Source organism: Macaca fascicularis, chromosome 7, assembly GCF_037993035.2.
Source record: "Macaca fascicularis isolate 582-1 chromosome 7, T2T-MFA8v1.1".
NCBI lineage: Eukaryota > Metazoa > Chordata > Mammalia > Primates > Cercopithecidae > Macaca > Macaca fascicularis.
The window spans coordinates 81,548,946-81,621,034 of record NC_088381.1 but is presented as its reverse complement, the minus strand read 5'-3'; the positions used below and the strand labels follow the sequence as shown (position 1 = coordinate 81,621,034).

The window sequence follows — 72,089 nt, the reverse complement described above, 5'->3', positions numbered from 1 at the left end:
TATATTCTTGTACAACTACCTGTAATTTCAGGTAGTGGTAAGTGTTATTAAGAAAAATAAAGCAAGGTAAGAAGACAAAGAGTGATGGTGGGGGTTCTTTTAGAGATGATGGCCAGGGAAGTCATCTCCTTTTAAGCAGGGACTGAATGAAGTAAGAGAGAGAGCCGGGGACACTCTGGAGAAGGCTTTTCAGGCAGTGGGAGAAATATGTGTGGAACCGAGGTTAGCAGTGTGCCTGGCATGAGGAACAGCAGGGTAACCAGGGGCAGGGCAGTGAATGCCATACTCTGACCTGTGCCCACGCTGGAAAATTGCGGTGTCCCCTGTCTGAGCTGCACTTGGGATGACCTCCCAAGCTCCTGCAGCAGCCTATCAGGCAGGAATCTCCACGGTGTTCTCCCCACCAATGGCTTATCCATGACATTAGGGATTTCCCCTGAAGAGTATGGTATTCCTGGATTCTCACAGAGCATGCTTTCTTGTCCTCAGAACTTCCTGCTTCTCTAGATACTCGTGCATATGGACATCTTCCCTTGCATCAGGAAGGACCTGTATTAGTCAGCTAAGGCAGTGTATTAGTCTGTTCTCATGCTGCTAATAAAGACATACCTGAGGCTGGGTAATTTACAAAGGAAAGAGGCTGAATTGACTCACAGTTCCACGTGGCTGAGGAGGCCTCACAATCATGGCAGAAGAGCAAGGGACGTCTTACATGGTGGCAGGCAGGAAGAATGAGAACCAAGTGAAAGGGGAAACCCCTTATAAAACAATCAGATCTCATGAGACTTATTCATCACCACGAGAACAATATGGGGGAAACCACGCCCATTATTCAATTATCTCCCACCGGGTCCCTCCTACAACCTGTGGGAATTATGGCAGCTACAGTTCAAGATGAGATCTGAGTGGGGACACAGACTTACCATATCAGACAACCATCACAAAGGATCACAGAGTGGGTAGCTTAAACAAGGGAATTTATTGTCTCACAGTTCTGAAAGCAAGAAGTCAAAGATCAAGGTATCTGCAAGGTTGTTTCTTTCTGAGGCCTCTCTCTCCCTGGCCTGCAGATGTCCACCCTTCCTGCTGGCTCTTCACATGGTCCTTTCTCTGTGCATATGTGGCCCTCGTGTCCCTTCCTCTTCTTATAATGACACAAGTCATATTGGATTAAAGCCCACCTATCTGATCTCATTTTAACGTAATGACATCTGTAAAGGTCCTATCTCCAAATAAATTCACATTCTGAGGCATTGAGGTTTGGGGCTTCAAAATATGAATATTAGGGGAACACAGTTCAGCCTATAACAAGGCTTAGTGGTCCATTATCCAAACTTTCTGTAGAAGGGTTTCTGTGGTCTTTCCGATGACTGGATACCCCCTCATTGTGGAGAGTGACTGATTTTCCACACTCTGGGCATAAGCATAGCCAGCTCCTTCCAAGGAAAATAAATCAGCCTAAGCTTTCCCCCAAGGGACAGGATCTAAGGGATCTGCTGGACAGAGAGGCCTACTGGACTCTCAGCTCCAAGAGGAGCTTGTCTTAGTCTGGCTCTACCTCTGGTACCTACTATTCTACCCAGCTTCCAGCATGCCCTCAATGCATGCCTGTCAAATGGATGCGAGCTCTCAATTCTACTCTGAGAGAAAACTGGGAAAGTCACTGCTCACAGTTTCTGCTTCAGCAACCTGGACTCACATGCCCAAATGTTAACACAGCGAAAAATGTAAAGATTATCAGAATAGCTTCAACAACTTCCATTATGATGTGAGAATTGTCAAATAACAGGACTTTCCTATTTTATGATATTGTCCGTATGTACAATTTTTGATGGTTAACTCTTGAATTTACTACATTGTGGGCTTCAGCATCCATGATGCCCTTCATTGTGATGTTTGAATTAAACCCTTAGATTCATGGGTACAAATTTGAAGGCATAGTTAAGGTTGGATCAATGAATGTGCTTTGACCTCCACTGCTACCTGAAAAATCATTTATGTTCTGAGACTGACTTTCATCAATTAAAAATGGGATGATAATGATTTGCCAGGTTGAAGGAAGAAAGTGAAGCCGCTTATGTTTTGGGGTATATTCTTTTTGAGTATGCATTCTCAGGTCTACGGTTTGAACACAAACTGGTGTATCCTTTAAAAAAAATCAGACCCAAGTGGACCCTCTGGTTGTACTTCTGTTCCTCATGAGGACAGCCATGGTTATTGGAGCAGAAAATAGCAAATTAATGTAAAGCAAAATAAAAAATAATATTTTGGAGAGAAATGTTTAATGAAAGCACAATGTCCATTTTACAGAATTTAATTCAAACAACAGGCAATGCATCTCCCAACTGAAACGCTATTTCTGTTCCCTGCCTACTTTATCATAACATCTTTATTATGCCTTATCCTAAGGTTGCTCCCACCACATCAGAAATAATTTACCCCTAGCCAGGTTTTAAATCAAGGATATCCATCAATGCACACTGGTTTGAAGTGACGATGTTATTTTAAATACAGGGGACTGAAAATAAATGAGTTGAAAATATTAAATGCAGTTGAAGTTCTTGTCACAGCACAAGGAAAGCGTATTCCAAACCAAATTAATTTAGGAAGTAAGACAATCAGAAGCATCCTCCAATCAACTCCAGTTTGACATATTCTGATTGTGCTGATGAATAATGCAGTAGGATGTGAACTTCTCCAGCATATTCTCTAGTGAACATGAAAAAGAAAAGATAATGTTCTAACACTACAGCTCCTCAGGCTTTTCCAAAGGGGACGGTGTTTGCAACAAGGTTCTGAAGGAGCAGCAAATCTCTGAGACCTGGAGAGAGGATCTCGCTGGTAGTTGGATGTGCAATGTTGGATCGACTCCTCCTGTCCCCTGGCTGGAATTCTTCTGTACTTCAGTTTTCCTTTTGTTTCGATGGCACTTCTCCCAACAGTGCTTGACAATGAGTGATGCTCTAAAACCCTGCTCTTTCACACCCTGTGGGTGACCTATAACTTTTCATGGGTAACCTTTGACCTGAGAACTGACAGTTTGATTTATTGTCCGGTGTTATGATTTATGAGTATCTTCTCAGAATAATTAACAGACAACAGGTGGCGGCATAATAATTTTGATTACCCAGCGGTTCATGAAACCACGACAAAGGTGACTTCATTTTCTGAATAAGAGGAGGACAACAATTAGAAATTAAACAAAGAAATGCTTTTATGCCACAGTTTTCGGTCTTTTGTCTGTCACACAGAAGACTTATTTTGGAGGTCTGCATTCTCCTTAGACACCAGGAAAAAATAAGGAACTTCTACTCTGTGAATGTAAGAAGACACCCTTCATCAATGTATTGGTAGAACTATTTTTCTTTCTTTGGCGAAGTCTTGATTAATTGAGTTATGTCAAACCTGTCAAGCAGATCATCTTTTAACATCCCATTTTTGACAGTGGCCATTGCCGAGGGAAGATTTGATGATCAAAGAAAGTTTGGGAAAGCATTTAACTTTTAGTATGGCATGTGGACATAATTCCACCAACTGTATTTCTAAATATTTCTTCCTAAGCATGAAGGTAGAAAAATTTAAAAATAAGCACCTCCCCACACATCCTGCACAAAATTTTTCTTCTAAAGCCTACAGATAGGAAGCTGTGTTTTTGAAAGCATTATATTATTATAGTTAGCAATAGTTTTAATTTCCTCCTCTGTCTTTACCATTGTGTGATTTTTTTCTCCAACAGACACTACATTACTTTTAATTCAAGACAATGGTGGCAGCCTTCCTACAGACTTTATTATAGACACCTTACGCTCCTAGGGATTGACATTTATTTTCAAATGAATCTGTGACGCATTTAGGTAAGCACCTACCTTTAGGAATGCCTAATGCTGTTTTTGTAATACTAAATAAAAATCAAGTCGGGTAAGATTTATCCTCCGTAGCTCTCCACTTAATCTCTGCCAAAAACGGACCTAAGTGTTACTAATGAAATTGAAGTACACAGGCCTCTGAATATGTAACAGACCTGCTTCACACCCAAATGCTAGGTAGTTGAGGACCTCCTGTGCATATGAAATGAATTTTTGCACAGCACCACAATAGTGATATTACAGGCTTATCATTTTAATTGACTTTTTGACATATAAAAATATTCCTACAATCCTGCTTTACATTATAGTTTAATAACAGCTTAACACACATCTATGAAATATTCATTCCTGTTACATTCAAATTTTTAAATATCTGATGGAGAGCCTGCTTAATAGATAAAGGAGAGTCCCTGGAATATTAAAGAGACCTTAGGTGCAGGTAGGGTCCTCCACTGAAAAAGCACAATTACCATGAGGATCACAGATTTTTAAAAATAAATTCATAAAGATTCCCTTGAACCAAAACATGGTGAATATAAGAATAAATTTGTTGCGGGTAATCTTCCTTCACCTATTACAGCTGCAGGCAGAGCTGTTTCTGCACCGTGAGGCTCAGTCAGCACAATTGTATTTCTGGGGGAAAAAAAAAGAAAGAAGAAACAGCAATACCAAATGTATATATTTATATCTAAAGGATTATGATGGGAAAACTAGCATACTCAGTGAGGATCTCTGCAAATTAAGTGCCACATATATTCTGTATTTAGTTAACATGGCTCTCAGGTCTCCACACACCCTCAGCTTTGAACAGCAACTTGGAGGGACAGTTTATCTTGAAAACACGATATGTGTTCGAATCATGAGGTAATTTTGGTACTTTGTTCCCCATCAATTTTTAAATTAATTATCTGGAAGCAAGCAGCGGTTAATTTTGGCCATAGACTTTTTGATTAGAAGCTTTGACCCCTTTTGCCTTTTGGCATCTCCTATACAATCCTGATGACACACAGGGTAACCCTTGACACCTGATTCAACACAAAGTCACAGCCCAGTCCGTCTTCCATATTCAGCAATCCTTTTGTTGCAATGGGACACTCACTCACTTCAACCCTCCTCTAAGAACCACTGCCATTCCTTTAGGCCAACCCCGAGTCAGCACAAAACTTGTTTCCCAGGGAAAAGAAAAAAAAATCCTCCACTCCCCACCACCACCACTTTGTGCATTACTTCTGTTTTACAAACTTTACACTACAGCATCGTCCCATATGTTTGTGCAGCGCACAAGGAGGTTTCTTTAGAAAGCGCTGATGCTAATTATAAATTTAATTTGCATTTTAATTAGAATGGTAGCAAATTAAAAGCGTGGCAGCTGGAGAATTTTGAACGCTTTGCAGAGATTTGGTGTCAGTATCTCCCCGTTTCTGACTTTGCAGCCTTTTCATTTTTCTGCCTCACTATCTTTCATTCACACCAGCATACCAGCAATTTTTTCTCCCTTCTTCCCTCATTCCTCGGGCTCGCTCTGTCTCCTTTTTCTCTCCTTCCACTCTTTTATATATAATTTTATCCCTCCTTTCTTTCCCCCAAGGACGAAGTTATGAATTATTTCTCGCCTGTGCTGATGATTGGAATGTACCAGCACATCGTGAGCAGTAGTGACAGAGTGGCCATTTACAGAGCATTCCCTAGCTTCGTTTTGCCGTCCATGTCTGTTGTACAGTTACAGGTAGGGACCCCTATTTCCCCTCCTTGAAAAAAGGGGCTATTTGTACTTGTGTGGCCTGCATTTAGTCCAAATTTTGGTCTGAATAACAATGTCTTTAAACCACTTGAAAGCTTGGCCACAGGTATTTAGCACATTAATAAAATATTCATCCCATCCGGCATGACACCTCTCCCCTCCACGTCTGAGAAAAGGCATTGTTCAGGGTATACCTCTGGGCAAAAGCCCTGTGCTGTCAGCTTCTGAGGCTTTAGAGTGGCAGAGACTCCACTCGCTGTGTTTCTCAGAGCTGTCTCTCACTTGGGATGTGAGCATGTCTGTTTTTAGCACTCACGTGAGCACAGTTAGTCAGTTCTGTCGTTTTCCCTATGTTGTGTCTCCATGGTCATTTTCCTTCCTTCTGTTCACTTCCCCCACAGTGTCCTTGCTCAATAATTTTCATTAATTGATTGACAGCTCTGATAGACCCAACTAACCTCCATCTCACTCTCATGTCTGTTTTTAAATAAGTACTTGTACGTCCAATGACCTTGTCGCCTCATCAGCTATCAGAAAATGAGCATGCAGATATGGAAAGAGCTGATTAGCAAAATAAGCAATAGATCTCATTTCTGGCTGAAGTCCACAGCGAGCAGCGACAATGAAACTTTGCCATTTTACATTTCTAAGAGAATTTAAAAATGAAGAATAAGCAATAAACGGGTGATGCTGAATTTTAGCAGCATCCATTCCAATGTCCTAGGAAACAATCCCTGGCCCATTGCTTCTTCACCTTGAAGGGGGAGAAATAGGGAGGTGTGGGGTGCATCCCTCAACAGCCCCGGAAACAGAGGTTCTTCCTCATCACCCACATCATCGGCTTCATTAAGCCTGAAAGGAAACAGTTAAGTTTGGGGGAATTTCTCATCTTAATGGAAAGACATGAGCAGCCTGTTTCTATTTAATCCTGTGTATTTTTACCTTTCTCGTGTGTGTTATTGATTTTGACGTATGCTAAATGTTTCCGCCCTTCTGAGACGTAATTTTCCCACGTAACTAGCTCTACAATTCTCATCCACAAATTAGTAGGCAGCAAAATGCACTCCAGCCTCATCTGAATTCTAACGTTTTTTTATCTATATCCAAACTAAGATAAAGGGAAGGAAATAAATCCTGTCTGATATGATAAAACGTGTGTTTTGTTCTGTTTTAAATCTGCTGATTTTTACCTGAATTCATAGTCGTATCTATGAAACAGAATGAACTGAGAATTTACTAATTGTGGATAATGACAAATCACATTTTTCACACTACTAAAAAATGTCAAACCAATCCCACAAATGATAAAATTCATATTTTCATTCTGAATTATTTTTAGTTGATAAAATGACTCATTTACCTTAATTTAATGCATACTTATTGTATACCTTCCATTTCAAGGCCCTTGAACATAATTTTTAAATGACTTACATCAGGTAAGCTGATAAATGTGGATGTTTCTGAAGAAGACAATAATGTGGAAATATAATACCTTCTATACTTTACAGCAAGTTTTTTATGCTGGGAAGATTTAAATAAACAAATAAACTATTTTATTCATTTGTACACTTAATTAAAATCAATCAGAAATAAGAAAACCCTTCCGCAAAAGTAGCTCCTTTGAAAATTCGCATCTCGAGAGAGGAGAAAGACAACCACATTGGCCCTCTTTTTAAGTCAAAGGAAGAATTGATAAGGTGTGCCAAAAGTATCGTCTTAATGATGGCAAAGGTGTCTAGGATTTTCACAGTTTGGTTTTCCGATAATGTAAACTTTGTGTTAACAATGTATTGTATCTCTAAGCTAAACAGCTTTTATTAAAAATAAATTTGCCCCTTCAATGTGTAATTCTCATTTGTCGGAGAATTAAATCTCAAACTTTAAAAAGCAGGAATATCTGTGTGATACTGGCACTTGAAAAATGTTAATACACTGTCTTCAAAGAGTAATTGGTTAAAATAGTGGATAATGATATGCAAAACATTGGCTATGACTTACCCTAATTAAGTAACACCATTACAAGACAAAATAGTGAAAATAAAAGTTCTCATTTTCGTGTCATCATAACATCCACCACTTGCTTTCTTCTAAGCCAACATGAATGCGTTGTGGTCAGAATCCTAGACGTCAATTCCACGGCTTTAAAAGGAAACACACATTTTCGGTGGCATTTTGAAATGGACAGCATAGTTTTCTGAGATAAATCTGTTTCATCGCCACTTTGGAAAGGTTGAGTTTTTCTTCATGGAATTTTTTGCAGCTGCACAAAACACTTTCATTAACCCAAGAATGGATTATTTGGAGTGCTAATTAATTGATTCTTCAAAATGCCAATTGACACACTCCCAGGGAAAACCTGATCTAAGCAACTATGTTAATCAAGCTATTGTACTTATGGTTCTGTCTGAATATCAGACCATCTGAAATGAGGAGAACTTTGCCATTACTCGCCTGGCCCTCTCGTGGGCAGCTAATTAATATGAGCGGAATATGACAGTTGTACTTGTACGTTCACCGCGCTGCCTGACAATAACTCCATAAAATTACATTTCAGCTAAAGAATGGAAACAGTGTTAAATACCATTATTTGCCTTCCTTTGATGTCTCAGAGTCATTATGAAAGCAATTACAGCAGTTTCTCTGTCTGTATGTCTACGGGGTATTTATTATCTGTATCTGTCTGAATCCTTTGCCAGGTGGAGAATATATGGCATATTAAAGACAAGGGAATTCAGCCACAATTATCAGGATGGGAACAGAAGAAGAAACAAAATCAGAGTTTTGCAGATGATCCTGCTGGAAAACAGTAATTTAATATTAAAGCCTGGTGATCTGGGGAAAACTTGAAGGCTCTTTTCGTTTATTTAAATTTTTAAAAAAATCTCCAAGTTTACAAAGCTCATGAATCTAGGGCAAAATTAATTAAAATCAACAGGGAAACGAGAAAACACAAAAACAAAGCAAAAAAAAAAAAAAAAAACACCACAAAACTCATGTCAGCAGCAGAAAACATATTTTGCTTCTTAACTTTAAGTGAATATTCTTTCAACTGGCCCTTTCCTAACCAAATGATGTAATCTACAAGATAGATACTTTGTTATCCCAGATAAAATCACCCATGGTGTTTTTTCATACATGGAAGGATGGATACCAAGAAGGGTTCCGTTTTCAGGCCAGCTCCAGGACTCTTTCCCAGCACTACTGGAATCTGGCACAATGCAGACACATCCCCATGTCCCAGCTGAGTTTGGGCTCCTCGGTATCAAAGATGCCTCTGGACTTCAAAGGACACTCCTGATTGACAAGCAAGGTCTGGATGCTGACTGCCCCACAGACGGGTTTTTCTCCGAGGGTGGTGTCTGAGGACTGGCCTCTATATGATTCAATTCCGGGAATATTGATTGTGGGCTCCCCTATGTGCTCCGCATTGTATGAATGCTGTGGAGAATGAGATGGAAAAGGGATAGGGATGAGGTCTCTGCCTTCGAGGGACTGTGAGGAGGGAAACAGACTGGCCACTTTTGACTTAGGCTTTGGGCAAAGCCTTTTATGTGCATTCCCATGTTTCATCTGTATAACGATCAAACAAAGTAGTTTCTGTCATCTCCATTTACAGACGAACAGACCACGGTGTGGGAGGGAGAGGCAGCTTGTCCAAAGTGACACCATTACATGGCAGGGCTGGGCTTCAAACTCAACTTCTGGCTGCCTTCAAAGTGTTTCTCTCTCCACTCATTCACACTCTTCCAAATGCTTAAAAGAATATCTGGGTGCAATAAGGGGCAGAGAGGGTACTATGTGCTCCTATACAGATAGGAGGAGAGAGGGGCTAATCTAGATGGAGAAGATGGAGAGAAGATTCTCAGAGGAGTTTTGACCTGAAGAGGGTCTTACAGATAAGGAGAACTTTAGGGAAGAAGGGAGTTCCCCAGCTTTTCTAAACTTTGGGGTTTTTAACAAAGACAAAAAATAATCTTGTATGTAGTGAAGATGAAAGTCAGACTTTGAGATTTGGAAGATACCACATGGAAATACGTGTTTATTTATATTATTATTCTGAGAAAGAATAGTGTGAGACAGGCTGACTTATGAATAATCAAGATGTAATGGAGGGCTTTGAAGATTTGGCTGGTTAGAATGAAGGATCTGCATTCCCGATGTGCTGTGTCCCTACAGCTTTGAGCAGTGATGGCAGAGTAGGCCACTTTTGGGGAAGATGAACAGACACAGAGATGGTAGGCGGAGAAAACTGAAAATGCTCCACACACTACAACAAAGAATTTCACAACCTCAACTGGAATGTATGATTCTTCTTTTTTCCTCTCTCTTTCCCTTCTCCTCCTCCATCCGCTCCTTCTTCATTTTTGACAAGTGTGTTAGAGAAGTGAACTCACTGTCCGGAATGAGGAGGAAGCTCTAACAGTGCTCCTGTTAGTAGCAGTTTCCAACTGGCACCTCTGTTTGCAAATAAAAATTGTTTCAGCTCCTGTAGAAATAAAGTTGGCTGCTGAGACGTTTAACAAAGGGTTTAACTGGACGAGAGGCTGCATCTAAACCTGAGACGGTAACTACTGGGGTCGGGAAAATATAAATATTTATTGAAAGAGAAGGTCCCAAGAAACATGTTATTTTTGTCCTACTGTCATTTGGTCTCAGCAGAGTTCATGGTGTCATTAGGTACAGAGATTCTGGATCTGAATTGAACTAGGCTTTCTGTTGTCTCCAGAAGAGAAAAAGTTACACATTTTTCAATTATGTGAGTAATAGGATATATTCTCTATTTAGATTAATACATAAGCAATCAAAGTACTAAGCACTTATGAGGGGAAAAATGGCAAGGGCAGTAGAGTGAGATCAAGCTGGGTTCAAAGTCCCTCAATATTCGCTCATCTCAGTTCTCTTCCCTGAAATAGAAATGTCATTTGCCTCTCATGGTTACTCTGATGCCATAAGTGAAATAAGACATATAAATTATCCAGCACAGTATCTGGCACTTAACAGGCACTCAATAAGTGCTATCACTATTTCCTTTCATTTTTAAATTTGGCATACCAAATTTTATTTTGATTAGAAATAGAACTTGGCAGAAAAGCCACTGATAACAATGAGAGTAGGAACTGCTTTAACTAATTCAGCTTTTAAGAGTGTGTTAAATATTTCTTTCATCAGACCTTCAATTCTTCTTCCATATTCCATGGTGATTTTTTGTAGGTTTTACAGCTAGTAAGTGTTCCTTCGGAAAAATGAACCTTCAAAACATCTGAATCAATCAAGATGGGGAGGCAACAAGCGACCTCGAAAGTCTCAGTGTCTCCAGCAATAGGTTTGTTTCTCATTCCTGCATCACGGCTCGTTGTGGCTGTCTACAGGCTCTGCTCTGTTGTCTTCTCTTGGGGACCTGCAATGTCTTGTCACCTCACTATATCAGAGTGGGAGAACGCCAGAGGGTCAGCGCAGCTAAATGCCTTGAAGTGACCCCAGTCAACTCTTCTCACAATTAATAGACCAGAGGTAAGTAGTCCTGTGCCCCACCCAAGAGCAAGAACTACCATTTTCTCAGAAGAAGAGCTGGGAAACATGGTGACCTGCACTCCTGGATACCGCAGTGGTTTTAGAGGACACATGCTTCCAAGGCATTCTTATAAATGTCATTAGCTGAACTTAAAATTTAATAGCAGAGTAGGGTGACTACAAAATCAAATGAATCCTTTATGACTGTAAACGTGTCACCTAATGCTTTCCTTTCATTCATTAAGTATCAGGTTGCCTGATTTTCCAACCAAGATAAAGGATTTTTTCCTTTGGGATCAGTTTTGTCAGGAGCATCAAGACTCTGGAGACTATCTGAAGTGTGAGCAGACTCCTTTGACATAGGCTGCCAGCTCAGGTAAAATCGCCTCTCTTGCCCATCGCCAGCACTCCCGGGTGCTACCCTGATCAATAACTCTAGCTACAAAAAGCATCAAACACCTCAAAGGCATCCCAAAGGCACAGGTCGCCAAAGGGAATAAAAAGGAAACGCCGCATATATTAATGTTCTCCTTAGGCTGCCCAGACATCCTTGTAGGCCTGAGGCCTACAAGGGGCCAGTGGTGATTGGGATGCTTAAAATTATAGAGCTGGAACAACATTTCTTTATGAAATAGCTTTTTGAGCCTCTAGAGAAAGGAATTCTAGTTCAAAGAGTGACACTTTCCTGTTTTACAACCTGCATTTTCTCACTTAGTGAAAAAGGACACACATACAAAAGAAGAAGAAAGTAAGACACCAGGGATAATGAAAATGATAATAACAGTATTAAGATTGAAAACAATGCAACTACCTGGTGTTGACAAGGGTGTGCAAGGGGCCTGCACTGTCATCCTTTGCTGGTGATAGCATAAATTTAAAAAACTCGTTCTTTAGGCCAATTTAGAAATATATAGCAAAATTTTAAAAATTTGTGTTCTCTTTGCCTCTGCAATTTTACTTTTAAGACTTTATCTTAAGGAAATGATCAGATATGTATCCAAAGGTACTTTTGTGCAGATAATCATCATATCATTATTTATACCAGTAAAGTAATAGAAATAAGCTAAATATGGAAATGGAAATTTGATTAAGTAAATTGGCATGTGGAATGTGGATAGACCATTATTATTAATAATTTGGGAGATTATTAGGTGGAAAAGTGAGATACAAACAGTATTATAGTTCTTTGTTTATAATGCACACATGGTCATATTTCTATTTAAACAGAGAAAACGGACTGGAACAAAACAAAGACCTTTAAAGACAAGAGATGTAAGATAGAAGGTAAAATATGGCTGATTTGCTCTTTTTTCCTTTTTTTTTCTTGCACCTCTACATCATTTGAAAAAAAATACAAACTAAAAAATTAAAATAAACCTTTAGCATGTCCCCTTAGAGTTACCAGAGTATTTATAACTGTATTTCTCATCTGCTATGCCCCAAAACATATGTAAAGTAGATAATTTATCTCTATTTTCCAGGAGATAAAGGTAAATTGCAGAGATATTAAACAATATCTTAAATTAGCTTTGTAGCCACAGCTGGTCTATGTAAAACTACAATTAGAATTAGCATCTATTGATATAAAATTACATAAACTAATAGTCTGTAAATTAATAAGAATGTATATCTAAAAGCGAACTGAAGCAGTTCAATTCTTAAAACTTTTTTATATTAGTTTATATGTACTTTAATTTTAAAACATCAAATTTTGGTTAGCAAAAGCTATGTTGAGATATAAAATGTCTCTTTTTTTTTTCTTTATGGGTTAAGATGTTGTTAGACTCAGGAGATAGGAAGGAATTGTTAATATATCACATTTTTTAAGAAGGAACACATTCTGACATTTGTTAATTAAACTTTTCTTAAGGTTTAATGCACTGTCAAGATAGGACATATTTTCAGGGAAGCCTTGTGATCTTACCAAGCTTTAAAATAATCCAAAAGCTGGTTCTGACATTCTACCCAATGTAGATGAAAAGGTATTTTAAGCTCATGCAAATCTAAAGAAACAGGAAAATTTGATTCATCCCGTTAATTAGTAGGTAACAACATAATGAGAGAGAAACATTGTTTATTTTCTTCTAAAAGGATGATTAATGCAGGTTTAAAAACATTTTTGCTTTTATAAAATTAATACTGTTTAATTATATGAAATTAAAATGTTACCATACAATATAGTTTATTTGGTATCGATGAGGCGAAAGGCCACAATGTACAATGTATAGCCAAGATCACCTTGTACATTTTCCAATATTAAATAAACATGACAATTTTGAATGACAAATGCTGACGATATTTAAGAAGTTTCTCATGTCTGTTAATTTTAGTTTAATAATCTTCCTCCTGGAGACCACTAGTTTTCCTGGGGTCATAATTCTGTACGATAAATGAACTGAGACAAAAGTGAGGCTAAAACCCACACACTGGACATTATCAGATTACAGCAAAGGTGTTATCTGAATCAATACTTACTACAGCATGAATAAATGTAATGAGTGCAGAGTGGCTTGGTGGGAAAGTGTACAAAACACAATTTGCTCAGCCTGACAGAGAATCTGGGAAACCGACACTTCTGGTCACTTCCTAGGAGTATGGTAAACGGCATGAGAAGAGAATGAAAGAGTGGAAAGTGTGAGCTGTGGAAATCAGCAGAACTTCCAGCCACAAGATCTTCAGTTAATGTCCCAGTCTCCGAGCCTCACTTTCCCCCTTGGGCAATAATATAGACTGCACCAGATCTTTTCAATGCGTAAAGTTGAAAATGTATATAAAGAGGATGACACAGTAAAGATCCTTCATAAATGTTAGTTTCCTTCCCCTCTCTTCCCCTTTTAGCAAAATATTAGACTATTAGGATTCCCAACATCAGACATGGTGGATATATCCATCCAAATATGGGGTACACCAGGAAAACCATCTAAACTAGAATGAAATGTTGTTCTGAATTGACAACTATAAATAGATAGAGCAAATGTCATAAAACCTCTAGGTATTTTATGTAATGATGGATATTTTTACAGATAAGAATGGAATGCAGGGAGACCTAATAATAAATTCTCTGTATTTAAATCATTAATCAGAAATTTGATTTGGGTTTGGTTCTTTGAAAATGTTATAGAAATAAAACATAATTTATTTACTCTCTAGATAGTCAATTCTGATGTCACAGTGAAAGCAAAAAGTTTAGAAAAAAATTTATTGAATAAAATTCTAAATGAAATAAAATAGTTGAACTCTTTGGTTTGTGGTTATATAGATGTTGCAGTGTCCACATTACTGAAGAAAGTGAGTTCTAATAATCGAGTTGTTCTGGGAAGTGGTCTTGCTATTACGTTCATGCATGGCTGAGTCTAATCAGTCACCACACTGAGGTCAGCCTGGACTCCAGGCACCATACTACGTACTGAAGATAAAAAGATGAGTAAAACTTGAACCTTGCCTTCAGCTCTCTAAATAAAAATTAGAATAATAACTACTTGTACTTACTTTACTTTCATGTGTCTTTTGTTAACAACCATGTATGACACTTATTATTGGCATTAATTTACATCTTAAGAAATGTGAAACTAAGGCTCAAAGAACTAACGCCATTTATTCAAGAACTACTTACTGATTGACAGAAGCTCAAGAGTTAGGCAATACATGGTTCTTGATTGGATTCTGTACCTACTTAAAAAAGCAAACATGATAAGAAGAAAGTGAGAACATAGAGAGTATGGCTAATGAAGGATCGTGAATTCCAGAGGGCAGGATGGAAAGGCTTAGGCAGTGGGGAAGCGCAAGAGAAGCGGCAGAGGAAGGGACATGCAGGGGTTCGTGATGGTCAGAGTGCAAGAGACAAGGAGTGGGTGAGCCATAGATCTGGGCCTTGCGGTGTTGAAGGACATCGCCTGAAATAAAGGGTAAAGTGAGAGAGGGCCAAGTGGACTCAAGGAAGATATGGTGAAGAAGCTGCAAAGACAAAGTAACATTATTGGGACATGGAGGACTTGAGAATATGTACTTTATAAGTAAATTTGAGAGAGAGGGAGAGAGAGAGAATGCGTGTGCAAAATAATTACATTGTTAATAGTCCATAAATCTCAGTGAAGTCTGTATAAATACTGATTGTTCTATTCGTGTAACTTTTCTGTGAATTTGAAATTTTTATTTTGAGACAGGGTCTCACTATGTTGCCCAGGGTGAAGTGCATCAGCTGTTCACATGTGCAATCATTGCACAATACAGTCTCAAACTCCTGGGCTCAAAAGATCCTCCTGCCTCAGCCTTCTAAATAGCTGGGACTACCGGCATGCACCACTGCACATGACATTGCACCCACTCCTGCACCTGGTTTGAAATGTTTTTAAAACAAAACTTTTGGAGACAATGCAACCTCTTATTGAGTCAAGACCTGTGCTAGACCAAAAGCAGAACCTGCATTCAACCCCAGAAGTGACCAGAAATTAACCTCTCCAAACTTTTGTACTTCCCCAAGCTGCCTCTTTCCTCCACAGAACTTTGTGAAAGGAAGGCAGAGTCTTGCTTGCAGAATGGGCTGTGCTGACCTTGTCCCTCCTTCATCAGTGCTCTCAGTCAAAGCCTATGCATCTTTCTCTGCATCACCTTTCTAACTACACAAAATAAAGTAGATGGGATTATAGAGGAAACCCAATTATATTCAAATACGGTCATCAAAATATAATTACAAAATATGATATAACAAGATATGTGCTTTTTAATTAATGGATTAAATAAGAAGATACAGCAGTTAGTCTAATTACTACTATGATTTGAAGTAGTGATGAACATAAACTATATTTTGGGATATCTATAACTTTAAAGTGATATAAAAATATCTATTGCTCACAAGTAAGGCTAATGCTAATGTTAGTGCAGCTCACTGCCTTCCTTCATAATAGAAAGAAATGCTGAACTTCAATTAGTCATTAGTGACTGTCTAAATTGAGGGACAGACAGATCCCCTCAGGCTATGAATCTTGGGAGCTAGATGTACATGCACTGAGCTCTGTGCTGGAAATTCACCAGGATCTCTCATCTTTATCTTTTGTGACTCTGAGAACTCCTTGTAAACTGTGAACCTAAAATTAAGTAGTTGTTAGGATCTCATCATACCTTGTGTCTACAGCTGAAGACTCAATGGCCTAATGTCATGATGTATTGTCATGATCTCTCCAAAAGTCATAAGGGGCTGTACATTCTTTCATCTTTGTGTCATCTAGTGTCTGCCCCTTGATAAATCATCAGTAAGTTTTTGATGAATAAATGCTATATTTTGTAGATCCTGGCTTTGTTTCATGTCCAAATAAAGATTCTACTTATTGCCTCTTCTGTAAAACCCAATTTCAACTAAACCAACCAAAAACATAAGTTTTAACCTACAATTCACTTTGATGATTTTTTTCAAAGTATTTTAAACAACATTTTAAAAATTACTTTCAATGTACCTTCTCCTTTATAATGAGAGTAGGTAAAATACAGAACATTTAGGTATTTTACTCCATGTGCAGACAGAGGTTCAGGAATTCACCTCTACTCTGTGTTGACCACACTAAATGTTGAGATCGAAACCCACCCAAATTTAGTCCCCCTTAATTTATGCCCTACCCCATTTAGATGGCCTCCAATAAGTGTAGATGTAATGACATGACTATAAAATATAAATTAAAATAAAACATGTGCAAAAAAAGGAAGATCCGGGGTCAATAAACAAATGTGAAATAGAAAATAGAAGAGTTACAGTTATAATAGTTAAGGCCCCAGGCTTAACTAGGTTAAAAAAGAGTCATGGTTATTAATCTTAGGATAAAAATTAAAACTTGTTCTCAAGGGAAGTTGAATTTTTCCCTTCAAAGTAAATTTCAAAGTGGTTGGTCCATGGAATCTCATCTAGGAGCACTGAACAGTGACAAGAACAGTATTCTCAGCAACATTCATATAGCACAAGGTGGTGATGAGTTACTTATGGCTGATCTTGTCACTTCCTTATGACTTGTCTATGATCAGAGTGTGAGTTGTGATGGACTGGTTTTGACCAAACACAAATTTAAAATCATCCCCCCTGGACTCTGTGGTTGGCAGGCTTTTAGGTGGCCTTCTCAAGAATCCCTACTTCTTAGTGTTCATGCCTTTATGCAATCCCATCCCCTTGAGTGGTTCTGTGATTTGTTTCTAAGCATTAGAATATGGCACAGGTGATGAGATATTAATTCTGGGATAATGTTACATGAGGCTGTAACTTTCCTCTTGCTCATTTTGCTTGCAGAGTCTATTGACTCTCCCTGGTAGCAGGCTCTGAGGAAGTAAGCCTCCTTATAAAGAAGCCCATATAACAAGGAACTGAAGGTGGCCAACAGCCCTCAGTGAGGAAGTGAATCCTGCCCATGACACATGAGCCTGAAGGTGGATTCTTTCACAGTTGAGTCTCAGAAGGTACCCCAGCCCTTCCAACACCTTCACTGTGGCACCAGAGACCCTTAGCCAAAGGACCCAGATAAGTCATGCCCAGATTCCTGCTCCACAGTAATGGTAAGATATTAAATATCTGTCTTTTTAAGCTGTTAAATTTGTACTAATTTCTTATGCAGCAATAGGTAAATAATACACATTTTCAAAAAATTTAGAGAAGAGTATATGCTTTTAATAGGCTGAATGGACCATCCAGGTGGGGCTTGGGAACACCAGGTGGTGGTGTGTTTTAGGTTTTGGTCACTTTTCAATCTTTTGATTATGATCTCTCATTCCCTCGCCAGTACTGATGTCAAATCTCAAGCAGAAAAGCCACGGTTAATATATGAGTAACCTTGCCATGGAGTCAGAGTTATAAACAGAGATATGATATATGTGCAGAGATAATTAGGAAATTATAAAAACTTAAGGGCAAAGTGGAACATGTGTATGATTGATGATATGATTTGGTTTTGTGTCCCCACCCACATCTCATCTTGAATTGTAATCCCACTATCCCCATGTGTCCTGGGAGGAACTTGGTAATTGAATCATAAGTGAGTTTCCTTGATGCTGTTCTTGTGATAGTGAGTTTTCTTGAGATCTGATGGTTTTATGAGGGTCTTCTCACTTCCATCGGCACTCATTCTCTCATTTATTTTCTCTCCTGACGCAATATGAAGAAGGACATGTTTGTTTCCCCTTCCACCAAGATTTTAAGTTTCCTGAGGCCTCCTCAGCCATGCTGAACTGTGAGTCAACTAAAACTCTTTTCCTTATAAATTATCCAGTCTTGGGGATGTCTCATTAGCAGTGTGAGAATGGACTAATACATTTGGACTTATGGCAGGTGGCATGAAACATCTTCTGTGGGTCAAAGTCTCTCCAGGAATTTTGTCACACACACACAAAAGCCAGTCTGTTTAAAAAACATGTACACATGCAGACCCCAAAGGGACTTTAGGTTAATATATTCAGTACAGAGAAATAATCTAACTTTTGGAATGACAGATCTAGGATTAAATAAATTCTTCATTCGTTCATTCTTATAACGAATAACTTTTGACTATCTTCCATGATGAAGATAGAGGAGAAAAGAGACCCAGTCCTGCCCTCAAACTCACAGTCCAGCAGGGGTAAGAGCTGTGACTATGTACTAAAGATATACTAGGTACTGGGATACACCAAGAATTTGATACACATTGGCTGATTTGATTCAATAAACAAAAGTTTGGTATTATCTCACTTTAACAGTTCAGCAAACTGAGATTTAAAAGTCATCAAGCAAGTAAGTAGCAAAGCTGGAATTTGGTCCTGAGTCTTTGGACTCTACCACTTTCTTTTGACCTCTGACTGCATTTTTCTTTTGACCTCTGACTGTATTCTTCTTTTGATAGTTTCTTACATTACCAAAACAATATGTTTATTATAAAACATGTATAAAATATGGGCAAATACGTGGAGAGAAAAGTTCACTTGATCTCACTACCATCTTTATAGCTATTATTCTAAAATGTCTTATGGATGTTTTAGTGGGAAGATGGATGAATAATCATGTATATCGCCACAGTTTATTAAGCAATCTGTGTTTGATCTTTCAGGTTCTTTGGGGTTTCTTGCTGCAGGGATTGTTGCAGCGACCTACTTAAAATCAGTAGCTCTTTTGACTTTTGTAAAAGCTTAAACTTAAATTTCTAAAAGAGATGATGCTTCCTTGTTCCAGAAAAGGAAAGAGAAGGATTATCTTAACTGGTTTAAAGGAGAAAGAAACTCCATCTAGACAATTAAGCAGAAAATGTCAGTGGACCCTGCATGCAAGGTGGAGCCAGTTTGGTGTTGGTAGAGGTGAGGAGCCCACAGAGAGGGCAAGTTGTGTGGTTCACCAGTGAGTCTGGACCCCAGGGCACAGGGACAGCCCCAGACATGACACAAAGTCAGCAGCACTTCTGCATCCAAGGCCACTGACCATGGAGTCATGTGTGTTGGAATATAAGCATTGGAGAAACTATGCCAATCTCCTGAGACAAATGGCCGGAGGGGTCTTTTCAATACTTTAGGGCTCCTTGAGATCCAGAAGTCCTTGCAAACCTTTGAGAAGGGGACGACTCCTGTTGTGACTGAGACAAAATGTCCTGCCTTTCTAGTGCAGAGATGCGCAGAGGGAAGTGGAAAGAAAATAATGTGATACTTCCGATACCCCTGACTTTGTAGACTAAGACCCTCAAAATCCATGCTTGCTCTGCCATCATTGCAAATATTAATTTAGAGCGTATGATGTAGAGAGTGTGATATTGCATTGAGAGTCCAAGAACCCCTGATTAGGAACACATTCAGCTGAATGGCCTTAAGAGCAAAAATGAGATTTTTGGGAAGAAAGAGAAATTCTACCCCAGTTCTTCAACATCGGCTCCTGCCTGGAGATTTTAGCCTGTTGGCCTGTCCCACAATTTTAAGATTTACCCAGCCAAACCCCACAACTGTGTAAGCCAATTCTTCGAAATAAAACCCCATCTATCATCTGTCTATTATCTATCTATCTATCTATCTATCTATCTATCTATCTATCTATCTGTCTATCTATCCAATCTATCCATCACCCTATCTATCATTTATCTACCTTACTGGTTCTGTATTTTCTGGAAAACCTAATTGATATACTGTCATTTGCAAAACTGGAAAAAGCATCATCTGGATTCATCAACACTTGGTATATATAACTCCTAAATGACTTATTTTTTTGACATTATTAGAGCTGATGCCCGGACATAAGGAGGGCAGCAAAGAGAGACAGAGGGAGAATTCCCTCAACTCTCTGAAAAGTGCCAGTTGAACTTTCTTATTAAGCAAGCATGGGAACTGACATCAGGGGTGGGGTGTGTAGGCTGGACTGGGCAAAGTCAGTGGGGGGTGGGGGGTACAGTATGCAAGTTGGCATTATCTGGTAATTATGGCTAACTTAAATATTGGGCAACTTGGTGGTCTGACCAGCAACAACAAGGCTGTCAATCAATTGTTCAGCATTCTTTCCAAAGGTGGGACACGCCACAACCTTGGTTATCTCCTAAGGCCAGTTCCTGAAATTCTTAGCAGTGAGGTAGTCATGTGGGTTTTGTGATCAGTGGGAATACATAGAAGAATGCTCTAGTGGTGATGAGCTGAAGCAAGCCCCATCTCTACTCTGTCTCAATTGGATGAAGTCCTCCCAGATTATCCAAGATCATCTTTATGAAAGTTCAACTTATTGTAAGCATTAAACACATCTGCAAAATACCCTCTTGGCAACATGTAGATCCACGTTCAATTGAATAAGTAGGTAATACAGTCTAGCCCAATTGATACATAAAACTAATCATTCCTACAAGAAAGGGAAGACTTGAGCTGGACCTGAAGGATAATTAGGAGACAAAATAAGGACTGGCATGGCAGTGAGCAGGAGCAGTGTAGAGTCCCAGGTGGCTTGCAGCTTGTAAGGCATTTGGTCATATGCAAGTTCTAGAAAGGCCAATCTGGGGAAAGTGTGGAGAGTGATGGGGGAGTAGGTTTAGAAGGCTCCAGGAGAGCCGATAGTCCCAGTCCAAACACTGGCAGTGAGAATAGGGAAGAGGGATACAACAGGGAAGATACAGAGATATGGAAGACACTGACTCCACAGCCCTCAGTGGCCCTCCATGTCAGTCACTGCTCATCAATCTCTATGTTCTTTTTGTCTTTCCATGGTCTTGATGTTCACAGCTTTTTCAACATCGTACTCTGTTTAGCCATCACCATTGTGAAGAATCTCTAGTAGGAGAGGCAACAGAGGTAGCAACATTGTGGCCACAGTTGTGTAGAGTGCATTGAATCCAGCATACTGGCACATACAAGCTTAAATCCCACACTCGTGTGCATGTCCCTGCACCAGCACACAGACACACAGAATTTTTGACTGCAAAAGTTAATTCACTCATTTTTAATCTTACCTGGAAACTTGTGCAGTTGGAGATTCAGAAATAGCTTTTAAGATATTTGCTTTTGAATCTGTAACTAGAAACCTAGCCCATATATCTCTCTGAGCAAAATGGAAATGGAATAGTATAGCATAAAGGTGCATAGAGACAGTAGGTTGATAAATATTTCAAATCTCAGTTCTATTCGCACAACAATTCCTAGAGTCTTACCTAGGCAGAGAAATTCCTTTTTGATCACAGTCTGATGAAATTTGTCTTTTTCCAGTGTTTTTGCAACAACTACCACCCATGATAGGTTGCTTCAAGATCTATAACAGTCGTGAATCTGAAATTGATGAAGTGCCCTCGAGGTCAGCATTGTGTGTGCTGATTCTTAACTCTGCCTCAGTAGGCACACTGGTCCTTAAATCCCCTTCTGAACACATGCATGCCTGTCTCACGGCCCTCATCTCCCTCACTTTTCTCCCTGAGCACACCAGGATGGTCCCCAAGCTTACTTTCAGCTGCTTTTAGCTCTATATATTTCAGAAAAAAAAAGTTATCTTGTATACAGCATTTGAAATTATTTTATTCAGAAAAGTTCACACTGGGCATGTATGCCAAGCTCTGAGCTAAGCTCCAAGGATCCAGAAATATATGAGAAACAGTGTCTGGCCCTCTAGGAGCTCTAGAGAAAGAGAAATGGAGACAATGAAGAGAGCCTAGCCTTGGCCTTGAATAGGGGAAAAAAGGCAATATTGGGGTTTGGCCTTGAGTAGACATCCAGAATACAGCATTCCAGGATGAGCATAACTAGGCTGCTGAGGATGGCCTTTTTTGGAGGTAGCTCAGAAGTGGAAGAGGGAGCTGTGGCACTGGTAGGACAGAAACTTCAAAGACCAGGTGGTGGGGCCTGATATAGAGTCATCTGATTGCCCTTTCCAGTTGAGTTCCAGGTGGTAAGGGGAAAGGAAAAGAGACCAGTTTCCTGGGCTGTTAGCTAACCCCATGATGGCCAATGGAAGAGCTTCAGGGTAAGGGACACTATTGAAAAATCAGGACCAGCAATATGGATGAAACAGGACACTTCTCCTCTTTATCTTCTGAATCAGCGGAGAAGCAGATGGCACCCTTCGCCTTTGAGCCCTTTGGATCCTTCCGTGAGAACAGCTCTTCTCTGTAAACAAAGAAAAGGGGGATAATTAGAGGCAGAATGGCACATAGAGAAAGACATCTCAGATGACGGAGAGGAAAACAGAGAGAATGGGTGAGGAGAACAGTGCTCCCTAAACGCTCTCTCTTTGTATACACAGAGGAAAGATTATCTGGAGAACACATTTGGTACATGAGTGATTGTCCAAGGCCCATCGAGCCACTATGGGGACAGCATGCATCATTGTCGTCACAAACCTGTAACCCATGCTGACCGAGAAGCTGCAGAATGATGCTGCCATTCCAAAGGGACAACAGGAGAGAAGTTGTGATCAAAGGCAAAAATAGAGACAAAGGACAGGAGGCTACCTAGGATAAGAAAGGCCAGAGTGAGCTTGGAGAGGGCAGAGGCTGCAGGAAGGGAGGAGGCTCAGTAGTGGGCAGCTATCACCAAAGAGGCTCCTCCGGTTTATACTTCTTAAAGGAGAATAGGCACTGTCTCAGGGAAAGGGAGCAATGAGTAAGTATGCACGAGCAGCACTTGGGAGTGAAGAAGGGGGCAGCCAAGGCACTGGAGAGGCTGAACTCTGGATCTCCTAACAAATGAATGGGGTCCTCCGTCTCATCCCTGGCAGCACCCATCCAGGTTCAGGAAATGGAGAAGGGAGGAAGTCAAGTAACTGGAGTGTTGGCTTTTGAGGCACAGATTCAGCCCTGCCACCTACTTACCTTCCTTTGCAGGCTGCATCAGGCCTTTGAGGCCTCCTGGGCCACGCTTGAAAGGCCTCCAGCTGCAGGGACATGTCATGGCTTCTGGGAAATGTCACGACGAGGTTCTGCAGGAGAGAACACAGGGATGTCAGGGCGCCCCGTCAGCATCAGGAGCCCACATTGCGTGAGAGGCTTGTGACCCAGCCTCACAGACTTGGATTTTGGGAAAAATTCATCTCTGACTTGAGTGGGAGGCACCTCAGGGCTGGGATCTCTTCGAGCCCATTTGGGAAATCTGGGGTGTTTTCAGCTCCTCTCTCCAACCCTTCCAGCCTGCCCAAGCGCACAGGGGCTGCTCCTCTTGCCCTTACCACCTGCCTCTCATGCCCGGCCCCAGTCACTGGTCTGAAGGGGCTCTGACAATTCACATTAAGAGACTTAGGAATGCCGCAATTTCATAACTGTCTTCCCACAAAGAAATTGTAGCTTAATAGGAGCCAGACCTACATCTGGAGTTGGAAACTGCAAGGGCGGGACATCAGATATCTAGGACAAGGCAGCCTCTGAAAAGAGGGGGCAATTTCTTGGTAGAGGCAGGAATTTTCCTAGGCCCCTGACATCCCAGCCAGGGCTGCTCCTCGTGCCCTTCCTTCCCTGAGGCCCAGGCTGCCACGAAAGGCAATGATCCCAGAAAGACACACAAGTGGATCCCTGGGCTTAGCAGGGATGGAGCAGCCTGGTCTGAACAAGATGCATGGGCTGGCCATTTAGAAGCCCCTTCTTCAGGAGAGTCCTGCACTCAGGTACTACATGGGAGAAGTGAAGTGGGTGCTCTAAAAAGCAACTGCTAGCACATGCTTGGAACCCTGTGGGCTGCCCCGGAAGCCCCAACGGACGCAACTGCCACTGGGCGGGTGGGGGAGGGGAGGCAGCTTGGGCAGCCAAGGGTCCCAGTCTCCTACAAACTTCCTACACACCTGGGGAAGGCAGCAGCTCTGGGGTCTGCAGGGGGGGCACCTCATGGTTCCTAACTGTCCTAGAAATGAAAAGGGATTCAAAGAGACCCACTTGATAACCTGTCAGGCTGCATAGCAGTGAGGCTTCCTCCTTTAGTAGGTTCTTGAAATTGTATATTTATATACAGATAGATAAATATACATATACAATATACAGAGTGGCTGCAGGTTTGCTACAGCAAGGCAGTGGGTGAAGGTGATGGGTGTGCAGTGGTGGACTCTGGAACCCTCCAAGGGGCTCCCCTGCTGGACGCAGAACTGGAGCCTTTGAGCGGCTGACCAAGACAAAAAGGAAGAGGGACGAGACAGAAGGCAGGACCGCAAGGATGCAAGGCCTTGTCTACTAAGTCCTACTCTCCCATGTAGGCCATTACCCCCGACCTATCTGAGCTTCAGTTTCTCTGAAAGGAAAATGGGTCATCAAGAGACAAATACACAGGAGGAAAGGAAAAATCACGAGGGCAAAAGGTCCAGGGTGAATGGAGGGAAGGAAAAAATTGCAGAGATCAAGTAGAACCACAGACAGGAGAGAGCCTTTGGCAAGATAGCGGCAGGGAGGTAAAAGAGAGGGGAAGTGATGGGAAGCCATGAAGAATTGGGTGGCAAGGAGAAGGAAGCTAAGGGTGGAACGGTGGAGACTTGGGGAAGGTAGAATCAGGAACCAGGGCCAAAGTGCAGAAGAAACAGCCTACTGGACCAGCCAGTGTTGGAGGGTGGACCTGGGACGTGCAAGACATTTTCTTCTCATTCCAGTCAGAGGCAGGAGACAGGAACTGAAGGGGGCCAGCTAAGGCAGGACAGGAGGAGGGCAGAAAGCTCAAAGTGTCCTTCTCCTGTCCCCTCATCCCCTCTCCCTCCAACCCTTCCAAAAGCCTTGCCCCAGAAACAAGGGAATAGAACCCAGGAAGGTTGAGTAGAGGGATGGGGTTTGGGCATCCTTTCCAGAGAGAAATGATAGCTTAACAGTGATCAGCTGAATGGCCGGGAAACACCCTCATAATGGTGGAGGGCTGAGCATCTAGTACCTTAGCCTAGGGGAAACGGACAGGCTTGAGGTCTTCCCGGACTCCTCTAGCCGAGGTCTCCTGTCCAGGGAAGCTCAGGTGTGAGGGAGACTCAGAAACGGCTCCCAGGTGGAAATTGGGCTGCCTCCTCTGGGGAGGCTGCTTGAAGCCTAGTGGGTACAGCACAGAATAGCCAGGAGAGGGGGGTGCCAAGGCATGCCCTCCTCACAAAAGCCCCCATGAGGCTGCTCTCAAAACCCTAGCAGGAGCACCTCTACTTTTCCTTCCTCCAATCCCAGGGGGTGGGGGAACTCACTTTGGACCCAGAGAAGCCCTCACATAGTCCTCCTGCTGGCCAATTCTGCTATCTCAGGTCCCAGTGCCCTGGGAGATGAAGGCCATTGCTGCAGATGAAAACCAGAATCAGACATCTGGGGAAGAAGTGTGATCCCAAGGAAGGAAATAAATGGCTCCCAAAATTGCTCAGTGCTCCCATACTAAGCAGGAGGAGATGGATGTAGGATTTCTCTTCAGGCAGGGCTCTGGAGCATCTAACTGTGGTGTTGCTGTTGGATCATGCTCACACATGTAGAGAGCCAGCAGAAAAGGATTTTGTGGGGAAGGTCCATTAAAACCTTTCTAGGTAAATCAAAGTTCAATAGACCCAACTGCCAGGCATCCTGGCAGGGGTGGTGTCCTGGACAGGACACCACACCACTCACTTCCCTTTGCATTTCCCTATTGCCACTCTCCTTTGATATTTGTTCAGGAATTCACCCATCTGTAAGCTCATTGCTTTATCAAATATTTGTTGAGCTTTGCTGGGCAGAGGGGATATAAAAATGAATGAGACAAAGTTCCTGCATTCAAGTACCTTCCTGGGTAGTGAGAAAGGGCAGACTGACATGCTGAGAATGAAGAGAGAAATATAGGATGCAGGCGGATGGCTTAGGTAGACACATCCCTTAGTCCCTGCTCTCATGGGTAAATACAGCTACTGGGAGGAAGTTAACATCAAAAAATCCTCCAGGGGAGTCAATATTTGTTGCTTCTCACCAGGCAGATAGGAAGTTGGAAACCAGAAAGTTCTTTGCCCATTCGGGAATTTAGAGTCTAAAATCAAAACATACTCACACGTATTAATCAGGGTCCATCCCTTGAGCAGCACCGATATCAGGGAAAAGAAAACTACTTGGTGAGTTAGGATACAGCGGGAGGGGTCTCAAAGACAGCCATTGAAAATGCCCCCAAATGCTGGAGACCTCAGGTTTGAAGGGGTTCTGATGGCCTTATGGACTTATAAGGGACATGGTTCAGAGGTTTCCCCAGACCAGCACAGGACTCGGGAAGGGGGAGCAGGGAAGCCCCCAGGATCTAGATTTTGGGGATGTCAGTGCTACAGGGACTGGGCTTGTGACTGGAAGCTGCCTCTTTGGTGTCCCCAGTTGAAGAGCAGAGGTCCAGGATGGGTCCCAAGAAGATGGGGACAGCCCAGATGATGGTCAATGCAGTCTTGGCTGGCGGGGGAAGGGGGTTCCTGGAAGGGGCCACGAAGAGGTGGAGTGACACTGGAGTATCACCAAGGTGGTGCTTCCTTGCCACCAGAAAGCCTGGCCTGAGGAGGAGAAAGGAGGAAGATGACTCAGCTGGAGTGACAGCCTGCCTACTCCCTGCTACCCCTGTATTGGGCTATCACTGCTGGGGAGTGCATCCAAACAGAGGGCTATTTGATAAGTCTGAAATATCCACAGGACTCCCAACTCAGGAGAGACAAATGGGCAGAAACAGAAAAGTAAATGCTGAGATTATATCTGAAGAAAGAGAAAGAGCACAGCAAGAGCAGAGCAAAGAGTCAGGATGAAAAACCTCATGGTGTCAAAAAAGAAGGAAGGAGAGGAGAGGAAGAAGAGAGTGTCCCATAGGAAACCAGAGTCAGAGTGAGGTCAGGACAAGGCTAACAGCACAGGAAGAGGTGACTGGCTGGACCTCGCCCAAAGAGAATTGAGCCTGAAGGCTTCAGGGATATGGTCTGTGCTTCGTCCCTCTGCCCCTAACTCTGGGGACATGCCTCTCTTGGGGACAGAATGCAGATGAAGAGAAACAGAAGTGGCCAAGTCAAGAAGCCACGGGCTGAGGGTGCCCCAGCTGCTCACCTCCCTTGGGGCAAAGCTCATCCCTAGTTTACAAGGAGTGCATGACAACTGGCCCTTGTCCTGGGCCAGTCCCAAGCCCATACGGGCAACAGGGCATGTGATTTTGAGCCTCTCTCCCACCTCCCAGCCCTATCCAGGTGTCTCTGGGAAGGGTTCTTGGAGCTTCCCCCTACCGTTAAAGGAATCCCTCCAGCAGCTGCCCTGCCTGACCAGGCACAGCTGACTCTGAGGAGAAGATGCTCGCAGCCCCATACCTTTTTTTTTTTTTTCTTTCAGAAAGATCTGCATCTTAACTACAGTCTGTTTCCCACTGAGAGGAAGCCAGTTTCCCAAGCAGCCCTGGGAAGCTCAGTTTTGTGGAGGATACAAGGGACCCTAGCTCAGCCCTAGGCAGGCAGGCTGGGAAAGGAGTGGCCCTTTGTCTGGGGAGGGACTGGGCTGCTCTGTGCCCAGAAACTACATGGATAAGCAGTTGCATGATATGCACCCGAAGCCAGTCCCCGGGAAGCCCTGCCATTGAGAGTCAGTGCCACCACACGGCCCTCTCTGAACCCCTAGACCCCACAGATAGGGAGAAGGGTTGGTCCTGGACCCAGAGGACCCCTCAAGTGGAGTGAGGCTCCCCAACTGCTCTTGCCCAGAGAGCTCTGCCTATGAAGGGGCCCACCAAAGAGACCAGAGCTGAGAGATGGTACAAGCTCCCCTGAGGCAGTTGTGGTTGTAAAAAGGGGGGTCTCAGGATGAGATCTGGGTGCCTGAAAAATGGTCAAATCACAGTTCAGTTCAAGAAGCAAGCAGCAGTAGTCTGCTCCACGAGGTTAGGCTGAGGGCTGCTCTTCAGCTTGGCTCCCAAGGTGGTTTGCTTTGGATCAGCTGCTTTGAGTATTTGACCCGTGAGTGACCTGCCACTTTCAGGTCGTCTTGGACCGCAAGCCAAAGTCTCACAGAAGTTGCCACTCATGACTTGCCTGAGTACCTGGCACCAAAACAAACAAAGCCGGCCTGCTTTCTTTTCCTTTCTCATTCCACCACTCTCCACAGTCATGTCTCCATTCACTGATGTGTTGTCCACTGAAGAGCTATTATCTTGGCCTTGATACGAGACATAAAATACAAACAGCTATTAACTTGGCCTTGATACGAGAGAGTGGCACATAGTCCCTAACTTTAAGTAGCTCACTGCATCCTGAGGAAAGATATGGTCCTCATGGGGAGGGGGTATTGGTGATGCTCGCTGGGGCCTTCCTTAGACTTCAGATATCAAGCCCTCATAGCCTATCTCTTCTATTGTACCTCACAGGGAACTAAAATAACTTTAGATTGTAAAGGTAGCTAAAATGTTACTAGAAAATATCTTCAATTAGAAAATATTTTAGGGGTGGCAAGGAGTGAGCAGGCCTCTGCCCATCAAGGTCTCATGGTCTTACAGGAGACACTACTTTGGGTGGACATGGTTCAGAGGTTTCCTCAGACGAGCACAGGACTAGGGAAGAAGGAGCAGGGAATCCCCCATGATCCAGATTTTGGGGATGTCAAATCCCATTGTCTGCCTTTATGCCATACTGGCATTTTAAGGACCAGGAGAAATCTTCAGGGCTACATGTCCAATGTGGAGAGTGCCCTGAAATTCTGGAAACTCCATCTCTTAAGGGTTCTGATGGTGTCATATGGGCTTATCAGGAACAAGCATCAGATGCTTCCTGCGACCAGCACAGGACTAGGGGAGGCGGAGCAGGGAAGGCCCCAGGATCCAGGTTTTGGGGAGGTCAGTGCTGTAGGGGCTGGGCTTGTGTCTGGAAGCTGCCTCCTTTTGTGTTCCCAGTTGAAGGGCAGAGGGTGGTGGGCTGCTCTTAAGAAGATGGGACAGCCCAGATGATGGCCAATGGGAGTCTCGGGGGATCCTGAAGGGGGCCAAGAGGAGCGGGGGTGAGGCTACGGTATCATTCAAGGGTATCATTCACATGTTGCTTCCTTGTGATTAGAAAGCCAGTTTTGGGGAATGATTAAATGGTAAATTCTGTAATGCGTGTGTTTCATTGCAATTTTCTAGATATAGCATGGGGAGGAGAGAAGGTGTCCTCCCTTCAGCTTTGAGGATGGATAGGAGTGACGTGGGGTCAGAACCCCTCTCTGCTGTCACTCTTTGTGGAGCCCCAACACATTCTTTACAAAGAAGGAATGCCAAAGGAGGGCATTTTCATCTAACTCAAACGCCTAGAGACCTCGGGACCTTGGAGAGACAGAGACAGAGGTTCTGGGGTTATATTTGTGGACTGAGACAGGGGGAGATAAAGCCCCCTGAGAGAGAACAAAAACAGTAGTGGGGAAGATATGATCAGAGACAAAATTAGAGACAGTAAAAGTGGAAACAAGGCATCCAGAGGGGCAGAGAGCCATAGCTATAGGGGAAGAAGAGAGAAGTACAGAGACCAAAATATGAAATTGTTGGGCATAGTGAGCCTTTGGTTGGCTGTCTTCCAGGGGAAGAGTCAGATTCCTCTAAATTTCATGGTTTAAAAAGACAGAAATTCAGTCATTAGAGATTTTCAGTGGAGGAAGGACAAGGGATAGACAGGTCTCTCCTGAGACAGAACCACCAGTATTCTCTGTGATTCAGAGATACAGGTTACTTGCCTTATCTAGAGTGGCTCATCTCCGTGGCTACCAATTATCTTGCTACCTTCTGGCCAGGTGTAGGGCCCAAATTAACTAAGAAGACTGAAGAGAAGAGAGAAAGAAGCGAGAGAGCAGAGACCTGGCTGGGCATGACACTGCTACTATCCTCTGAGTCAAGCAATTCCCAAAGTCGCCAGGTTAGCTGATCCTTGGCCCCATCTGTAGGGATTCTTTTTGAAGGAAATATGCAGATGGAGGGTGATGGCGGCACACAGGGTACCTGAGACAAGTGCTCAGCCTTTAGAGACCCAATTCCTGCTGCTGCCCTCATTAGCTACCCCTCAGCAGCCAGGGACCCACAGCCCTGCCCTGCAGGCTCTGGACAGCTTTGGTCATAGCTCACTTCCAGCCTGGATGGGCCTGGTGGACAGTTCTGTGCTTGTTTGGGAAGTCCCCCCGCTTCTGCCCTTTAGTCCTTCCTCCTCCTATCTGGTCTCTCCTTTCCAAAGAGCTTTAAACTTTCTCAAAAGCAGAAAGGCGAAGACATGTGGATGAGTTTCTTCCCCAAAGAAAGTTTAAGCTTAGTAGTGGACATTTCTTAACAAAATGAAAAAGAACCAGGGTCAGGGGCTGACTACTTTTCAGACAGTGGGTGGTTATTCATGGTCAGGTGATTTCCTGACTTCTGCGAAAGCCCAGCCCAGAATGTTTATCACTTTATTCCCTTCCAAAGCCCAGGCAGCCTCAAGAAACCTTCTAAGCGGGTCCCAGGCAGAACTCTCTTAGAAGGAGAACAAACTAAGCCTGCAAATGGGAATTCAGAGAAGCAGAAGACTTATCAAGAATGTCCAAATCACAATAATTAAATAACCAAGATACCCTAACCTATAGTCTAGGGCCCGGGACTAGTCTGGTTCTGATAGGCTTTTCCTTCATCAGTGCCCTTTGACTCCAGCTAACTTCAAGAGACTTACTCCTCTAGGATAGCCCACACATCCCATTGATGAATTTGCTAAGTTAGAGAAGGATCTGCATCCTTGCCCTGTGAGAACCTTCTGCCTTCAGTAAGCTCCCAATGTGAAGGGGGCATACAGACAATCAAGTGTGCAATCCTGTGGCCCCATGTTAAATGCAATATAATGTCCCCATGCCCTGATGCCTAGGAGAGAACCCTAGAGTCATCAAGGCAGCCATAGTAAAAGACTGCAAGGCCTGGCAATCTCTTTAATGGAAATGCATTTGGAGATATTTGGCCTGTCCTCAGAGTAGCACATGACAATGAAACAGGCTCTCACTCCCCAGGGGGGCAGAGGTTTCCAAGATTGTGGTCTTGGGTGACTGAAATACAGTGCTTGGATCAGGAACTCTTTGCTATTTCCAGGTGGAGACTAGAAAACCAAGAGAAGGGAAATGATGGGTCAGGAATTTGTGCCTTGTGGACCATCCCTTTCCTGTCTGTGGAGCCTTCCAAGAAAGAAGGAAGGCAGCAATGAGAACAATCTGTCTAATGAGGTTGAACTCAAGCAATAGATCAGGTGAAAGAGGTTGCTTTTGCTTTGCTCTCCCTGGAATGTCCATAGGCCTTTCTTTCTTCATGGTACCTATTTTGTCATGCTGTAGACAATTAAAATTTTTAACATAGACCAACACAGACGAATTCTGCTGCCTGCTCTTGCAGGATATCCGGGATGTCCTGCAGCAAGGCAAAGTAAGCAAGAGCAGAGAGCAGCAGAGTCCTGAAGAAAACAGACATGGAGTGCAGGGGAGGCGAGGGAAAGGGAAAGGACAGGAGGGGAAGGGAGGGGAGAGTAGGGAAGAGAAGGGGGATGTGGGGTCTGGGGCATCAGAGCTGGGTCAAGGACATGGGGATCCAGGAACCTTTGTCCAGGAATGCATACCTTGGTCCAGTCTTGCTCTGGAAAGAGAACTGTGATGGAAATGAAAGACCACGATGGTCAGAGGCACTTCAAAACAAATCACTGTCTGACTTGCCTGTTCCCCCTTCTGATCCTCAGCATAAGTTTCTGAGGGAGAGGAACTCCATGTAGAATGAGCCTCGATAAGGCTGCCTAAGAGGAGAGGAAAGGAAACGAGGGCATTTTGCCAAAGGGAGGGGCTAGGGCTTGCTCCCGGTTAGCCCTCTGACAGCTCGCACTTTGGAATGTGTGTGTAGGTTGGAGGCAAGGGCGTGGGGCAGATAAAGAGGGCTATAGTTAGGGGAGTGGCTAGTGGTTAAAGGAATTCAAGTCCTTGTGAGGCCAGCTACTAGGCTTCCATCCTCTGGGCTGTTCCCTTGAGGTCTTCATCCTTACCTGGTTCTAAGCCAGGCCATATCCCAGATTCAGCATTGAAGAGAAAATTATTAGATTGACCCAAGCCCACAAACTCTCCCTTCAAAATAGGCACTCCCAAAACTAAAGGGGCCCTACTGTCCCCAGGAAGAGCAATAACAATTAGGGCCAAACTTTGAGTTTTTTTTCACTCCTGGAAGGGATGTATATCCATATAGGAAGTAGGGTGAGCTGCATGCCCCAAGGTAGGAGGAAGAATGACTTTCCAACAAAAGCTTGAGCATAACCTCATTTTTACGCTATAGGAAATTATCAAACGACCTATTAGTAGAGCTTCTTTTAGAAAGACAAGGCAAAATTAGGCTGTTAAGAATGCTTTGCCTAGCATTTGGGAGGCCAAGGTGGGCTGATTGCTTGAGCTCAGGAGTTCAATACCAGACTGGGCAGCATGGTGAAACCCTGTCTCTATTAAAATATGAAAAATAAAATAGATGATAGGTAGGTAGGTAGGTAGATAGATAGATAGATAGATAGATAGATAGATAGAGGCATGGCAGTGTGTGCCTATAGTCCCAGCTACTCAGGAGGCTGAGGCAGGAGAATTGCCTGAACCTGGGAGGTGGAGGTTGCAGTGAGCTGAGATTGCACCACTGCACTCCAAACTGGGTGACAGAGCGAGACTCCGTCTCTGAAAACAATAAGAGTGCCTTGCTCTGGTGGTCTGAACCAGTCATCACCCTTTTATTTCATTATTCACTTTACTTGGGATTACTCCCCATCTTCCTGGTTCTTGGCTTTGATCACTCCCAATTCATTCCCAGTCAACTTCTTTGGACTGATTCTTGTGTCAGGAGACTTTACTCATACTGAGCCCTGAGTTTCCTGGGAAACCCACATCTCTTTACTAATGGGACTTTGTGTTGCAAATGAGAATGCCTATTTTGAAGCGAGTGTTTGTGGACTCTATTCTTTTTCACAAGAATTTTTTTAATCCATAAATTTAATATGTACCTTTTATTTTTTTCATTCAGGGCTCATGGGACTTGTCTTGATCTGTAGTTTTGGCTACACCTGCTTGGGAAAGCCTGGTCTGGGAATTCCTGCCACCACTAACTCACTGACTTCCACTTGCCTCGGATCTATTAGAATTCTTCCATTGCAGATGTTCTGACACACTGAAGCTATGCCTTAGCTGACAAGCTAATATGCAATTCCTTCTAGAACTCATGGATTTATATTCCTCTTCTCTCCCCACTCTTGTCCAGACCTTTACATCCTGGATTCTTTACCATTTCTGCCCCTGGGACTCTTGGATATCATTGTCACTCATACCCATAAAGCACCTTAGGAACTGGACATTACTATTTTAATGTTATTCAAAACACACCCATGGAAGCTCAAGTGCCAGGCACATACTCTAATAAGTCTTGGGTATTCAAAAATGAATGAGAAACCGTGTTTTTTCCTCTAAAAGCAATCTTGTAAAATCGCGTCCAGTAGCTTCCAAGACATTAGAGGTGAAGTTGAGTTTGTAAGCTAACATAGGGAGTCAATTTCTTAGATGGCAAATGGAAAAAATCCTTGAAGCCTCTAGTCTGTGAGTGGCTGGGGTTGGGCTTGAGAAGTTCTTGGGAAGGAACTTTCTGACAGAGTAGATAGATACTCCCTGACTGAGTCAGCCTTTCCGGATTTGTTTCTAATAATGGGGTCCACAGTTGGAGAGGGAAACCTCATTATCAGAGTTCCCAGCTAGAAGCAGACAGACAGCCCGTGGGGTGAGTGTCGGAAGGTTTGGTTTCATGTCTCCAAACCAAATGGTGGCTACTGGAAAAGTGAAAAAAGAGTGATCAAGGAAAAGGCAAGACCAGAAGGGACCCAAGGAGTGAAACACCACCTCCAGGGCACAAGGTCCCCCAGCCCGGAAGCTGCTCACTGATGTCCAACTCCACCCCTGCTTTCTAACCCCGCCATAGCCATCCCAGGGTCCTGTTCTTCCTATGAAAGAAAAAGTCAAATGGATGAGCCACAATGGCCCCACTAGGGAAAGAGAATCTGCTAGGTAGGGAGAGAGATAGCTATATAGAAAGATACAAAGAGATACATACAAAGAACAAGACATAGAAATAAAATAACAAAGAGTGACAGCAGCAGAAAAATAACAAAAGAACTGGTTGCTTCCCCTAGGAGAAAATCCAGAGTGTAGAGCAGTGATAAGGAGACTGGGGGCAAGCAACAGATAGAGAATGCCAGCAGAAGGCAGGAACAGAGGTGTCCATGTGACAGACCTGGAGGGATTCAGAGAGGGCAAAGGGCAGAAGCGGGACTCTAGCTATAATATTCTGTCCCGGTGAGCCCACCATCTGTCCCTAGCATGCTCATGCTTCTCCCCACACATTCACAGCTCCTGCAGAAAGACAAAACCATAGAGGAAAGCACGCAGAAAGGAGCCGGATGAGGGAATGCAAAGAAAAGGTAAATGAGGGAAGCGTTGAAAGATACAGGGAAGAGAGAAGGGGTTCTGGCCTTTGGTGTGGAGGCCAGAAAGATACGCAAAAGGCTGGAAATGTGCCCCACAGTCATCACAAACCCCACTCCCAGGCAGGTTCCTGGTACACATGGAAGCAAAGGAGTAAAAAATGTGGTCGGATGAAATTAGATTGCTTGGGGCCACTGAAATATCCCCAGAAAATTTCTCTCTTCAGCTTTTGAAATAAGTTATTCTAACTCAGAGCTGATGCTTCTGCAGATGGGTTTGGATGCTACCCAAGGTCTAGGTCCCCATCATTGCCCCTTGCCCTACTTAGGGCAGGAGGAGGTGTCTAGTATCCACTAGACACCATCCAGTGAAGTGCTCTTGAACTCAGGAACTTGTCTCACCTTAATACAGTGAGGGAATGAGGTGCTTGCTTCATTTGCAATCACTGGCCTTTGGCTTGGTGTGAGGTCCTAATCCTGTGCTCTGGAGTGGAGAGCCAAGCCTCTGTGCTCATCCCAACAGAACCTCTTCCAGTGGCAGCAGGAGGGACGGGAGACAGGTGAAGTTAGAAGATGCTTTGCTATATTCACCAAGTCTTCAAAACAAGAGCACTGAAGTGCTGGGGACTGTTTCTCCTTGACTTTTTAGCCTTGATACAATGGCCACAAAGAAGAGCTCTTCACAGTAGAAGCTTGTTATGTTTGCTTTCCCGTCATCCACCATAAGGCCTAGAATACAACCTTCTTCCCATTTCAGTAAACATCTACTGAGTAAATCACACGAGGATATCTGCTTTCTCAGGAATTTTACTAAACTACTGTTTGATGGCAAACTCAACTTCAGAGGACTTCAACTGTAGCCTGAACCAGGTTTCTTCATGACAAGATATGGGTGAGAGAGAGGGGAACCACAAAACAATCTGCACTGCTTGAAAAATGGTCTCATCATAATTCAGGTCAAAGCTCTTGAACCAAGTGTAAAAGCTAGGCCCAGATTTTCCTTCAGCTGGGAACTGGAATTGGTCTTGATGAGTTTATTGCAGGAGACACGTTCCTTTGTAGGGCCCAGAGCAGTGCAGGCACAGAGTTGTAGAAAACCCACAGCAGTCTCAGACTTTTCAGAGAAACTGCTCCAGCTTTAGGGTTCATGTCCTAAAAAAACCCACCGGTCCCAGTGCTCATCTACTTGTCTCTCTCCTTTGTCTTCAGGTTTTCTTATCCTTCCTTCATGCTTTACTTGACTCTCCACTGACTTACTTAATAGATACATGAAAACACTTGAGAACTCTTTATCTAAACTCATTGATGAAAATCACTTTACTTGGCAAATATTTATTGAGCTTTATCTTATATTGAACTCCTGGTAGTGTTGAGAACTCAAATTCAATTGAGAATTTGTTTTCCCCCACTGAGAATGTCACTTTTGAGTAGGGAGGAGTGGATTGCGGGAAAGGAGGCTGGAGTCAGTCAGGGAGCAGAGTGTCCCTTAAGGAGTCATCCTACGGGAATTGCAAATCACAGTGGAGTTCAAGAAGGTGACAGTGGATAACTTCTTTCTATTCCCAGGTGGAGAAGAAAGAGCCAGATGGTCAGGATGATGAACAGGGAACTCCCCTTTAGATGTCATTCTTCTCATGGCAAGTGATGGCAGTGGGAGAAGCAGAGGCTGGGACATCTGAGAAAGTGGGAAAATGAGATTTCCACATGTTTTTCAAAGGCAGGGTGATCCTGGTTGAACCAGTTGCCTCTAGGGTGGCAAAATGGTGCCCTGTCCCTTTCCTTCTGTTCTCACATTGCCCTGTTGACAAAAATGGCCAAACTCCATAAAATAGTTGAAGAGATTTATTCTGAGCCAAATAGGAGTGACCATGGCCCATGACACAGCCCTCAGGAGATCCTAAGAACATGTGTCCAAGGTGGTCGGGGTACAGCTGGGTTTTATATATTTTTAGGGAGGCATGACACATCAATCAAATACTTTTAAGAAATACATTGGTTTGGTTCAGAAAGTTGGGACAACTCAAAGCAGGGGCTTCTACGCTGTAAGTAAATTTAAATATTTTCTGGTTGACAATTGGTTGAGTTTATCTGAAGACCTGGGATCAATGGAAAGGAATGTTCAGGTTAAGGTAAAGGATTGTGCAGACCAAGTTTTATTGTGCAGAGGAATCGTGCAGAGAGCAGACTTCAGAGACAGAGAGCAGATTGTAAAATGCTTTTTTATCAGACCTAAAAGGGTGCCTGGCTCTTAGTTGATTATCTCCTGGATCTAGAAAGAAAGGAAGGAAAACAAAGGGGAAAGGGGATTCTCTATAGAATGTGGATTTTTTCCCACAAGAGACTTTGCAGGACAATTTCAAGGTATAGCAAGAAAATATATTTTGGGGTAAAACACTTTGATTTTCTTCCTTGTTATGCCAGAGTCAAACTGGAAAGTAAGTCACGATACACAGGGTCAAATAAAACCCATCTGATGAGATTTATGGCTTATAGGGCATGACTCCCCAGACCCCTTAGGATAGGAATTTGGGCAAGATAAAAAATCAGAGCTTTGTCCTCAGTCCCTTTGGCCATTCAGGTTCCAATCATCCCTTTCTGTCTAAAAATGATATTAAATGAACAAACTAAGAGGCAAACAGACAAACTAGGAAGAAGGAAACAGGAAGACAGAGAAGTCAATTTTTTTCAGATGTCTAGAAAGACAATGTAAAGATATGATGGCCAAAAAAAGATAGCAACATAGAAGAAGAAAACTAAAGATGGAGCAGGAAAAAAAGTAATGCAGGGAAATGTAATTTGATGGCAGAGGCCCAAAAAAGGAGGCTCCTGGACAGATGGAGGAAGAAGCACAGACGCAAAGGTGGTGGTGCTGTCAGCCATGCCAGGCCATTGTCTCTCTTCCCCAAAGGGCAGTGCCTGGGGCAGCTTTCTTTATTCCTTGGTTCCTAGAAAGGGACATGAAATGTGATTTGACAGAGAAGGTACATCCAGAGAACATATAGGGGCCAGATGAGGCAGCTGTGACAAGAGCATGAAGGATCTGAAGGTCCAAAGTATGCCCACCACTTCCTCACTTCACCTAAACCCCAACCTATTTCTGTACCTTCACCCCAGCTGTAGATGAATCATGGGCCTGACCCAACTGAGCTGAAGGTAATAAAGAGAAGAAAGGAAGGTGATATGCTGGAGGCTCAGACTGTGGCATGCTGTGTCCGAGTCTCCACTTCTCTTCCTTATCCCAGTCTAATTTGATTTCATTAACACTGTCCCTTATTTGGGGGCAGCATTCGGGGAGCTGACAACCAGAAACTCATCCTTTCCTCTTAGGGGTGGTTGCTGGGAGGGATCGGGGTGGGGGAAGTAACAGAGAGCATCAAGAATATGCCTGTTGGATCAGGGTTCATGCCCTTGTTAACACACTCAAGACTATTACATTTAGCAGTCCCTCCCTTACCAAGATAAAGCTGAAGCTTCTTATATACATGTCATGCATAACAAGATATTTAAAAAGGTTTCTTGTTTTGTTTTCTTTGTGATTTAACAAGCCAAGAAAGAAAAATAGATGGGAAATTTCTCCTATCTTTTAAAGTAAGGAACTTGACTTACAAAGAAGGCAGGCATTAATACCAATTTTGTGAACCTTAGTTCAGCACTGGTATGAACGGACTAAAAATGTTGGAATTCTGGAAAAGAAAAAAGACTTTTCTGAAGAAATGTCTTGAAGTGGCGAGGTAATTTTGGTATTCCTTGCTGAGAAAGAGGAGTGTGTCCCCCATAAACTCATACTGAAGAATGGCCACAAAGAATGCTGATGGATCTGTCCCTTGAATTTTTCCAGGCACAGTGTCTTGATATCTGACCCCAGGGGAAGAAGTGGAGACTCAGGCTGAGGCTGTCAGGCAAAGAAAGATTTGGTTTCCATGGGGGCTGGCTGTGCCGCTCTGGAAAGGGAGTCCAGCCAGTATGTTTGCTGTGTGGCGCTGACCAGACCTGCCACTCAAGGGGAAGCCCTGACCAGGAGCCGTTTTTAAATCCCATCCAGGAGAGTTTCTAGGAAGGAAGTGGTGGGGGTAAGGAAGAGTGTTCGACTGAAAAAGAAGAGGCAATTGCCGACCTTGGGACAGATTTGCCCACGGCTGGGAGGGTGCAATTAGATGTGCTCAGGGCGCCAATCTGAGGTATACTTAACAGCGCCCTGGTAAGGGTCAGCCCTGAGCATGTACCACGGCCAGATCAGGGCAAACTAATCCACTTCTCCATTCTTCAATGCTGGGGTCCACAGTAAGGCCAGCAGGGATGAGGAGAAAGAAACAAATCTCAAAACTGCAAACCACACCCTCATCTCCCGCTGTGAGTACCCACCATAGCCACTACTGAAGAGAGGGAAAACGCGCTAAATGAAGTTCACAGTGTTGACTCTTGGACAGGACTTGGTATCTCAGTTACTGAAATGGATCTCTCTTATGACTAAAACTGACTCGAGGACTTGTTATTACATGAAAGTTTCCGGAAAAAGTCTGGAACTGGTCCAAGATTTCACCCAAAGGAGGGAAGGCAAGAAATTGCATCACAGGGAAGATTTTACATCCTCAGTTCTTCTTGGAGGTGGGGCGGGGGGGCATTTGGGTCTTGTAAGTGGTTAGTGGAAATTTCCTTTATCACTTGCCCTGCCCTTTAGTCTCACAGCAGCATGTGTTAAGGAAACACTTGGAGTTTTCTGAAAGGCTACTTTTCTCTCTGTGTTGACCTAGCCACATATTTATGGCTCTACTAAAATAGACATCTCGCCACCATTCTTCTCACTCCTTTGGAACGAGATCCTCTGGAATGTACCCTAGTCTTGACTTTCTTCTGAAAGTCTTCTGGAATTTCCCCTGGGCTGGGAGAGGCTCACTCCAAAGACTCCCCTGGCACCCCTGATTATCTCTGTGGCTGGGAATTCATCATTTCTTTGTCTTTGATTTCTCCCAAAACACTGTAAATTCCTTGAGAGCAAGGACTCTACCTATTCACTCATCTATTCCCAGGGGTTAGAAAACTTGGCACATTGTAGATGCTCAGTTAATGTTTGTTGAATCAATGCATGAACACACATATACAACGCATACACATGCACACACATACTTTCCTATGACATGCTGAATATATGCATAACTACTTCTGTTTACTTTCTGGGCAATGGCAAGGATTTCAATATATGAGACTTGAAAGACACTCATTTCGAGGGATAGCTAAAAGAAGAAAGAACAAGACGTAGACCAATGAAACTGGAGAAAAGACGTGCAGAGAAGAAAGGTTTTTTTTCCTGAAGCCTTAGTAAAGGTAAAGCAGAAGGGAACTAGAAATCATGAACTTAGGCACAGGAGTTTGAGGGGAGATTGCTGAGTCTTAGGTCTGAGGACAGCTGGCACGCTCTGCGTGAAGTTGTTTTGAACAACGCTGTTTACCAAGGTGTAAATAAGACAAAACAAAGAAACTGGTTTAACATATTTTCCTAATTCAACTCCAGAATGCAAATAAAGACTGTATATTGAAGGGTACACTGAGGGGAGATAAAGTGAATTATCTGCAAAAAAAGAGGGGGGGGGCGTGAAAGAAAGAGACAACAGCAGAAGAAAGCTGGGGTGGTAGTCCATAAACTTGGGGAGAATTAATACAGGGCCTCAGGGTCATGGCCCATCACTCTAATGGTGCCGCAGGAGAGTGGTCGGGCCTCAGGGGGAGATAGCTTCAGGGTGGCTGGACGCCAAGAGATGGCTTTAGGGAAGCTACACCCTGGGGGTCTAGGAAATTGACTTCCAGTGCCCATCACCAGTGAACTGTGCCTGTTACAAACATTAGAACAGCAGTGTTCACTGTGATCAGAGACCAGAGTTTGTATAGTCTCTGAGACATTTGCGCAACGGGAACAGAAAAAAGAGGGCACCCCCAAATAAGTGATGATAAATTTTGCTTATGCTAAAAGGGATAGGAACTCAGAGGCAGATTTTATTTTTTAAAAAAGGAAAGAAAAAAGAAGTAAATAATGTTGCATCACTTGAATCTGTATATTTTTGGGGAGTAAGAATTTTAACTGCTAAACCTGCCATACTTGCAATGTCTTTGGTGAGTAGTTGTGCTCAGGGTTTTTCTAAAAAGCCTTTTCAGCTCTGCTGAAGAGATTAAATACAAATTAAAGTTCTGTTGGACTCAGGGATCTCAGAAATCCTCTATGACTATTTACTGAGTCAGGACTGGGGAGGAGGATCCAGTAAGCAGGAAATCACATCAGAGATAAGCTATGAAAATTTGGGCGAGGAACTGACATAGAATTAAAAAATGTCTTTCGTAGGTACGTTAAAATAAATTAACTCCATTGTAAACCTTTCATTGAAGCAATAACGTAGTAAGTTCAAGAAAAGTTTCTAGTAAGCAAAACATGGCTTATGGGCAACATTTGGAGGAAACAATGATGATTATGGTCATTAGTAAACATCCAAACAGCAAGACAATGGCTAAACAGCATAAATCAAAGTCCCCAAGGGCAGTAGTAACAAGAAAATGCCTCCAATGAGTGTTTCAATAGGCTTTGCAAAATACTGAGTGTCATCGCATATGTGTGAGGCCCTTAATAAATATCCTTTAGTGGTAGGGGAAATGGGCCAGAGATGTTCTGCAGCATTAAGAGGAGTATTAGTCCATTTTGAGATGACTTCTCAAAGCTGCAAACTAGCCAGTTGTGAGCTTGCATTTGAGTGCATGTAATCATACTCTTTCGGTGAAAAGTTGTAGCCCTGTTTTGTTTAATTGCAGTCTCCAGAGTTTCGGTTCCTACTTTGAACCCAGAGAAGAGGCCAGAAGCATGTTGCACAAGCCTTCCATTTTCACTCTCCAGTGACCGGTATCCAAATTCCCAGATTTTCACAGTAAACTTCACTCAATCCTGTTCTAATTGTTATCTGTAAACACTTTTATTCAGAATGTTCTTAAATGAACTCAGGGAAAGCTGTGCATTAAATAGACACTTAACAGATGGTCAAGAGAGTAGTATACTGAAATTTGGTAAAACTGCACTAATGATATTTATATACTACACTGGCGAAAACAAAACAAAACCAAATTAAAATCCAATATTTGTATATTTCAAATTATCATTACTGTCCATAAAACTATTTGAAATAATAATTTCTTTTTAGTTTTAAGAATGAAAAAATATTACTTTATATAAAACTTCCAAATCCCAACTCTTCAAAATCCAACAGGATATATATTGAAAAGAGTTATAGTTTCTTTAAATTATTAAGAAATTGAGATATCTCATGCATAATATAATTTAAAAATCTATTGGCTAGTAAGTACTGGCAAAGTGAATATTTAATCAATCTTCTGAAAAAAAAAAATAATACCAGCACTTAAGAGTCTAAGATTCTAAGACAATGCATCATTTTGAATTGGCCAAATGCATCATAATTTTTCTAGAAGCTTGTTCAAATTTTATTTTCCATTCTCTCAGAAAAATACAGACAATAAAGCTGGGTATGGTGGCACACACTTGAAGTCCCAGCTCCTTGGGAGGCTGAGGCAGGAGGATCGCTTGAGTGTGTGAGTTCAAGCCTGCAGTGAGGTGTGATGGTGCTACTACTGTACTCCAGCCTGAGCATCAGAGCAAGACAGGAATCTCAAAAAAAAAAAAAAAAAAAAAGTAGACTTTATGGGATGGCACAAAGAAAATCATCATCCCATCTTCAATTAATGTTGAACACTGTCTTAAACAGTGCAGGATGAATGAATTTTATGGGAATGAGTGTTTCCTAGTTTGAAATAGTCTACTGATTATTTTCTGTCCTAAATGAACATGTTAGAGGGGGCCTCCAGAGTTGCTCAAACCCTTGCTCCATATATTGCAAGAGAACTCCTCGAGTGTAGATTCCGTGTCTGATGAGTATCTCTCTCCAGCACACAGCCAAGGGCCTGGGCCATAGGAAATATCCAGAACTTCTCCTGCCAAGCCGAGGGAATCTGAATGTGAGCCCAAGGCTGGCAGCTTTGCATGACTTCAACCATCGCACATATATTGTGAGAGAGAAAATGAGGCTTTGTGTCTCTTATGCCTCTGATTTTTAGAAACAGGTCTGGGCAGTGTCAAATAGTAAAACAGCCTTTGCTCATCTTAACCACAGATGTTTGCCTTGGCCTCAATTAACACTACACTGAATCACGCAACTGAGAGTTTGCAGTCACTGGGCTAGATCGCCAGAGACGGCACTCAGGCTGTCCTCAGGCAGTTTGAAAGCCTGGAGAGATACCCTGATCAACAGCTTTGCTGGGACTCCAAATTTGAGAAGGGGAATCATGCATTTTGGCATCACCAGTGTGAAGAATCTCTAGTAGGGGAGGCAACAGAGCTAGCAACATTGTGGCCACGGTTGTGTAGAGTGCATTGAATTCAGCACACTGGCACTTACATGCTTAAACCACACACTTGTGTGCGTGTCCCTGCACCAGGGGCAAAACTCATCCCTAGTTTGAGTAGTGCCTGACAACTGACCCCTGTCCTGGGCCACTCCCAAGCCGACACAGGCAACAGGGTATGTGTTTTTGAGCCTCTCTCCCACCTTTCAGCCGTATCCAGCTGTCTTTGGGAAGAGTCCTTGGAGCTTGCCCCTGTGGAACTCATTTAGGATCTCCATGGGCGAGCGCGGCTGGCGAGCCCAGGTGGGCTGGGAACGCAGCAGGCATCTGGGCGGGGCTCCCGAGGGTCTTGGTGCGCTAACCGCTGCCCACCCCAAGGCTGGAGCCGGGGGTCACCAAAGGCAAAGGTGGCGGGGTCCGTCATGTGGGGCTTGTCGTGCGGGGCTGCAGGGATGCACCCTCTGTCCCCTATTTTTTTTTTTTATTGGCTAGTTATTTGCATATTCAATAATCTTTGCAGGCATTCCCATCGACAGCAGTATGTCAATCGTACAGGTAGATCAATTAGGACCTAGGTCAACAATAGATGTCTGTATAAATGTCTGAAATAGCAAAAGTTGCTGCTTATGTTTGCGTTCATGTTGTGGTAGAAAGTCCATTGGCCAGAATTTTTTTTTTCCAGAAAATTTCCATATATTAAATTGGGTGGATTATTTAAGGAGTGCTAAACGTTTCTTAAAATAATAGAATACAATAATATGTATCTGACTATATAACCATAGCTTGGGGGAGTCTTTTCCACGCATGATGCGACTGAAGAAATCCTAAAGAAAAATCTTGGTTAATTTTATCCCACAAAACTGCTAAAAGTTATAAAAGCTTAATTTATGGTGAGAAAAATAGCAAAAATATTAAATTTATATTTTCTGTTCTATTGAAGTAATTAGAACAAGTGCAATTTTAAAATATTTTAACCAATTTATGAGTATAAACTCTTGAATTAAGAATGGATCGTAAAATAAATTTACATTCATGATACAGTTTTAGAGTGAGAATGTAAAATGAGATATTGAAGGCATGTTTTCTAATAATGAATCTCAATGAGGCTTAAGAGAGTGAAATAATATCCTTTGGATTAATGTTTAATCGAAACTAACATTTACTGCTCTAGTGCATTCAAGAGAGCCTGTTACTAGGTTTTTGAATGTATGATTGTGTTTCAGAACCAATTTAAAATAACTAGATGAGTGACTTTAGAGAGAATGACAATAAGGTCTTATAGAAATAGATATTTCTTTTGAGATTTTACTTTAGAAAATTTGAAAAAGTAATTTCTATTCTGCCACAGTTGTGTGATCCTCTTTGCATATAAGATGGTATTTCCTCACTTATAAACCCCAGACTCTTATACAGTGAAGGTAATACACGTTTAGAATGAACACTGGATGTGCTTAAAATACTCCCTTCAGATGCTGGTTGCTTTCCAGAGGTCAGTTCTCTGGTTTCACTGGTTGGAGTGTGTGCTTTCTTTTTTGATAGCCAAAAAACCCACATACTTTGAAAATCATCTGTGTTAAATGTTCTGTTCAAATAAGAGACTTATCCCAGAAACAAGAGGGTCCTGGCCACAGCCATTCATTACATAAAAAGGAAAAGAAAGTAGACATTTTAGGTACCTTTATCCTTGCTTCCTAATTGGCTGCCTAGGCTTGCCAGGTACAGCAGAAAGATAATCAGACTTTCTTTTTACAGGATATTAAAGATGAGAAAGGTATTGGAGATGATCAAATCCAATCCCTTTATTATCTAAAGAAACTAAGGCTCAGAGTAATTGAACTGACAGAAACTGATGGAAAGTTTTAGTTCTGTTGCTTACTTGCTGTGAGGCCATTTTGAAAATAGACATCATATCCTATTTTAATTACCCTAGACTTCAGAAATAACCATTCCAAGATAAACCTATCTGTATCTGGGGGAATAAAAAATCCCATTCAAAATAATGCAATGCTGGCATTAAGCTAGTCAAAGATAAAGACTGTTATTACTAACAAATATTTATTGCATGCCTTCTGTCTGCTGCTGAATTAGGCAGCATGGGCTAGAAAAATATTTTGAAGCCAGACAGATGGTTATTTCTGTAACCTGCTAGCTCTAAAATGTAATCTAGGGTGTTACTTAACCTCTCTGGACCTCCGTTTCCTCATCTGTAAAATATGAATGGAGAATACTTTATAGAATTATTGTAAGGATAGAAAGAGACAATATATGGAAAACAACCTACCATGAAGGACACTCAGTGGATGCTAGTTCTCTTCTGTGGCTAAGGGTTAACAAACAAAAATGTGCCTCTTCCTCTACAGGCACATTTGGCACTGTCTTTGGGTTAACTTTCTCTGTTCTGCCGGGATATCTGATAGAGTTGGGATGTCAGCTGTTAGTAGGTAACATTGTTTACGGTGAAAGTGACCCCTAACTGGGGAATTGTATCCAACTAAAAGGAGGTACAAAGGAACGAGGTGTATGCCGTACTGGTGACTCTTATAATGGGAGATACATGACCTTTTCAGGGACCCTGGAGGCTAAACTAGGAACTGTTCCAGAAAATATTGGTTCCTAGTTGGAATATGGAGCTCCTGTACTTGTCTGGGCTAGTTTCCTTTCCTCACACCTAAGGAGAGCTCCAAAAGCATAGCCCTTAACCAGAGATTTGACTTCCGTAAGGATCCTTCTTACTAAAAAGAAAAGGCTGATGCTGCTCTGTTGGCATGCTGCGTGTTTCGTGGCTTGTATCCTTTCAAGAGCCATGCCTAGCCCATAGCAGTCATGTAAGTCTGTTTTCTAGAGCCTCAAAAGACCCCAGATTGGGCATTGCATTTTCCTAAAGTCACTAAAGGGGATGCAAAGAGGAATAAGACTTGGAATGTAGCTAATGGTTTATAATCTAGTGGTGAAGTGGTGGCGTGCACATGATTTAGCTGTGTGACAAACCAGAGAGTGGTATCTGAGAAATAAAACAAACCAAAAGAGATCACAGGAAAAGGAAAGAAATGGCTTTTGGCTTAAGGAAATAGATAATTTGTCTTTCAAGGATAGCATTCAACACAGGTCGGAATGGCACAGTTACAAGGCAGAGCGTTTCAAGTAGAGGTTGCACTGGGCAGAGTCAAGGCCAATGGACGGAAACTGAGGGAGATTGAGTTTGGGGAGGAGGCATGATAGATGGGTGGCAGAGCGTGGAGGACCAAGGTCACCATTTTATTATGTAAATAATAAACCGTTAGTCTCTGAACTGTGGCATACAATTACCCAGGGAGAAAGAAGATACCAAGAAATCATGAAAGGAGAAAAGTAGTGGAAATTTCCTCCCCCCCCCCCCCAATAATGGAGTTTTGCTCTTATGCCCAGGCTGGAGTGAAGTGGTGCAGTCTGGTCTCACTGCAACCTCCGCCTCCTGGGTTCAAGCAATTCTCCCGCCTCAGCCTCCAGAGTAGCTAGGATTACAGGCGTTCACCACCACGCCTGACTAATTTTTGTATTTTTAGTAGAGACCGGATTTTGCCATGTTGACCAGGCTGGTCTCAAACTCTTGACCTCAGGCAATCCACCTGCCTTGGCCTCCCAAAGTGCTAGGATTATAGGCATGAACCATCGCGCCCAGCTGGAAACTTCTTAATAAGGTAGGAGAAAGACCTCCTGCTGGTGTAAGAGGGTCAAATATGGCTTGAAGAAAACAGAATACTGAGACCAGTAAGAATAGGTATTGAGCTAGCCAACGGGCTGTAAATAAAAGAGATCAAGTGGAAGTGGGATGTTATAAAGTTGCAGTGAAACCCAACTGTCTCAGCAGTTGCTTTTAAAAGCATTCTAACCTGTAAATACACTGTATATCACCACTCATTCATTTATAATATGTTTCCCAGATGAGTAACAAAAATTGTTATATATAACAAATATTTCCCCAAAGAGCTTTTAGCCTCACTACATGTAATGTAGCCTACATTCTATTGGCATTTTGTGAATGCATCTTCCAACCCAATATATTAATTTTAAAACCTGGGTGTTAAATGCAATCTGAAAATCAGTGTTCTGCAGCAACAGTTACCAGCTGCAAGTGGAGAAAGCAGAAGTCAGATTTATCCAGAACCAAGGAGTGACATGGTAGTCACTGGAAAGTCAAAGAAGGAAGCAACTCTGGGGTGTCAGCAAGAACACAACTGAAGCATCTGATGGTGGGCAGGGAGGCAAATAAAGTAAGAAGTAGACCTAAGAATTAAGCGGCACTAAAACATGAATAAGAAATTTATATTTGGAGTTATGGAAATCTTGGTTCAAATCCCACCTCTCTCCAGCTCTGAGCTGGATAAGATTAAGTTGTTGTGAAGATGCAATGAGATCGTTTAAAGAGCTTAGAGTAGTTCCTGGCAAATAGGAAATGTTTATTCATTTAATGCTAGCCACTTGACAGTGGTGATAAGAGTAGGCTCAGCTGACAGAAGACAATAGGAAAAGTAACACATAAAGATGTCACCAGAAGACAAAGCTCTGGATTGAAGATTTGGAAGTTGGAAAAACTCTTGGAAGCTTAGCAAAATTGTATATAACCAGACCCATATGAAATGGAGTGCTATTGCAAGTTACCGTGCTGAAGAAGTTGAGGCTCTAAGACCAAAATGTTGGCGAATGGCTTGGATTTGGAATAATGAAGAAGGGAGGCCAGGAGTCAATCCTGAAGTAATGACAGGAAGTTGGCGGGTGTCCCAGAGAGAGGTCACTTCTGGTAAGGAGTATAGGGAGAGAATGGAGGCAGAGGAGTTCTGTAAACTAAAATCCAGTGATTTGGGAATAAAATGAGCCTCCCAGTTTCCTTGAATAAAGTACTTGAATCTGAACCAATATTTTCTTGCTCCCAATGTATATATCAGGATAAGATATTTTGACACATCATAAAATGCATATAATTCATAGATACAATACTTCACACAAGAATATAACACATCATGTTGTTCAGATAGTCATATGCCTAGTGCAAGGCATTCAAAAATATTTGTTGAATAAATGAAAACTCCCAGCTCTGCCACTTACTTAACCACAAAAAAATTGTGTCATCAGTAAAATGGATATGGTGATGCCCACCTATACATGAAGTACCTGGAACAAATTAAGCACTCAATAAATAGTAGCTGTTATTGTTGTTTTAAGTATGTGTCAAACAGTGTTGTAAATGCTTTATAAGAATTTTAAAACTACACCACAGGAAACATTTTCTATTTCATGTGGGAAATATGTATGTTTTGTATTTTAAAGAGAAAAAAATGTGTTTAAATAACCAGTCAAATGTCTGATACACATCACCTTGACTGTATATTAGATTAATTCATCTATAATTGTTAGTCATTTCCAAGACCAATGTAGTTGCCTGCCACTTCCTAGCACACCTGGCCTGCACAAATATGTGGGTCTGATACAATGTCAAAAATGCAGGAAGCTATATGAGATTCCAACCCTCTATTTTTCCAAGTGTAAAAGAACTTATGAATCAAGAGCCAAATGAACAATATAATGCTCTTTCTGATAATCTGTCAACAAATCTGCAACCATGTCAGGCATGTTATATCATTACAAATTGTTCAATGCTATTATGAAAAGTATTTGCAACAAGTGAGACTTCTGGAGTTCTCTGCAGTTCAGGGATCCACTCAGTGACTTGTCCTAAGGTCCCATTAGGACAGAAGTGCCCTTCCTGAGAGTGTGGCAGCGTAATGACATTCTAGTACCTGGACCTTTTACACTGCTTTCTCTGAAGCAGTGGATTATTTCATCAGCAGGAGAGAGAAGGGTGAATTGTATAAAGTGGAGCCTGAGAGTGTGTGTTTTATTCTTTAAAATAAAAAATTAAGAACATAAAAATCTGTTTTCCTTTATCTCTTCTTTTCAGAATGGGGCAATGGTGTCACCAGGGTTTGGAAACTCAGAACTAGATCAAATCTCAACTCTTAATCTTTTCATGGCTGATGTTGAGAATGTTTGACTTTAGGGACTTGCATTTTATCATCTGTCACATAGGGAGAGTGCTACATTTTTGGCTAAAATTAAAGTAATATGAACACATTTGAAAATACTAGGGATGATCAACTATTAATTTCCCCTCTTCTCTTTCATTCTACTCTGTTTTTTTGTTTGTTTGTTTTTGGTTTTTCATTTTTGTTTTTGTTTTCAGAAAAGCAGAAGTTGAAATAGTGTTACTAGCCAAGTCCACAGCAGGATAAACTGATGATGCAAATTTTGTGGGCTCAGAAAACTTGTAACAATTTGGCAAAGATGGTAAATTTCATTTTTTTTTGCAGCAAATCTTCCTCAAGATGCATGAGAAAAATAGAGGATCATGCATAATCTAATCTCATAAAACTCAGATGTTGACATAAACACAAACACCAATGATGACTTCACTTGGGATGTTCAGGTGGAAACAAAACACCGTTGAGAGCACAACAGGTGATCCAAAGACCTCTAGAATGATCATGAACTAAGATTCCTGCAGATCGAGGCACACTATGTAATATGGTTGTATTTACCATAGAACTGGATGAGTGTTAAGTTGTAAGGTCAGGTTGTGCCTTTGTTAATCAGAAACACTACATTGCCATCCCCATTTCCATGCTTTATGCATTTGTAAATACAAGGGTCCGGTTTACATATGTTAGTCCCAAACAAGGTGAAAACATAATTAGCAGCAAAATAGAAAATTTTAATAAAACCCACAAAACATAAGGGAGCCAATCATTCTTAACACATAAGAAATGGTTTGCTGGGAATCTCTTGTTATTCCTTAAGTATGGAAGCTAATACTGAAATTTATTCTTATGATGAAAACTATAAACATTTACTTTTCATATTGGAAATCACTGACTTGATATGCATAACACTTCTTTTTTTTTGAGACAGAGTCTCACTCTCTTGCCCAGGCTGGAGTGCAGTGGCAAGCTCTGCCTCCCAGGTTCACGCCATTCTCCTGCCTCAGCCTCCTGAGTAGCTGGGACTACAGGCACCCACCACCATGCCTGGCTAATTTTTCATATTTTTTAGTAGAGACGGGGTTTCACCATGTTAGCCAGGATGTTCTCGATTTCCTGACCTCGTGATCTGCCCGCCTCAGCCTCCCAAAGTGCTGGGATTACAAGTGTGAGCCACCGCACCTAGCCAACTTTTCTTTATATATAGATAATAGATCTAAAGTTTTTGAAGTCCTGTATAAACAACAAGCTTCCTTTTACCAGGCAGTAGCTATAATTTTCTTCCCTTTATTGCAATATCAATATTTGCAGTTTTTCTATTTTTCTTTTTCAAAAATGTATCCTTGAAGACAGGAAAAATTTTAGTAAGTAATTGTGGAGGCATCTCCCACTCAAGACTCTTAAGTTTGAATTATGATTATTTTTAACTTTTGGTCCTCACAAACAATTAGGCTGAGCTTCATCTATGTCAAGAATTAAAGGATTTTCATTTGTTAGGTCTTTTCAGGTTATATATCTTTAGGTTAAGAGGGAGGTTCAAGGATACAAAATGCTAAAGCTATGGCACAGATGGCACTTATCCACATGGGGATGCATGCTCCTTCTAAAGAAAACCAAAATTGACAAGTACAAAATCATGTCATCTATTAAGAGTATTCACTGACTATGTTTTCTTGAGATAAATAAAACTGCTTTTTCGCAGTGTGGCAACTCCTCAAAGAGCTAAAAACAGAACTAACATTCGACCCAGCAATCCCATTACTGAGTATATGCCCAAAGGAATATAAATTGTTCTACATTAAAGACACATGGCAGGTGTATGTTCATTGTAACACTATTCACAATAGCAAAGACATGGGATCAACCTAAATGCCCATTAGTGGTAGACTGGATAAAGAAAATGTGATACATGGATACATACACATCATGGAATACTATGCAACCATTAAAAAGAACGAGATCCTTTGAAGGAACATGGATGCAGCTGGAGGCCATTATTCTTAGGACTAACTAATGTAAAAATAATAATAAAAAAACTACATGTTCTTGCAAGTGGAGCTAAATGATGAGAACACATGGACACAAAGAGAGAAACAACAGACATTGGGGACCTACCTGAGAGTGAAAGTTGGGAGGAGGGAGAGGATTAAAAAAAAAAAAATCTGTTGGCATAGTATCTGAGTGACAAAATAATCTGTAGAGCAAACTTTCGTGACACAGGTTTACCTGCACATGTACCCCTGAACAAATCTGGACATGTACCCCTGAACAAATTGGGACATGAACCCCCGAACCTAAAATTTTGAAAACCTGCACATGGACGCATGAATCTAAAATAACAGTTTTAAAACTTATTTTCCTGCGCCCTTATTTTTCTAACAGAATGAGTCAAAGACACTGAGTTGTCATATGGAAAATGGTTGCGTCCTGAGGGGAAGCAGGAATATTAACAAAGTCCATAACCCTGGTGTCTGAAGAATCAGTAACAGGCTCCCAAGCACTCGGTATCCCATTCACATTTCCCCTGTGAGCACCCTCTCATGGATTTAATATATCTCCCTCCACACCTCATTTCTTACATTGTGTTCGTGAAGAAAAAGTATTTTTGTGCTTGTGAAGTTACATAAATGGTATTTTGATATCTATTTAGTTGCGTTTCCTCATTCATGCAATTATATTTTTAAGATTCTCCCACGTTGTTACATGTCAGTTTCATTGTGTCTGCAGTATAGTATTGCATCATAAACATACCTCACCTTATGGGTAAGATATTTACCATCTTATTGATGAACACCTAGGTTATTGATCTTATGCTGTAAAGCATACTTGCCATCCTATTGACAAACCCTTAGGTTATTTCTAACTCTTTCCCTTAAAAAGAAATAAACGCTGGATGACATCCCCATATGTATTTTCTTATGTTATATATGAGAGTTTCTTAGGAGTATAAAACCAAGGATGAGACCAGTGAATTATAACACATATCTACATTTCATTTCAATAAATAGTGCCAATTGTTATCTAAAATGGCTACATCAATTTATATCCCCACAAGCAACATTGTTTAGCTTCACTCCATCAACTCTCCAGAATACCCAACTTTCACAATTTTAACAAATGGTATCTCTCAGTTGCTTCAATTCCATTTCTCTAGTTACTAGTGAAGTAGGTCCTTCACACACTCATTAGCTGTTTGGCTTTACCTTTCTGCAAATTGTCCATTCTGATCCTCAGCCCATTATTCCTTTATGCGTTACGGTATACTTACATATATAATAGATGTTTATCACTTGACAGATGTAGACATAAAAAACACTATTCCTGGTCATTTATCTGTCTGCTACCTTTACCTGTGATGGCCTTCATTGAATAAAATATTTAATTGTGATTTAGTCACATCCATTAATTTTCCCTTGGTGCTTTACTCTCTGAGTTTTGTTTAAAAGATAGGGTAATAAAATATTTTCCTATGTTCCTTTCTATCAATTGTATAATCTTAAATTTCACTTTAAGGCCCAATCCACTTACAGTTGTTATATATGGTATAGTTATCTATAATGAGTTAATTTTTCCCAGCAGTATTTATAAAGCGCTCCATTTCTTCATTAATTTTACTGTTTATTTTTAAACTATATACCAAAGTCCTATGCACATGGATTTGCTTCTGGACTCAAAACTGTTCCAGGATTCAGTTCTGAATGTAGCATCCTTTCTGCACTTTCTTTTGCGAAAGAAAGCCACTTTCACGGCTTTGTACTAGGCTGTGCTAGACAGCGCAGCTGATTCCACCCCACATAACAGCCCTACAGCCTTGTTCTTCTTTTTCAAAAATTTGAAATATTTTCATAATTTCTATTACTTCATGTGAATCTTAAGTAAATTTTCAAGGTTTCCTAAAAATTCTTTTTCCATCTGCATTGAATTTACAGGTTAACTCAGACATAGGAGCACCTTTACAACATTGCTGTGTCTTCCTGAGCATGATACTGTAGTTCCATTTATATGATGCTGTGTCCTCTAAAGCAGTTTTAAATTTCTCTATAAAAGTTTTGTTCATTACTTGTATAATTAATTCCTAGGTCATTTGTGACCTTTTTCTGTTTTAAATAGTATTTTATTTACTATTACTTTTTCTCATCTTTTATTTCTAGGATAATGGACAAATGTTGACTATGGTCTGTAGATCTGTAATCAAACTATCTAGCTAGACACTCTTTTTTTTGAGACAGAGTCTCCCTCTGTCACCAGGCTGGAGTGCAGTGGCATGATCTTGGCTCACTGCAACCTCCACCTCCCAGGTTCAAGTGATTCTCTTGCCTCAGCCTCCCAAGAAGCTGGGACTACAGGTGCATGCCACCATGCCCAGCTAATTTTTGTATTTTTAGTAGAGACGGGGTTTCACCATGTTGGCCAGGTTGGTCTCGATCTTCTGACCTTGTGATCTGCCTGCCTCAGCCTCCCAAAGTGCTGGGATTACAGGCATGAGCCACCGCACCCGGCCGATTCTCTCTCTTATTAGTTCCCATAGTTTATCAATGATTCTTGGAATTACGGGTAAATGTTACAAAAATAATATCCCTTATACAGCTTCTTTTTATTTCTGTTCTTATTTTTATAACTAGTGCCTCTAATACAAAATGAAAAACAGCAGAGAATCTTCATCTTGTTTCAGACTTTTAAGAAAATGTTTCTGAAGTTTCTTAAAAGTAATATTTTCTATAGGTTTGTGTTAAGACGAACTTATTAGCATATACTTTTTTCTGCTTTTTAAAAGTAATCATGGTTCTTTCATGAGGCCATTAATGATGAATTGCATTGTAAGACTGTCTTTTGTTCAAACGTCCTATCCTCAAGTTTCTAGGATAAATTCCATTTGTTCATGGTAGATTCAAATATTGCTTTATTGGGCCTGTAATTTCCTTTTCTTATATTCATCTTACCCAGTCTTAGTTATACAGTCTTCAAAATATTGAGCTCAAGAGATATTTTGTCTTTTAAAATATTTTTTATATTTCTTCTATATTCATTTGTAATGTTTAAATATGAAATATTAAAAATGAATTATAAAATTTGAACATCCAAGAGAAATAGATACAATCAACAATGATTATCTTTGTTAACCACACATAGCACCCCTCTGTTGTTTTATCTATAGAGTAGGGACACTTTTATATATTTTATTACTTAGCAATCCCGTGTTGTGTTGTTTTCCACCATATGCATATATATCTTTTCTCCTAAGTAGTTTGTAAGAGATTCTTTAAGGCAAGAATTATGTCCAACAATCCCTCATGTCTATAACTATTTGGTAAGTGACCTTCTCAAAGTGACATGGCTATGAAGCGGTCTAGCAAAGATTTGAACGCAACTATTTTGACACTAAATTCTGTGCTCTTGCCACTGTTTCATGTTCTTCTCTGCTGATGTGACTGGCCAAACTCACTTCATCACTGGCAAATAGGGTTATAGGATTTGTTGAATAAATTACAGTAAACACACACACAAAATAAAAATTTAATAAAATGTAAGTTTCAATCTTCCAATATTGATTTCTTATGCCCTTGCCTCCAGGATAGCTGTTGCGGTGTCTGTTATCAACTTGTTCCTTATTCCTTTGTAGACATTCTGCTTTTCCTTTTTGAATAATTTTATAGTTCTGTCTTTGAAGCCATTAGATTTCACTCAGTATATCTAGATATGGATATATGTTCAATCTGATATCAGTGTCTCTATTAAATCTTGTTCATTATTTCTTAAATAGTTCCTCTTCACCATCATCTCTTTGCTGCTATTTCTAATCATTTTTCACTTATCTCAGGGTGTTTATTATGCCTGTGAGGGAAAATCAAGAAATGGTGTTGTCGGGATTGCTATACTGGAATGATTCTGCCTCCATGAAGTCCTTCAGTCCTAAAACCATGGGGCCTAGGCTTTGCCCTTCCTGGCAATGCCTGGTTCCCTAGAAATAAAAATGGGTACCTGGGAAACAATTAAGGAAGAGTGAAAACCCAGAGAAATAAGGATAACAACACACTGAGGCGCCCTTCCTGCTGCTGTAGCAGTTGAGTAGCAATTGTAAATAAGCAATTTCTCCTGTGTGCAGAGACATGGCTCAAACCAAGGCAGAATTCCCTGTGTCAAATGAATAATGGTTGTCATTGACCAAAGTACAGGTGGTACTTGGTGTATATTTTAAGAGAAAATGATATGCTCTGGGTATGGAAAGTATTATGTAAAAGAATAAAATTTTAATCCATATAGGCCTAGGTAGTTTTATTTTCTAAGTAATTTTTAAAACAAAAATAAACAATTTAAAATTTATTTTGTTCCAAATTTTAAAATAATCTTTCATACCCGCTCATTGCTAGTCGTATCAACTGTATTCCCTTGCTAGTATTTTTGTTGTTGTTGTTGGAAACTCAACTTTTATTCTGAGTTAAGCCTCTAGATAGTTTTAAGTCTGCCAAAGTAGTATTCCCCCTACCTTTTCTCTCCCCAACTATCAAGAGTATTCTAGGAAGTAGGTCACTCTACCAAAAATGATTGAGCTGTGTTGGGCCTGAGAAAAAGTCGGGCAAAAGGAGCCATTCTTTTATTTTTTATTTTTATTTTTTGAGATGGAGCCTCTCTCTGTCACCCAGGCTGGAGTGCAATCTCGGCTCACTGCAAGCTCTGCCTCCCCGGTTCATGCCATTCTCCTGCCTCAGCCTCCCAAATAGCTGGGACTACAGGTGCCCACCACCACGCCTGGCTAATTTCTTGTATTTTTAGTAGAGATGGGGTTTCACCGTGCTAGCCAGGATGGTCTCGATCTCCTGACCTCGTGATCTGCCCTCCTCGGCCTCCCAAAGTGGGTGCTGATAGTCAGGTTCATCCACCACCGCACTTGGAGCTCGACTGGAGTCGCCATGGGGCGTCGTCTGTCTTTGTGGCCCCACAGTACTCACATGTTCCACTTCAGCTGTGCCACTTCATTCCGCTGCCGCTGGGACTGGGGCTCCTCTAAGGATTTCTTCCACACGTCTTGGTATTCCAGCATGTGAATGCCTTGTGCTGATCGGATGAAAGGTTCGTGGCGATGGATTGCCTCTCTTAGTGGACTGCACTGTGTATGACAGAGATGATGTACTAAACTCCACAGCTCGATTTGGCCAACTTCGAATTGAAAGGATGGTACTGGAACCAGGCCTCAGAAGTAGCTTGTCATCAAGATCTAGGAGCTTGTCCATTAGGGAGCTATTTCTTGCCTGTAGAGGCATCCCATGAACCAAGAGACCATTCACATTTGGCTGATGACTGCTTGCTTCACAGAGACTCATTGGATTTGAAGTAACGGACAGTACCTTAGACTGTGGCACTCACGGTAACACCAAAGGATGTGGTTCACTCAGCACACAAGAACTTTTTGAATCGGGTCTGGGAACTGCAACATTACTCTCATCATCAGAGGCAAATCCTTCCCAGTGACTACGTGTCAACTGTTCCATACAGCTCACAACCTTGCTCCATACATTGTCAAACACATAAACAAGGACATCTTCTTTCACACAGTAAAATGGAGCAATGGGAGGATACCCTCATTTCTGTTTCTCTGTAGCTGCTCCTGATTTCTTCCCATGAAATCCCTCTTACATATCTGTGTGATCAAATGCTAGGTATTCCTCAATTACTCCTTCCGAGATGATTATAGAGTCTTCCTCGTCTCTTTCCATAGAACAAAAGCTGGAGGATTTGGCAATAGAAGATGCTTTATGAGCATACGAAGATGAAAAACGTAACTTCTTTCCCCTTATACCAAATATAGTAGAATCTCTTTCTTGAGACAAGGTTGTTTCATATGAAGCTGAAACAGCAGAAGGGGATCTAGGATACAATCTATAACCTTCACTTGGAGTGATTGTCTGCCTACCTAGAATCCTGAGGTGAGGAAAGCTAGCTATTCACTGTTGGCACTCTTCTTGTAGACTCTTGTTATGCACACTCAACTTCTGCTCATACAAGAGTTCATCGACGGCTGTGAACATTGCCTAGGCTTTTTCAGTGGCATTTTGATCGAGTTCACCATATCCCCAGGAGAAGTCCGAGCTGCCTTCAGTAGATATCCCTGCGCCTGTATAACTTGGAAAAGCAGAGAGTGAATTCCCAGCGTCGGCTGATGTAAAAGGTGATTCTCTTGTGATGTCAGACTCGCTTTGGGAACTTGTGTCTTTCTCATGACTGTCACTGGCAGGGAAATTTCCTCTAGCTTCTTGGGAGAGGGATGATGGTTAAGAGCATGTTTTGTTATTCCTTTCAGCTCCAAGCTCTGTGACACCACCTTCCAAGTGTATCTGGAGATCCTCTTCCTCCTCCTACTCCTCCTCCCCCTCCTCAGCCGCGGGTGGCCTGGGCCGGGGTGGGCACCGCAGGGTGAGGACCTCCGGTCCTGGCCCTCCCGCTGGCTCCGGCCTGGCCGCCTCCCACCACCTACTGGCCTCGTCTCGCCCCGTCGCCTAGTCTCCGAACCACCACCTCTCCAGGGTCCCCACCTCTCCAGTCCTACGACCTCCCTGCTTTCTTCCCTTGCTAGTATTTCTAATAGCATGCCCTGATTAACTCATTTTATCTTTTGGTATAAATCAATTACAATTAAAATAGAGTTTGATAAATCTCAGTGGAGCATTTTTTCATGTTAAAAACATTTTTTTTCTCAAGAGATCAAGTGTGATTAACTTCAGTGAGAGGCTAAAAGTTCAAATTATTCTCAGTAGAGAGAAATAGTCAGTTACTTTCCTTACAGATTTTTTTTCCATTTCTAAATGCAGAATGTCAAATCTGCAGTAGTTGTATTCCAAAGCAAATTTAATTTTTTTCTCAGGTAACAAGCATGAACGTGAGGACTGATCCAAAGGGGCCACACAGAGGCTGCCAGTGGATTATGATCCCCGAAGCAGAAGCTCCTGAAAGAGATATGAATGTTGAATTTTTGCAGCTGCCCCTTCGCCTTTTTGGTCCTATTTTCACTTGCCACAGTGCTTTTGAGAGTGATCAGTGTTGCATGGATCGGCCATTGCTTCCTCTTTACTACCTAACAGTATCCTATTGCTGGTATGTATGTACCATTAATTTTTCATTCACTGGTTGATAGATATCTGGTCTGTTTTCAGATTTGGTAAGTATAAAATCTGCCACACCATTCAAATATATTTAGCCATATGGACATTTGCCCTCATTCTCCCAGGAGTGGAATTGCTAATCATGTGTTTAACTTTTTTTTTTTTTTTTTTTTTTGAGACACAGTCTCCTCCTGTCCCCAGGCTGGAGTACACTGGCACGATCTCAGCTCACTGTAACCTCAGCCTCCTGGGTTCAAGAGATTCTCCTGCCTCAGCCTCCGTAATAGCTGGGATTACAGGCACACACCACCATGCCCGCTAATTTTTGTATTTTTAGTAGAGACGGGTTTCACCATGTTGGTCAGGCTGGTCTTGAACTCCTGACCTCGTGATCCGCCCACCTCGGCCTTCCGAAGTGTTGATATCACAGACATGAGCCACCATGCCCGGTGTGTTTAACTTTTTAGGAACTGCCCTTTTCATCAGCAAAGGTGGTGGAAAAGACAGTATCTAAGAAAATTACATTACAATGATAATATAAATATAAAAATTTATGAGTGTCATTGTTTAGCTCCTTGCCAGCACTTAGTATTTATTACCAGAGTTTTTGTTGTTGTTTTAGTTTAATATTTCCAATAGATGTGTAATGGTAGTTTAGCATGGATTTAATCTGTTTTTTGATTACTAATAATAATCTTGAACAACTTATCATGTGCATCTGTGCTATCCCTGCCTCTTCTTTGGTATAGAGAAAACATCAGTAAAGTTTCTGTTCAAATCTTTTGTCCAATTATCATTAGGGATTTTGTTTTCCATTTATTGAGTTTTAAGATCTTTTTAAATATACACAGAATATGTCTTTTAGCAGATATGTATTTGCAAATATATTTTTCCCAGTCTATGATTTGGCTTTCCATTCTCATAGCAGTGTACTTTGAAGAGCAAAAGCTGTGAATGTAATCTATAATTTGTCAATTTTTTTTTCATTATTCATGCATTTGGTGTTGTGCTTAAGAATCTTTGCCTAGTGAATTACAAAGATTTTCTTCCATATTTTCTAGGATAGATTTTATAGTCTGAGGTTTTACATTTAGGGATAAATTTATTTTGAGCTGATTTTTGTGTATGGTGTGGGGTATCAGTCAGCATTCATATATTTACACATGATATCCAATTTCTAGCACCTTTCTTAAAATGACTATCCTTTCTTCATTATATTATATTGGCCCTCTTGTTGAAAAGAGTAGGTGTAGGTTATTTTGGACTCTTTGTTTTCGTTGATTTTATTAATCCTTTCATCAATACTTACCTTGTCTTAATTATCGTAGCTTTATAGTAAGTCTTGAAATCAGGCAGTGTGTCAGTTCCCTGAATTTATTTTTCTTTTTCAAAAATATTTTGAAACTATTGGCCCTTTGTTCTTTTCATTGAAATTTTTAAAGACAATTTGTCAATTTATTTAAGAAGAAGCTTGCTGAAATATTGATTTGGAGGCCTTTGAATCTCTATATAAATCAGTTTGGGGAGAATTGACATCTTAACAAAATTGAGACTTCTGATGGATGAAGATGGTATAGCTTTCCATTTTGGTCTCTTTTGATTTTTCTCTTCAGTGGTTTACGCTTTTCAGCCTACAAATTCTGGGTATATTTTATTAGATTTGTTCCTAAGAATTTAGTGATTTGTAAAATTGTTATAATAGTCCTAGTCTTTAAGTTTTGATTTCTACTTGTTTCCTGTTAGTTTGTAGAAATGCAGTCGGTTTTTGTATATTGACCTTTTATCTTGAGAACTGTCTAAAATTATTGTGAGTTTCAGTAGCTTATTTATATGTACCTTAGGGATTTCATGTCAGTCTGTGAGTAAAAACAGTTTTATTTCTTCTCTTTTCAATCTGTTTGTTTTTACTGTTTTCTTCCTTTTTGTCTTAGTGCACTGTTTAGGACCTCTAGTAGTAATGTTGAATTGGAGTGATGAGAGGATACATCCAGCTGTCTTATCTATCTTAGCGGGAAAGCATTCATTCACCATTAAGTATGATGCTAGCTGTATGAGTTTTTATGGATGCCCTTTATCATGTTGAGGAAGTTTCTGTTGAATATTAGGGTACTGGAAGTTTTTATTATGAAAGGATGCTGCATTTTTCAAGGCTTTTTTGCATCCATTAAAATAATAATGTAGTGTTCTTTTAGTCTATTGATATGGTTCATTTGCATTGATTGATTTTTGAATGCTGAATAAACCATACATTGCTGGCATAAACCCCACTTGGTCACGATGCATTACACTTTTATGTTACTAGATTTATTATGCTAATAATAGTATATTTGTCTCAATTTTTCAAGTTTCTTAAGGTAAAAGCTCAGATTGTTGATCTAAAGTCTTTTTTCCAACAAAAGCCTTCAGTTCTAGAAATTCACCTGTAAATATTGTTTGATTGCATACCACAATTGTTTAATGAGTATTTTTGTAGCAATTTTGAATCTACAGAAAAATTGTAAAATTTTCCACATACTCTCTCACCCCTTCTCCTCATTTTTCCCTATTTTTGAATTATTGTGTTAGTGAGAAACATTTGTTACAATTTATGAGGCAATAATAATATGCTATTATTAACTAAAGTCCATAGTTTACATTATGGCTCACTCTTTGTGCTCTGCCTTCTGTGGGTTTTGACAAATGTATAATGACATGTATCCATCATTACAGTATCACATAAAATAGATTCACTGTCCTAGAAATTTTCTGTGCTCCACCTATTTAGCCTTCTTTTCCACCCTCCCCTTGAACTTTTGGCAACCATTGATCATTTTACTGTATCATAGTTTTGCCTTTCCAGAATGTCATGTAGTGGGAATCATATAGCATGTGACCTTTTCAGATTAGCTCATTTACCTTAGCAATATGCAATACATTTAAGATTTTAAAATTCCTTTATGATAACTTATTGTTTGTTATTATTATTATTATTTTTTTTTTTTTTTTAAAGACAGAGTATATGTTGTTATGTGGTTCAGCCTGGACTCAGACTACTGAGCTCAAGTGATCCTCCCACCTAAGCTTCCTGAGTAGCTGGGATTGTAAGCATTTACCATTATGCCTGGCTTTCATTGCTTTTTAATCACTGAATAATATTCTACTGTGTGGATCATCACAGTTTGTTTATCTAGTCACCTATCAAGAATAACTTGGTGGCTTCCAAGTTCTGACAATAATGAATAAAGCAAATGAAGAAATAAAGCATAATGAATAGACATTTGTGTGCAGGTTTTTGTGTGAACATATGTCTTTTTTGTTTGTTTTTTTCAGATGGAATCTCACTCTGTTGCCCAGGCTGGAGTGCAGTGGTGCAATCTCGGCTCACTGCAACCTTGCCTGTCGGGTTCAAGCCATTCTCCTGCCTCAGCCTCTGGAGTAGCTGGGATTACGGGCACACGCTACCACACCTGGCTAAGTTTTGTATTTTTAGTGGAGATGGGGTTTCACCATATTGGTCAGGCTGGTCTCAAACTCCTGACCTCGTGATCTGTCTGCCTCGGCCCCACAAAAGTGCTAGGATTACAGGTGCGAGCCACCACGCCAGGCCAAACATATGTTTTTAACTTACCAAGGAGCATGATTACTGGATCATGTAACAGGATTGTGTTTAGTTTTGTAACATATTGCCTGGTATGGTTTGGATCAGTGTCCCTACCAGTCGTCATGTTGAAATATAATCCCCAATGTTGGAGGTGGGGCCTGATGGGAGGTGGCTAACTGGGACATATTTTCTCCTTGGTACTGTTGTCATGATAGTGAGTAAATTCTGCGATCTGGTTGTTTATAAGTTTTGGCACCTCCCCGGTCTCTCTCTTCCTCCTTCTCCAACAGTGTGAAGTGCTGATTCCCTCTTCACCTTCTGACATGATTGTAGGTGTCCTGAGGCCTCCCAGAAGCCAAGCAGATGACAGCATCTTGCTTCCTATACAACCCGAAGAACTGTGAGCCAATTAAACCTCTTTTCTTTGTAAATTACCCAGTCTCAGGTATTTAAACAATGAGAGAATGAACTAATACACTTCCAAACTATTTTCCAAAACGACTGTACCATTTTGCATTCCCACTCACAATGAATGAGAGTTCTTGTTGCCCCACATTCTCACCAGCATTTGGTGTTGTCATTATTTGGAGTTTTACCGTTCTCATGGGTGCGTAGCAGCATCTCTCTCACCTTAAAATTTGTAATTCCTTAATGACATATGAAGTTGAGTATCTTATGTTTATTTGTCCTCTATATATCTTCTTTGGTAAGATGTCTGCTCAGATTTTTTTGTCCTTTTAAAATTAGATTGTTTCCTTCATTTTCATCCAAAATGCTACCTATTTTCCCTTGTTACTCCCTTTTCCAGGTATTGGTTATTTCTAAGCATATCATTTAATTATTTGGATTTTTTTTCACACAATTGTCTTTTTTTCTTTTTTGAGAAAGTATCTCTTGTTCTGTTGCCCAGGCTGGAGTACAGTGCTATGATCATAGCTCACTCTAACCTTGAACTCCTAGGCTCAGGTTATCCTCTTGCCTCAGCCTCCCGTGTAGCTGGGACTACAAGTATGTGCCATCATACCTAGTAAATTTTAAAATATATATATTTTATAGGATGGGATCTCACTATTTTGCCTAGGCTGGTCTCAAACTCCCAGCCTCAAGTTATCCTCCTACCTTGGGCTCCCAAAGCACTGGGATTACATGACATCTTCCTATTACTGATTTCTCATTTATAGTCAGGAAAAACACTTAAACAAATTTAAAATAATTAGAATTATGCAAAGTTTATTTTATGGTCCAGAATATATTTCTCCTGTCATTTCTATAAATTTTCTTGTTATGTATTTTGAAGGTCTTTTTTAAGGTATGTTATGTTTTCTTGATAAGTTAATGCCCTTCTGATTATATAAATTTCTCTTTTATTTCTGGAAGTATTTTATTTTATTTTACTTTAAGTTCCGGGATACATATGCAGATGTGCAGCTTTGTTACATAAGTATACATGTGCCATGGTGGTTTGCTGCACCTATCAATCCATCATCTAGGTTTTGAGCCCCACGTGCATTAGGTATTTATCCTAATGCTCTCCCCCACCTTGCCCGTACCCCCCAACAGGCCCTGGTGTGTGATGTTCCCTTGCTTGTGTCCACGTGTTCTCATTATTTAACTCTCACTTATGAGTGAGTACATGTGGTATTGGTTTTCTGGTCCTGTGTTGGTATGCTGAGGATGATGACTTCCAGCTTCATCTATGGTCCTGCAAAGAACATGATCTCATTTTTTTTTATGGCTCCATGGTATTCCATGGTGTATATGTAACACATTTTCTTTATCCAGTCTATCATTTATGGGCATTCGGTTTAGTTCCATGTCTTTGCTAAGTGTGCATGTGTCATTATAGTGGAATGAGTTCTATTCCTTTGGGTATATATACCCAGTAATGGGATTGCTGAGTCGAATGATATTTCTGGTTCTAGATCCTTGAGGAATTACCACACTGTCTTCTACAATGGTTGAACTAATTTACCCCCGCCAACAGTGTAAAAGCAGTTTTTCCACAGCCTCACCACCATCTGTTGTTTCTTGACCTTTTAATAATCGTGATTCTGACTGGCCTGAGATGATATCTCATTGTGGTTTTGATTTGCATTCCTCTAATGATCAGTGATGATGAGCTTTTTTCTTCATGTTGTTTGTCTACATACATGTCTTCTTTTGAGAAGTATCTTTCCATATCCTTTGCCCACTTTGTGATGGGGTTGTTTGTTCTTTTCTTGTAAATTTATTTAAGTTCTTTGTAAATTCTGGATATTAGACTTTGTCAGATGGGTAGATTGCAAAAATTTTCTCCCATTCTGAAGGTGGCCTGTTCACTCCGATGCTAGTTTCTTTTGCTGTGCAGAAGCTCTTTAGTTTAATTAGATGCTGTTTGTCAATTTTGGCTTTGTTGCAATTGGATTTGGTGTTTTTGTCATGAAGTCTTTCCCATGCCTATGTCCTGAATGGTATTGCCTAGGTTTTTTTCTAGGGTTTTTATGGTATTAGGTCTTACATTTAAGTCTTTAATCCATCTTGAGTTAATTTTCGTTTTGTATAAGGTGTAAGGAAGGGTCCAGTTTTAGTTTTCTGCATATGGCTAGCCAGTTTTCCCAGCCAGCACCATTTATTAAATAAGGAATCCTCTCCCCATTGCTTGTTTTTGTCAGGTTTGTCAAAGATCAGATGATTATAGATGTGTGGTGTTACTTCTGAGGTCTCCGTTCTGTTCTTTTGGTCTACATGTCTGTTTTGATACCAGTACCATGCTGTTTTGGTTACTGTAGCCTTGCAGAATAGTTTGAAATCAGGTAGCACGATGCCTCCAGCTTTGTTCTTTTTGCTTAGGATTGCCTTGGCTATACAGTGTGGCCATTTTCATGACATTGATTCTTCCTATCCATGAAGATGGGATGTTTTTCCATTTGTTTATGTCTTCCCTTATTTTCCTGAGCAGTAGTTTGTAGTTCTCCTTGAAGAGGTTCTTCACTTCCCCTGTTAGCTGTATTTGTAGGTATTTTATTCTCTTTGTAGCAATAGTGAATGGGAGTTCATTAATGATTTGGCTCTCTGCTTGTGTACTGTTGATGTATAGGACCGTTTGTGATTTTTGCACATTGATTTTGTATCCTGAGACTTTCCTGAAGTTGCTTATCAAGCTTAAAGAGTTTTGGGGCTGAGACGATGGGGTTTTTCTAAATATAGAATCATGTCATCTGCAAACAGAGACAATTTGAATTCCTCTCTCCCTATTTGAGTACTCTTTATTTCTTTCTCTTGCCTGATTTCCCTGGCCAGAACTTCCAATACTATGGTGAATAGGAGTGGTGTATACTTTACCTGATATTAGCATACCTACTCTAGCTTTCTCTTCATGAGTATTTGCTTTGTTTTCCCAGCCTTTTATTTTTAAACTATGTCCATTTATTTATTTATTTATTTATTTTTGAATCAAATCATTTTATTTTAATCAAACAAAAATTTTCCAGGAGATTATTTAATTTCAATTAACATCAGTTATATAATTCATACAATACACTATAAGACTTTTCTAAGGATTATCATATATATTTTTATTTAATTTTCACAACAACTGAGGTATACAGGACTTTCAGAAATTTATTTATATTTTTATTTTTTAAATTTTTTCATAAGTTATTGGTGTACAGGTGGTATTTGGTTACATGAGTAAGTTCTTTAGTGATGATTTGTGGGATTTTGGTGCGCCCATCACCTAAGCAGTATACACTGCACCATATTTGTAGTCTTCTATCCCTCACTCCCATGTCACTCTTCCCCACAAGTCCCCAAAGTCCACTGCATCATTTTTATGTCTTTGCATTCTCATAGCTTAGCTCCCACATATCAGTGAGCACATAAGATGTTTGGTTTTCCATTCCTGAGTTACTTCACTTAGAATAATAGTCTCCAATCTCATTCCACTCCCTGCAAATGCTGTTAATTCATTCCTTTTCATGGCTGCATAGTATTCCATTATATATATATGTATATACCACAGTTTCTTTATCCACTCGTTGATTGATAGGCATTTGGGTTGGTTCCACGATTTTGCAATTGTGAAATGTACTGTTATAAACATGCATGTGTGAATATCTTTTTTGAATAATGACTTTCCCTCTGGGTAGAAATCCAGGAGTGGGATTGCTGGATCAAATGGTAGTTCTACTTTTAGTTCTTTAAGAAATGTCCACACTCTTCTCTGTAGCAGCTGTACTAGTTTACATTCCCACCAGCAGTGTAGAACTGTTCCCTGTTCACTGCATCCACACCAGCATCTACTGTTTTTGGATTTTTTGATTATGGCCATTCTTGCAGGAGTGAGGTGGTATCACATTGTGGTTTTGATTTGCATTTCCCTGATCATTAGTAATGTTGAGCATTTTTTCACATGTTTGTTGGCCACTTGTATATCTTCTTTTGAGAATTGTCTATTCATGTCCATAGCTCACTTTTCAATGGGATTGTTTTTCTCTTACTGGTTTGTTTGAGTTCGTTGTAGATTCTAGATATTAGTCCTTCATCAGATGTGTACATTGTGAAGATATTCTCCCACTCTGTGTGTTGTCTGTTTACTCTGCTGACTGTTCCTTTTGCTGTGCAAAAGCTCGTTAGTTTAATTTGGTCCCAGCTACTTATCTTTTTTTTTTATTGCATTTGCTTTTGGTTTCTTGGTCATGAAATCTTTGCCTAAGCTGATGTCTAGAAGGGTTTTTCCAATGTTATCTTTTAGAATTTTTACAGTTTCAGGTCTTAGGTTTAAGTCCTTAATCTATCTTGAGTTGATTTTTCTATAAGGTGAGTGATGCATATCCAGTTTCATTCTCCTACATGTGTCTAGCCAATTATCCCAGCACCATTTGTTGAAAAGGGTGTCCTTTCTCCACTTTATGTTTTTGTTTGCTTTGTCAAAGATCAGCTGGCTATAAGTATTTGAGTTTATTTCTGGCTTCTCTATTCTGTTCCATTGGTCTATGTGCCTATTTTTGCACTAGTACCATGCATTTTGGTGACTATGGCCTTATAGTTTAGTTTGAAATCAGGTAATACGATGTCTCCAGGTTTGTTTTTTGCTTAGCCTTGCTTTGGCTATATGGGCTCTTTTTTGGTTCCATATGAATTTTAGAGTTGTTTTTTCTAATTCTGTGAAGAATGATGGTGGTATTTTGATGGGGATTGCATTGGATTTGTGTATTGCTTTTGGCAGTATGCTCATTTTCACAATATTGATTCTACCCAATCATGAGCATGGGATGTGTTTCCATTTGTTCGTGTCGTCTATGATTTCTTTCAGCAGTGTTTTGTGGATTTTCTTGTAGAGGTCTTTCAACTCCTTGGTTACATATATTCCTAAGTATTTTGTTTTATTATATTTTTTGCAGCTATTTTAAAAAGGGTTGAGTTCTCGATTCAGTTCTCCACTTGGTCACTGATGGTGTATAGAAGAGCCACTGATTTGTGTACATTAATCTTGTATCCAGAAACGTCACTGAATTCTTTTATCAGTTCTAAGAGCTTTCTGGAGGAGTCCTTAGTGTTTTCAAGGTAAATGATCATATCTTCAGCAAACAGTGACAGTTTGACTTCCTCTTTACCAATTTGGATGCCCTTTATTTCTTTCTCTGGTCTGATTTCCTTGGCTAGGACTTCTAGTATTATGTTGAAGAGAGTGGCGAGAGTGAGCATCCTTGTCTTGTTTTAGTTTTCAGAGGGAATACTTTTAACTTTTCCTCATTCAGTATTATGTTGGCTGTGGGTTTGTCATAGATGGCTTTTATTAAATTAAGGTATATTCCCTGTATGCCAATTTTGCTAGGAGGTTTTGGGGGTTTTTTGTTTTTTGTTTTGTTTTGTTTTTTGAGTCAGAGTTTCTCCCTGACACCGAGGCTGGAGTGCAGTGGCCAATCTCGGCTCACCCCACAACCTGCACCTCCTTGGTTCAAGTAATTCTCCCACCTCAGCCTCCCAAGTAGCTGGGTTTACAGGTGTACAGCACCACACTAAGCTGATTTTTGTATTTTTAGTAGAGACCAGGTTTCACCATGTTGAGCAGACTAGTTTTGAACTCCTGACCTCAAGTGATCCACCTACCTCGGCCTCCCAAAGCGCTGGGATTACAGACATGAGCTACTGCACCTGGCCCAGGAGTTTTAATCATAAAGGGATGCTGGATTTTGTAGAATGCTTTTTCTGCATCTATTGAGATTATCATGTGGTTTTTGTTTTTAATTCTGTTTATGTGGTGTATCACATTTATTGACTTGTGTATGTTAAATCATGTCTGCATCCCTAGTATGAAACCCACTTAATCATGGTGGATTATCTTTTTGATATGTTGTTGGATTTCGTTAGCAAGAATTTTAGCATTTATGTTCATCAATGATATCTGTCTGTTTTACTTATGTCCTTTCCTGGTTTTGGTATTAGCTTGAGGCTGGCTTCATAGACTAAACTGGGGAGGGTTCCTTCTTTCTCTATCTTGTGGAATAGTGTCAAAAGAATTGGTGTCAATTCATTTTTGAATATCTGGTAGAATTCTGCTGTGAATCCGTCTGGTCCTGGACATTTTTTTTATTAGTAATTTTTAAATTACCATTTCAGTCTCACTGCTTGTTGTTTGTCTGTTCAGAGTATCTTAATTCTTCCTGATTTAAGCTAGGAGGGTTGTCTTTTTTCCAGGAATTTATCCATCTCTTCTAGGTTTTCTAATTTATGTGGATAAAGGTGTTTATAGCAGTCTTTAATGATCATTTGTATTTCAGTGGTATCAGTTGTAATATCTCCTGTTTTGTTTCTTAGTGAGGTTATTTGGATTTTCTCTCCTCTTTTCTTGGTTAATCTTGCCAATGGTCTATTAATTTTATTTATCTTTTCAAAGAAAGAGCTTTTTGATTCATTTATCATTTATATTGTTTTTTCTTTGTTTCAATTTCATTTAATTCTGCTCTGACCTTAGTTATTTCCTTTCTTCTGCTGGGTTTGTGTTTAGTTTGTACTTATGTCTCTAATTCCTTGAGTTGTGACCTTAGAGTGTCAGTTTGTGCTCTTTCAGTCTTTTTGATGTAGGTGTTTAGGACTCTGAACTTTCCTCTTAGCACTGCCTTTGCTGTATCCCAGAGGTTTTGATAGGTTGTGTCATTACTGTCATTCAGTGCGAAGAATTTTTTAATTTCCATCTTGATTTTGTTTTTGACCCAATGCTCATTCAGGTGCAGATTATTTAATTTCCATGTATTTGCATGGCTTTGAAGGTCCGTTTTGGAGTTCATTTCCAGTTTTATTCCACTGTAGTCTGAGAGAGTGCTTGATATAATTTCATTTACTTAAATTTATTGGTTCTTGTTTTATGGCCTATCATATGGTCTATCTTGGAGAAAGTTCCATGGGCTGTTGAATGGAATGTGTATTATGTGGTTGTCAGATGAAATCTTCTGTATATATCTGTTAAGTCCATTTGTTCCAAGGTATAGTTTAAATCCATTGTTTCTTTGCTGACTCTCTGTCTTGATGACCTGTCTAGTGCTGTCAGTGGAATATTAAAGTCCCCCACTATTATTGTGTTGCTGCCTATCTCATTTATTAGGTCTGTTAATAATTGTTGTATACATTTGGGAGCTCCAGTGTTAAGTGCATATATGTTTAGAATTGTGATATTTTCCTGTTGAACAAGACCTTTTACCATTATATAATGTCCCTCTTTGTCTCTTTTAACTGCTGTTGCTTTAAAGTTTGTTTTGTCTGATATAAGAGTAGGTACTCCTGCTGGCTTTTGTTGTCCATTTGCATGAAATGCCTTTTTCTACCCCTTTACTTTAAGTAAAGTCTTTAAGTCTTTTAAGTGTTAGGTGAGGTTCCTGAAGGCAGTAGATGGTTGGTTGATGAGTTCTTACCCATTGTGTAGTTCTCTATCTTTTAAGAGGAGCATTTAGTCCTTAACATTTACATTCAATGTTAGTATTGAAATGTGAAGTACCATTGCATTCATCGTGCTCTTTGTTGCCTGTGTACTTTGGGTTTTTGTTTGTTTGTTTTTGCTTTTTAACTTGCATTTTTTTTAATAGGCCCTATGTGATTTACATGCTTTAAAGACGTTCTGTTTCGATGTGTTTCAGGATTTGTTTCAAGATTTAGAGCTTCTTTTAGCAGTTCTTGTAGTGGTGTCTGGGTAATGGCGAATTCTCTCAGCATTTGTTTGTCTGAAAAAAACTATATCTTACCTTCGTATATGATGCTTAGTTTCACTGGATACAAATTCTTGGCTGGTAATCATTTTGTTTAAGGAGGCTGAAGATAGGGCCCCAATCCCTTCTAGCTTGTAGGGTTTCTGCTGAGAAATCTGCTGTTAACCTGATAGGTTTTCCTCTATAGGTTACCTGGTGCTTTTGTCTCACAGCTCTTTAGATTCTTTCCTTCATCTTAACTTGAAATGGTTTTCTTTTAATGGTTTTCTTTTAATCTACCTAATCTTTTCAGTACTTACTAACATGTTAGCCATTCTCCCCGTTCAACTCTTTTTCTGCCTCTTTTTGGATTAATATAGTAATTTTTACTTTATTTTTCTTCCTCTACTGCTTTTTCTCTAGTGGTTGTCCTAAGAGTTACCATATCTAACTTTAATATAGTTTAGTTTACCTTCAAATAACTTTACGAGAATCAAACCACAATATTCTTCTAATTTCTCTCTCATTTTTTGTATGATTTTTGTTATGAATTTTGTTTTACATACAATAAAATGATAATAGTTTTTAGACAGTCAACTAACTCAAACTCTTTATTTGGATATGACTATAGATTTAGATACAATTGTAAGAAATAATAAAGACCATGTATGTGCACATTACAGTTTCTCCCATTGGTAGCATATTGCAAAAGTACAGTAGAAAATTTTAACCAGAATATCAACCTTGATACAGTCAAAAGACAAAACACCTCCGTCACCACATTGATCCCTCGTGTTGCCTTTTTGTAGCTACAACCACTTATATTCCTGCACCAAATCCCTCGATAACCCCTGACAATCACTAATCTGTTTTCCATGTCTATCATTTTATTATTTCAAGAATGTTATATAAATGGAGCAATATATGTAACTAGCTGGGATTGGCTTTCTCCCTTCAGAATAATTCTCTGAAGATTCATTCAGATTGTCACATTCATTAGTAGTTTGTTCCTTTTGATTGTTGAGTCGTATTCTGTGGTATGGATGTACAACAGTTCATTTAACATTTGCCAAATGAAGGAAACCTTGGTTGCTCAGTTTTGGGGCTATTACAAATAAAACTTTTATAAACATTCATCTACCGGTTTTTGTGTGTAAATAATCTTTGTTTCTCCGGAATAAATGCCCAAGAGTGCAGTCTGTTGGTGGGTCTTGTGGTAGTTGCATGTCTAGATTTTTAAGAAAGTGACAAACTCTTTTCCAGAGTGGCCATACCGTTTTACATTCTCACTATCAATGTATGAGTGATTCTGTTTTTCTTCATCCTTGCAAATGTTTGGTGCCTTCGGACTATATTTTATTTTAGCCATTCAGATAGCAGTATAGCGTATCTCATCGTGGTTTCAGGTTTTAATTTATAGTTCTTTAACTGCTAATGTTGAACATCATTTTTATGCACTCATTTGTCATATATGTATCTATTCTCTCTGGTGAAAAGTCTCTTTGTATCTTTTGTCCATATTCTAATTGGGCGGTTTGCTTTTATTACTGTTAAGTTTTGAGAGTTCCTCATATATCCTAGGTACTAGCCCACTGTAAGATATGTATTTAGTAAATATTTACTCCCAGTTTGTAGCTTGTCTTTCCACACTTTTAGTAAAATCTTTAGTAGAGAAGTCTTTGTTTGAAGCTCCATTTATCATTTTTTCCTTATATAGATTGTGCTTTTTGTGTCAGTTCTAAGATCCCAATGCCTAACCTTAGGTATCAAAGATTTTCTCCTATATTTTTTCCCCTAGAGGTTTTATAATTATGTATTTTACGTTTAAGTCTGTGAACCCTTTTGAGTTAATTTTTGAGTAAGGTATAAGACTCAGCTAAGAAAGGTTTTTTTTCTTGTTGGTTTTTCATTTTCAGTTTTGCTCATGAGTTTTCACTCTCT

The 72,089-nt window shown here is 40.6% G+C and overlaps 1 non-coding gene and 1 pseudogene across 1 annotated transcript; both read right to left on the bottom strand.

The window, feature by feature from the left end:
* Positions 1-22,059: 22,059 nt before the first annotated feature.
* LOC102125771 (uncharacterized) lies at positions 22,060-23,510 on the bottom strand. Its single transcript, XR_010587902.1, has 2 exons — positions 23,376-23,510; positions 22,060-22,671 (listed from the first exon to the last, which is right to left on the bottom strand). It is a non-coding gene; the product is annotated as an uncharacterized protein (transcript).
* Positions 23,511-55,839: 32,329 nt separating this feature from the next.
* Positions 55,840-57,509, bottom strand: LOC102125017 (primary cilium assembly protein FAM149B1-like; annotated as a pseudogene).
* Between the last annotated feature and the right edge of the window lie 14,580 nt (positions 57,510-72,089).